Source organism: Dryas octopetala, chromosome 3 (genome assembly GCF_963921425.1).
Source record: "Dryas octopetala chromosome 3, drDryOcto1.1, whole genome shotgun sequence".
NCBI lineage: Eukaryota > Viridiplantae > Streptophyta > Magnoliopsida > Rosales > Rosaceae > Dryas > Dryas octopetala.
Genome location: NC_141368.1, coordinates 21,266,354 through 21,338,442, shown reverse-complemented (window position 1 = coordinate 21,338,442; position 72,089 = coordinate 21,266,354). Strand labels below are relative to the sequence as shown.

At 36.5% G+C, this 72,089-nt stretch overlaps 1 protein-coding gene, 1 long non-coding RNA gene and 2 pseudogenes across 3 annotated transcripts in view; 3 read left to right on the top strand and 1 right to left on the bottom strand.

Moving 5' to 3' along the window:
• LOC147291762 (plant/protein (DUF810)) overlaps nt 1–10,648 on the bottom strand; it is a 21,021-nt gene extending 10,373 nt beyond the window's left edge. Inside the window, exons 1-13 of the mRNA XM_086238085.1 lie at nt 10,441–10,648; nt 10,178–10,219; nt 9,909–10,084; nt 9,753–9,817; nt 9,009–9,354; nt 5,019–5,085; nt 4,702–4,855; nt 3,741–3,908; nt 3,509–3,619; nt 2,842–3,051; nt 1,611–1,712; nt 775–1,005; nt 329–403 (exon numbers count right to left, since the gene is read on the bottom strand). Coding sequence (XP_086094211.1) covers nt 329–403; nt 775–1,005; nt 1,611–1,712; nt 2,842–3,051; nt 3,509–3,619; nt 3,741–3,908; nt 4,702–4,855; nt 5,019–5,085; nt 9,009–9,354; nt 9,753–9,817; nt 9,909–10,084; nt 10,178–10,185 — 1,713 coding nt within the window. The 5' untranslated portion in view covers nt 10,186–10,219; nt 10,441–10,648. The remainder of the gene's footprint in view (nt 1–328; nt 404–774; nt 1,006–1,610; nt 1,713–2,841; nt 3,052–3,508; nt 3,620–3,740; nt 3,909–4,701; nt 4,856–5,018; nt 5,086–9,008; nt 9,355–9,752; nt 9,818–9,908; nt 10,085–10,177; nt 10,220–10,440) is intronic.
• A 9,094-nt stretch (nt 10,649–19,742) lies between these two features.
• Nucleotides 19,743–31,411, top strand: LOC147291761 (uncharacterized; annotated as a pseudogene).
• Nucleotides 31,412–50,022: 18,611 nt separating this feature from the next.
• LOC147291760 (uncharacterized) lies at nt 50,023–54,944 on the top strand. Of its 2 annotated transcripts, none has more exons than XR_015121366.1 (7): nt 50,023–50,566; nt 51,042–51,116; nt 51,993–52,131; nt 52,445–52,540; nt 52,623–52,752; nt 54,062–54,118; nt 54,884–54,944. It is a non-coding gene; the product is annotated as an uncharacterized LOC147291760 (long non-coding RNA). The 2 variants fall into 2 exon arrangements; XR_015121367.1 differs by having other exon boundaries at nt 51,039–51,116.
• A 5,560-nt stretch (nt 54,945–60,504) lies between these two features.
• LOC147291759 (low affinity inorganic phosphate transporter 1 pseudogene) lies at nt 60,505–62,085 on the top strand (annotated as a pseudogene).
• The last annotated feature ends 10,004 nt before the right edge of the window (nt 62,086–72,089 follow it).

The following is a 72,089-nucleotide window of genomic DNA, read 5'->3' as shown; positions in this document are numbered from 1 at the left end:
ATCATGTATGGAAATTTCTATTTAAAAAGAAAAAAGAAAAGAAATCTGAATGGTGGAATTAGGGAACTACAAGGTTTCACCACAAAAAATAACTGCAAGAAGTTGGAAAAAAATCTTTTCAACAGGAACAATGCTTGGCTCCTCACCACTAAGATGTCACCAATTCATTGGTATAAATTGGTAAAAGTGGTGGGTCCCACTACTTCAGCTGACAACTCAGCAGTGAGAACTGAGAACGAAATTTATCCACACCCGTGAGGAGACCAGCATTATTCTTTCAACAATACAAGTCAAGCATTAAATTTCTTTTTAGGAGTTCTATACATACTGCTTCAGGTTCCTCCAAAAGAAGCCTCCGAGCAATCATTGCAACTGCTACTATATTCTCCATCATACCTGACACCTAGAAGGTACATAAAAAGTTTAAGAAAACTGAGTTGTGAAACTAGGAAGGTTCCTCGGTTTGTGTGACTGAAAGAAGAATAATCATTTAATTAACCAAATCCACTGGAGCCATAGGACTGATGTCACAAAGATGCAACACTAACAAGTACTGCATAACATACATACGTGCACATATAAAATCACAGAAAGATCAAGCAAGCAGTGAATGGGCAGACCACATATGATAGCTATTTCCATGGTAGTTCCATGGTAGTATAAAAACAACCATATACAAGTGAATTTAAAAAAAAACTAACATCAGTCTGAAAATAGATCAAATTAACCACAAGGTCCACACCCAAGTATGGCACTCCTAGAACTTTAGCATACCTCAGCAAAGTGCATATGGTAGTCTCCTAGCTGCTTATCAGCCCATTTCTGAATGGGCAACAAGAAGGACTGTAAGAAAGACAAATCTTGGAAACCCTGTTCACCTTCAACTCTAGAATGCAAACTTTTCAAGTGTAACCTCTCTTGTGGTCCTCGTTGTTCCTTCAACGGTATTTTCTTTAACTGTTCAATGGCATGTTGTAAAATTCCTTGCTCACTTGTAATAACATGCTGTGAACATACAACCAATTACAAACTATAAATGATAACGATGATTATAGGTAGAAACAATTTACTAACGGAACTTTCCGGACCAAACGTTGATGACAACTAAACAAAAATAAAACAGAAGAAATAGAAAGAACTAATCTAGCTAAAAAGAAACTCAAAGCATCGAAATGAATACAGAAATTGTAGTAGAATGCAACAACTTATAGGCCCATAGGTACATAGGGGCTCTGAATTATAAAGAAAAAAAAAAAAAAAAAAAAAAGGAAAACTTATATGCCATGTGTATGTGTGTGTGTGTGTGTGTGTGTGTGTGTGAGAGAGAGAGAGAGAGAGAGAGAGAGAGAGAGAGAGAGTAAATATATGTAAAACACAAATATTTTCAGCATGTACATAACAACATGAGACACATGTCAACCAAATCTCCATCACCAAATTAAGACATAAAATATGACATTATAGCTTTTCCCATAAAAGAATAAAATCATTTTCTTTTAAAACATAATTTTTTATCAAAATATATAAGCAAGCCTAAGGCAACTATATGAACATCATTTTCATGGCTGCACAACAATGCAATATGTAAATTACTCTTATGGTTACTGTACCTGACGAAATAAGACCCATGCATAGCAGGTGTAATGAATGGTCTCCGTGATTCCTAAAACACGCCATGTCGACTTCATGAGCTCGAGTATTTCCTCCACTTCCTGAAAATAAAGATAAGCTAGAGACTTGTGAGCAAACAAAGACAAAAAATGCTTAGCTTCTATTTCCTATGTAAATTTTTTTTAAGAGAATTTTCTTTGTAAATTTCATATTTGACAGTTTTTGGATTTTTATATTTGGAGCCCACATGCAACAATGGACAACAATGGCTATTAAATGGTTTTGAAGTTTATCTCCTAAGGAGCCTAAGGTTAAATCAGTTTCTAGTTGAGCTTTAGTTTAAGAATTATAGAATTTTTCCTCACAGGGGCAGTTCTGCTACTTCATACAGGAATTTATATTTATTATTTATTAATTGTGTTGACTCCAGAAATTCTGAAGATTTTTAGGAATCTTGGGTATTAAAAAAATTTTTTATGTGTTTATTAAGTACAGTTATTTACACTTACACCCCCTGAGGTTTATCGTCTTTTCACATACGTCCCCTAGGGTTTTAAAAATTACACATACACACCCTAAGGTTTCAAACCTGTTGCATATAACCCCCTACAGTGAGATAAAAAATAATGAGAAAGTATGCAAAAAGTACGAAAAATAATGAGAAAGTATGCAAAATGGCATGCATATTAAGTACCTACCTTAATTGGATACTAATCTTGTTACTATTAGTTTGGTTTAAGATTATTAATATGGTCAACCATACTTAAAATTCAGTTATTGATAATGGAATCATGAATCAATGAATCATGATTCATCAATTATATAAGCTATTCACCTTATTATGCATTACTCTCTCTCTCTCTCTCTCTCTCTCTCTCTCTCTCTCTGTGTACTGTTCACGGATGCTGTTCACCTAGAACAACCCCGGATTTCTCTCTTCTCTTATCTCTGCAAGAGTCAAGACTTTAATTCTCTTCCCTTTTCACCCCCAATTAATACCCTCTTCTTTTTTTCAAAAAAAAAAAAAATACTTCTATTAACATAACTCAAAAAGTAGAAAAACAGTGGATTTCCATCTCTAAATTACATTACCGAACTCCAGAAAGCTTTAAACCCTAACCAATCAAGCAGGAATGACTTGGCAACAACATAAATGAGTGTAATTCTTTGAAGATTTTAAATCCTTCTTTGACAGAACCGTTATCATGGCCAAGAACCAAAAGTACTAACCTCAGTGAGCTTTCCCTCATCTAACATATCAAAGACACTGAGAAGCAGTTTCTCATACAGTCTAACATTCAAGTGATAACCATCTGCCCAGTGGCATACTTCACCAGTTAAGTCACCCCGAGCAGGCCTCTCAGCAAGTGGACTGGCAATCTCTCGAAGAGATCTCAAGCATTCTGTCCGTTGGAGTTCACCAGTGGACGGTGGAAGAGACTGCAATCAAAAGTCAAAAAAAAAAAAACCAATACAATAAGCACTGGCAGAAAGCAATCATACAAAAATTAAGATGACAAGAAGAAAATTTGCCCGAAATTACCAAGTTATAAAACGAATAATTATTATATAAAAAATTAAACAATTGAGAGAGTAACAAGAAAACTTCTAAAAAAACATTCAATAAAATGATAATAGCATCTGCAAAGCATATATTTGACACCCAACTACCCCTCTTTTCGGTGTTTCAGATGCATATAAAAAGTTTAACACCCAACTATTTGCATCACAATCTCAAAAATTATAATATTCCAATATCAAAATAAGAACACCACAGTGTTCAATTATAAGAAACGGTTTTCAAGTGTTAGTTAAGATATTTAATGCATAAGGAAAATTTGCTTCGGTCTATTCTGATGATAGAGAGCACTGCAACAATTTGAACGAAAGAACACACCTCGGATTCTTCAATCTTTGCTAAGAGAATCCTTAATTCAGTTGCCTTCCGCCCAGACTCCCCAAATCCAACAGCAGGGTGATTAAGAAGCCCCTCCTCCAACATATTTAGCTGTGACAACAAATCAAAATTGCTTAATTTGGATGTCATGTACATATATGGTCAACTCTCCAATTTCACCAAATAGGAACTTACATAGCCATAAAAACATATCAACAAAAATTGAACTTACCTGCCTTTTCTGCCACCGTATATACGCCTTCTTGTCAGAAAATTCTGTGCGTGAAATACAACATAAAAGTTCCAAAGGAACGAGTAGGGCATCCATTCTTTTCCCTACTTTTCCTGCAAGGGCATTAAGCAGCCCTTTTCTAGTTCTGATGTCCATTGCCTCAGATATCTGCATTGAGTATGAGAAACGAAATCATTAAATCCATAACAATGCAAGGAAATATAGTTTGGTGCGAGCCATGCAACAGCATAAAGAATCATACATGTGCTTGGAAAAATTATACTACAGCACATGTGCTTGGAACTAGCATGATAAGATGATTGTTTACAATTTGGTACATAGAACTAAATAAGCTTATACATGATGCTTAGCCTCCCAATTTTACTAATTAAACCTCTAGCTTCAAAGTACAAACATGCCGAGATGTCCTCCTCCGTGCTTACAAGAGTTTTAAATATAGGGCTCATTTAGTATGCCGGACTGAACTGTACTATTTCAATCGAATTATGATGTACTATTTTGTATTGTATTGTATTATCCATATTAATATCGTGTGTTTGGTACAATACCAGACTAGGAGGCTGGATAAGCTGTACTGTGTTTGGTATTCTACCATATAAGAAGACGAACTGGACTGTAAATTTCACAACAAAAATAAATAATGTTTATAAAAAATATTTTTTTTAAGAAAATTAAATACTCCCTTAAACATATTTGTAGCTAGCATTAATGAATTTCATTCATGTCCAATAATTATCGAGCACCACCTATGTGATAGCCCTGACAAAGTACTCAAAATCACTACGCCCATCGCCTATCGGATCGGAATGATGGAGGAGTTCTAACCCCTCAGTCTTCCCTTTATAATAATATAAACTAACTGAAGATTAAAAGGAGGGGAGAAGGAAAAAGAAATAGAATAATAGCGCCTCCATATGAAAAGTAAACGACTCCTAAATACCTCCATCTGGACACGCATGGTCTCCAACAAACCAACCAATCCAGGTGCTCGTTGAGACTGACGCACAACATTTTCATTTTTACTACGTCCAAGTTTCATCATCAGTTTGGATCTTTTGTCTTTCTTTTTCTCTTTTGATGGCACAATGAGACCCCTGTTCAGACAATCATTATAAACAGAGAGTGCAAACAGGGATGATGAAACAACAGAACAAATGAGAGTAAGTGCACAAATAGAACTGCAATTAAAACAGCATTTCCTTATTATTTAAGGCAATGAAAAATATTTGCAGACCAAATAAGAAAATGAAAGTATACCCTGAAGCCCCAGCACATGCCAAAAGGACTTCATATGCCGTTTCACGGAGATCATCTTCTGTGATACCTACAAAAGCAACAAAAAGCAACAAAAAACAATTATGACAACCATGACAGGTGTTTTAGTGACAGCATTTATCAATCACCCTTGGGCCTAAGAATGCAATCTTCACTGCTGATTTCCAAATAACTCAGCAGCTATCTAGAAAAGCAGACATATGTATCTGTATAGGATACCTGTAGGTTACTATACTCCTTTAGTACTTCCCGATGTGTATATAATACTTAACGAATGTATCCAAATTTAAACAACAGTTTAGAATAAAATTATGGACCGAAATAGGCGGTACTTGTAGAATGAAACATAGCAAGGATCATACCACATATTTTGTTTTACTCTTTGAGTAACATATAAATTAAGAATGCTTGTATGATTAATCTATTTACTATTACACCATATAAGTATAATAATTTAACAGAATTTTCACAAAATTTATAGATACTGGTATAAATGTATGTGCATTTAGTATTCCAGCCATATTGCAGTCTTCTTTTTTCAGAATATTTTCAACTCGATGTATCCCACATCCATGTCCAAGCTTCCTAGGTCAAGGGAACTACTGTTAATATAAAAATGCCACGTCATTGAAATCCTTCATTCCATCAAAATCTTATGACAGATGTGGTTGATAATATAATATTCAAAGGGTGTTAGATGGGTGGAGGAAAGGGTGTCTTTATAGAGGTGGGACAATTACCCTTATTCAGTCTGGTTTTGGAGTAGTATTCCTAATTCATGTCTACCTTTAGAATGTTGGATAGAGTATCTAAAATTTTAGAAAATTGATGAGGGATTTCCTTTGAAATAAGAGTGAGGAGGGAAGATCATTTAATTAGTTGGGAAATTGAAGAAGATATGGGGGTTAGCTGTTTGAAATTTACTGAAAAGAAATAAAATGTTGTTAGGCAATTTTTTGTGGAGCCCACTTTGGGCTATACACTTTGTGGTCCTTACTTTGGGTTGGAATCTTTACTTCTCTCATCTTTCGAAATTTGTTGCTGGAAGGGGAATAAAATTCAATCTTGGGAAGATGTTTGGTTTGGTTAATCATCTTTCCAATCTTCGTTTTGCCACTTCGATCAACTAACCCTAAATGGTAACAGAGACATTTCTTCCAAATATTTATTTCAGCTTCTTGAGTCACTGCTTGGTGTTGAGAGAAATCTCACATTGAACATGTGAGGGCCTTGCTAGTGGCTAATATGGGTTTGGGCTACTCCTCCCATGGCCAATTCTTCAATGTGGGATTTCTCTCAACACAGCCCCACACCAATTGGCCATGTAAATGTAATTCTTCAATGTGGCGTCATTTAAGCCTAACACGTGGACAATTTATATTGGGTGACGTGGGAGCACGTGTGGCCGTTAGGCACATCACGTGGATAACCTGCTCTGATACCATGAAGAAATCTAGGCATCCATCCCAAAAACAATTGGCCATGGAAGGAGTAGCCCAAACCCTTATTAGCCACTAACAAGGCCCTCACATCTTCAATGTGGGATTTCTCTCAACATGGTTTTGGGATGGATGCCTAGATTTCTTCACTTGGAATTTACATATTTTTAGGTATTTGAATGACAGAGAACTTGCATAATTTTCGGATTTGTTATCTCAAATCATTAATGTCTCCTTGAACCCAGGTCAGTTGGAAGAAAGACTATGATTTTTTTTTTTAAAGAGAAACAACCTTTTATTAATGAAAAGGTAGTACAACACAGGGGACAAGATGTCCACTGCTCAGAACAACAGAATACTTCAGGATACAGAATGTCAAGCTTCGACAACAGACAAGGACTACCAAGACTACAAAAGAGCTGCACTCCAATCATAAAATATAGCTTGAAAAGAGGTGTCTCTAAATTCAGAGGATATCGAAGCCCAAAGATAAGACCAAAACTGAACTCTATCCCACAACAGATCTACCTCCTCTCCCCTAGTATCCTCAAAAATCCTTCTATTTCTTTCTAAGCAAACCACCCAAAGAATTGCCATCACAGCACATCTCCCCAACACCAGACCCTTTTTCCTACCCCTGAAAAACTTATATCTCTCACAAAACAAAACATGATCCTGGGTTCTCCCCATCCACATTTGCCTCCCGAAACATCTTCTGCCATAATGACAATGCTACAGGGCAGTTAAGCAATAAATGATTCAAACTTTCAGCATCATTTTTGCACATCACACACCAATGGGGAGATAGGCACCAAGAAGGCCTCCTCTGAACCATGTCACAGGCATTCAGCCTCCCATGAGAGCAATAATCCAGGCTAAAACTCGTACCTTAGGAGGCACTTTAGCCTTCCAAATGGCATGAAAAAGTCTGAAAAAGAACGAGAAGAGTTGTCCATTAACTACTTTAAAAAAGATTTGCAAGAAAAAGCTCTAGAAGCTCCAATTTCCAAAATCTCCTATCTGAACTAGAAGGAACTGGCTCTTTATTATCTAAGCAAACCAGCAACTCAGATAGCTTCCCCTCGTCTTGATCATTTAGGTTTCTACGAAATCCGAAATCCCAAGACAAGGGATGAGAAGAAGGGGTTTACACACATGATGCAATGGAGACATTGTGGAAGCGTGACATTCTATACAGCTGAGGGAAAAGAGAACAGAAAGTTGTTTCTCCCACCCAACTCTCTTCTCAAACCTCACCCTCTCCCCATTTCCCACCCCAAATTGACAAAAGGAACCAAAAATGTCAAGGCCTTGAGAGATATCTTTCCAAGGGCTCCGACTTGAACCTCTCAACACAATATAGGAATCTCATCCATTCTCATTCAGCCCATATTTACTTCTAATGAAAGTGAACCAAAGAGCATCACTCTTTTGCTGGAAACGCCACAGCCACTTACCAAGTAACGCCTCATTTCTCCTAACCCAATTCCCAACTCTTAATCCCCTTTCCCCTTTGCTTGCAAGACTGCCTCTCATTTGACCAAATGATCCCTAGTTTTCCATCACAGCTTCCCACAAAAAAGATCTCATTAAACGTTCAATCCTTTTGGCCACAGAAGTAGAAACCCGAAAAAGTGAAAGAAAGTAGATTGGCAAACTTCAACCTTCCCCCTTTAGATAGAAAAGCTTTACACCATCAATCCAATCTCTTCTTTACCTTTTCCACAACCAGATCCCAAAATCTAATTGCCCTTGGATTGCCCCCAAGCGGCAACCCTAGATATTTTAAAGGCCTCCTACCCACCTCACACTCCATAATCCTTGCCAGCTCTTCCACCTTCCCTTCCAGGGTATTTATTCCTGCAATTAAGCACTGGGATCTATTAATCTTCAATCCCAACATCAAACTGCTAACCTCTAGAATCCTCAAATAATTTCCCAGATTTTTTTCCTCCCCTAAAAAAAAAGAAAACCGTATTTTTGGAAAACTGTAAATGTAATATCTCCACATCATCCCTCCCAACAACCAGCCCCCTCACCAAATTTGATTCATTTGCTCTTTCCACCAATCTGCTCAACCCATCCACCACTTTCAGTGAATAAACCATCTCCCAATTCCAACCTTTCTATTAGATTGCACTTCTTTCTCGCATTTACCACTCTATGAAACATCTTTGTGTTACCATTGCCAAAACCACTTTTGCCTTTTGTCTCCACATTAACTCCTCCCTAAACACAATTTCCTCAAACTTGAGCCTTTGCCTGTCCTTTTCTCTCCTTCCAGCAGTGACTGTAGGCCTAAATGAAATCAATTATGTGGAAAATGGAATGCATTTCAAAATGGACTATCCATGTGACCTAAAACTAAATAGATTATCCAGTGAATAACTGATTTTCAGATTAAATGATAATACTCCATGAAACATTTTCATTGTTAAATGACCAAAAGTGGGATACTGAAACAAAACGTAATACCATGGCCACATACAACACTAACAGCCACCATACCTACCTAGATTGTGAAAACTATTACCTGTCTTAAAAGAAGGCAATCCAAGTGCAAGATCAGCAGCATCATTTCGAATCCTCCGTGAAATTCTGAGACTGTCAGTCTCATCAATATCATCATCCTCAAAATCTTCAATATCATCTATAGTCAGTTCTTGAACTCGTGCAGAGCTAAATGATTCTGATTTTGATACACTTGACGCAACCGGAGATGAATCAAGGTCAGGAATAGACGGTGTGACAACAGATAGCCGAGTGAGAACAGGAGGTGGTGTGAAGTCAGGAACAGGTGGTGGTGCCCTTTTTGGAGGAGAACCAGAAGACTCGAAGTTTGTAACCAAAAAGAATTCACCAGCAGAACCTGTATTATTCTGGGAAAGTAGAAAGAATTAAAAACCAAAACCAACCAACAGAAACACAAGGAAATGAACATTGGTTTTAGGCAGACGATTACAAATAAGGAATTAATTTTTTGTGGTTATCCTAATTCCAAATTGCAATAGAAAAATAAACTAATAAATAAGCTAACTATTTAACCGAAACCCAGAAAGCATGAAAATAAATAATGAGCATAGCTGCAAAAGATTATTAATTGGTAATTATATTTCCATGATTGGTCCTAACTGGAATCCGCATTATTAAAAACAATAGTGGTAATAACTAATAACAACAACATAATTTCAACCAGATTCAAATTCTGAAGCTGACAAAAAACTTCTGCTGATCAGAAGGAGAATAATTCACTAATCATTCCATAAATTGCACATACCATTTGGGGTAACCCAGTATGGTCATGGTAGTCTCTAATAGCTTCCGAGAGTTCAAGCATTCCACCTACATTGACAAAAACAGTCTGTAGGTAAAGAAGGAAACACTAACAAAAACTACAACTCCAAGTCGGTAATAATCAAACACAATAAACCACCTTTCTTAGCACAATTGAGGACATAATCAACACTGACTTGGTCTAGATCCACGTCGTCTAGAGTAACGGCACCAGGAGGCATTATAACCTTCTTTATTAAACTACCGGCAAGTATAAAATCAAGAAGTATTCGCCTGTCCCGACGATACCGTTGTAAAAGCTCCAAAGCATTTTCCCTGCATTCATTCCAATATCATATACAAGCTTTTTTTAATTTTTCAACAAAAATATCGAAATTAATTAATTAATTAAAAAAAACACACACTTACTCATCCATCTCAAAATAATTGCAATTGTGCTACCTCCACTACCTGAGGAAAACCATAGAACAAGAAAACTCAGGCTTACACAGTATAGTTTGCTCTGTTTGATTGGCAAGAAACTGGAAGAAAAGAAAAGAGAAAAATGTTGACCGAACTGAGAAATGAAACTCCATTACTCAGTAGAACGACAAGAGATCAATTTGGAGGCCATGATTTCAGAAAAGAAACTGAAAAATCCAGCATCCGCATGTCGGGTGCGAATTACTTACCTTAATTTTTCTCGGGAACCAAACAGACCATTAAGTTTGAATGAGAGTCAATGCGAAGCTGAGCAAAGCAAATGTACAGTAAAGCAAGTGAAACGGCGAGTTTTGACGGCTGTTGAGTTGGGTTTTGTAGCTCCAAGTGGAAGTCCCGGGATGGGTTCTCACTTCGCAGATAGAGGAAATACCAGGTGATGAGATTTGGATCTAAACAGCTTTTTTTTTTATTATTGGAAAATATATTATGCGTCGTGGTTTCGGAATATGTGGCATTGTGGCAACTGCTTATAATTCAGGCAAAATTATATATTGTTTTTTTGGGTCTGTATATATGCTCTAACTTTTAAAACTCTTAATTATTTTTTGAGAAATTCTATTTATACCTGACAATTTTCTTTTCTTACTAAACATTCACTTAATTTTTTCTTCATTTTTTCATTATACCCAACTCATTTTTCTATTATACCCTTATGTTATGTTAGTAAATTCTACACTAACATTAGAATTTCTCTCCCTCAATACCCAACATCACTCTCACACCAATACTCACATCACCAAATACCCAACTTTTACAACCAAATCCTTCCCGCTGAAAAAACAAGCTACAAATGATCAAGCCCAGCCTTGAGGACCCGTCACCGTTTTTTCTGCCGCCTGGGCTAGCCCTCCCAGCCAGTGCAATATGCTTTAAACAAACAGTGGCATCCCCACATGTTCCCATTTTTCCATCAATTAGATAAATCGAATACATTTTCATAGTCTTTTGGATTAATATTCCATATTTCTTGATAAAAATGATGTTTTTGTATGATTTTAAAACATTAATTTGAGTTTTTTGCGGGTAAATAAGGCTTATGGGTATTCATGTCAGAGAGATTCGTTCAATACTGGTATGCCGAATACGGTGACAGTATTAGGTTGTCAGCCACTAAATTAGTTTAGAATTTTTGAAACACTCTCATCGAAGAATCCAAAAATATTTGCTTCATATATGTATTCGGTGGGAGAGTTCTGAATACTTGTGAGTTGTTCGGTGGATGCCAACCGAATGAGAGTATGTTGTTCGGTGATTGTTTGCTGAATCGCCTATTCGGCTGACACACACCAAAATTTGTTACCGTATTCGGTACTTGTCCACTAAATGGAACGCTAACCATGAATTTTCTAGAGCAATAAATAAAATATATGCACACATCCCTCATTTGTGTTGAAATATGCCCAAATGAAAATCGTTCTAATGAACATATTGTGTATATTTCTAACATCACGAGCAAATTTGTCTTTTATGTGTCATTCTTCATATATACATTATATATATATATATATATATATGTGTATGCATAAAAGAGGTCCATGGTTTTCAAGATGAGAGAATAATATCCTAAATAAGTTAAAATGGTGAGACTTATCTCCCTGAGTACTTATTAAAGTTTAAATTGTTCTTGGTCGTAGGATTGATATATGGACAATGTCAAATCCGGTAAGACCATCATGATCAATCTTTGCTTAACATTTTGGATAATCGGTCTCAGATTATCGGTGTAGAGACACTAGGAGAAGATCATGGGTGCCATTAAGCGATTCACTAAACATGACCGACATAACAAATGTTAGGCCCCAATCGAGGTTCTCACAAAGGCACCCGCCCTAAGAACCCCGGAAGAATGATACCATGCCTCAGCATCACTATTCCAAGTTCCTTAGCACAAGTTAAGCCTTTTTTTTTTTTTTATGGAATGTGGGTTGGATCAGAGAATAAAGTGTACAGTGGAAAACATACTTCAAAATATATTTAAAATAAGTCAGTCCAGTAGGGTATGAAGTTTTATAAAAATAACCCTAGCGCAACATAACAACCTGAACAATCATGTTTGAGAAGCAAATCCCAAAAAATGTACCAACTAACTACTAAAATGATGTTCTGAATATTTACAAACTGGAATAAAAAAGATAGATAAATAAGCAGGTAGAAAACCCAGCAAAACAACGAGCTAAACATAGTGAAGAAGATGATGTTCTAAATATTTGCAAACTGAAATGAAAAAGATAGATAAATAAGCAAGTAGAAGACCCAGCAAAACAACGACCTAAACATAATAAAGAAGACCTGAGGATGCCAAACAAGATATACAAGTGCCTGGTCCAACTGATTAGTCAAAATCGTCAACTGAAGGGTAATCTGCAAAAGCAGCATATGGGGTAAGTATCACTATCATCATAGTTTTCTCTCGGGGGACCCTAGTTGAGTTTGAAAACAGTAAGTAAATACTTAATAGATATAGCCAGTAATAAAATAGTTCGAAAAGTTTCATCAACAAACCAATATCAAAGTTTAATCGTTGAAATCCACGAAATTTTTGATAATGACCATGCAACTTCTTAAAACGTTTATGGGCACCCAAAATATCATTACCTTATGATCGATCATAAATAGCCAACTACATTTACCGCATCCACACTCGGTAATGTAGTGAGAGTATCCTTTACCATGGTACTACCCCTTAAGCTAGCCTCCTCAGAAAGGATAAATCGATTAGATCGTCCGTAGCTACCTATTCCTGAGGTTTAGGGGATCGAAACTCAATGTCATCGTTTTTTGTGACCCTTTACTCTCAGGTCATCATTAACAATAACAAAACCACGCAACATTGCATACAAAAACGATGCAGAGTTCTTAGGCAACAATATTTATTATCATACATACTTGCACAAAATAATCCCAACAGTCAGGGTGTGAGAATCTCCCTACCTGGTGTCCAAGCTTAACCTTTGTGCACTTCCACAGCACCACTGTTCTCAAATCCTTCTCTGAGAAACTGGAAATCCAAATCTGACATAATAGCGACTTTAGTCAAACAGTAATTTCGGCAGAGTTTCGGCATGACCTTTCCTTTTGGTCATGTCTTCTCAGAAACTTTCAGAAACTAATCTACTAAGACTAAATCTCTGTATTTTTGGGACTTAAGGTTTCTATTTAAAGTCTAATTTTATTTATAAGTCTGGAGGTTACCCAATTAAAATCCTACAATATGACCATGTCAAGGTATGAGAGACTGGGGGAGCTTTGGCCCAGTGTCCAGCACCTATATGCTCACGCACTAATCTCGACATCACGTCGTTCAGTTACTTTAATGGGTGACCTCAATCCATTATTAGATCGATTAATTAACGAGTAACTAAGTCCAACCTATCATGTAAGCAAAATAAATTAATTCAACTTAAACTTTATTTGCATGCTTCTTAATAAATCTATTTTCTTTTAGTTATAGCAATTCTATAATCCAATTTGATTTACATAATTAATTAATTTAATAAATTCAACTTAATTAACTAATTATGGAACTAAATCCAACTTTTAGACATGATTAATTAATTTAATAAATCTAACTTAACTAATTAATCATGCATAATAATCTTAAAGAGAAAGTAGAGATTAAATACCTGGTTGTAGACCTTCTTAGCTTAATCTCCATAAATATAATTACTAAAACACAAAATTAAAGCTAATAAGTAATTAACCTCAAATTAAAAAAACTTAACCAATCTCAAGAGTTTTACTCAAAGACATTACCTAGGCGAGCAAAAATTCGGTAGAGTTTCCCCACAAATTGTTGAAATTATTTGATTGTTTTGTTCCTGGGTGCAAAATTCTTATGGGCACCCAATAGAACAACTCAATCAAATATTTAAACTAAGAAACTCCCAACAAGTAGTTTATTTTAAGGCCAAAGCTTTGCTAAAGCTGAATTGTGAAGGGAAATGAGGGGCAAAGGGCTTTATTTATAGGCACAAGAGGTTAGGAAGTTGGACTAAGTTTCCAATGTGAGACAATTGCACAAAAATGTACTAACAAGAGGGAAAAACTGAACCGGGTCAAGTGAAACCGACGAGTCGAGGTGTGAGTGTAAACAGGTAGTCCGGCTTGGAAACGGGCGGCTTCAAATGGGTTGAGTTCCAGGCCTAAACGACATGTCGTTTGAAGCGTGCGGCTGAGATCATCGTTCGCGCACATGTGGTCTGAATCGTATCTACACGGTAACTTTGTATGCCGCGTCGTACTTGATCCACGTTTAGGCGTTGACGCATCTGGGCCGTTCAATCCGGCGTAATCAACATTCCAGATCGTGCCACGTCAGAGTTCAGATTTCTTTTTAATTTATTCTTTTTTCTGAAATTCTCCCAACTTAAATAAATCACCAAAAAGACATCTGAGCTCAAAAAAATCTCCCAAAAATTCCTACGAACACGTGAGAGTGAGTACTAATTATCTATGGCTTCAAAACTTTATTTTGATCTCTAGAATTTTTGTGAAAAATCCAACTTCTCAAAGTAAAATTTTAGAAAATCAAATAATAGCCTAAAATAATTATCCAACTTAAAAAATTCGTAACTTCTTCATCTGAATTCCAAATTCAACGAATCACAATTATTTATTCTTAGAAAAATGAGTTCTACGCTACCAAAGTCTAACCTTAGTCACTTGGTCACTTGGTACGTATCACACTCTAAAGTGGGGTCTATCACTTTAGGCATGTGGAAGCGCCACATTGGTCACTAACCTTGAGATTAAAACTATCCCAAAGTCAATGATCAATGTTAGACTACTTAACACCAGAGCTTACAGAAAATATTAGAGTAAATTTTTTTGCTTTTAAATAAACAAATACAACCAACAAAAGCTTGTTTTCATGGTGAGCTTGGGAGTTTGAAAATAAATTCATGAAATGGAAATATAGACCCTTACTTTAAAATTCAATGAGTGAAGCAACATAACAAAATGGAATTCATTAAACCTTTCTTAAAATGGAAAACTAGCTATAAATTCATCTAATGAAGTGAGTAATGAGCCATTCTAATCCTTGAAGCATCAAGACAACAGATTCCTCAATCAAAGTATAAAATAAAGGCAAAATTAGAAAAAGAGGTTGTTACACACTCATCCATGCTAGGGTCTTCCTCACTCGAGTAGTGAGATGTTGGTGGTGTTGGAACTTCCATACTTAGAGACCTATCTCTCCCGCTGCTTCTTCCTTCCTCAGAATCCGTGAGATCTATCATGCTAACCATTTTATGTCCTAAGTTGTTCTTGCACTATTTAAACTATGTAGGGGTGAACATCACCGATATCACTGATCACACACTTAACTAGTCCAAATCATTTCCAAACATTTCAAAGTAGTTTAGATACAAAAGTAAGGCTTTAACAAACAATTTTTGCTAAACTGGCCAAAATCACAAGCATCTTAATTATAAGGCATTCAAGCAATTCTAACAAGTTTAATCTAATAGGAAACATGCAGTACCACAACAAGAGTACACTTAAACTAAGTCTGGGGTTCATTGAGCATGTTACATATATAAACTAAACAAAGAGAATTTCTAGGTCTCGAGTTATAATAATAGCAGTTTGCATATTTTAACAAATATTTCAAATAACCATAAATCATTTCATGGAATGCAAATGCATGTTTAAAAGTAAAGTACAATGCAATGCGTACCTTTTCTCTATTTTAAGCTCACTTGTCAAAGCTTTAAGATAAAACAATGGACTTATTCTCTAATTTATAATTTGCATTACCTCTATCCCCATATCATAGTCTTCAATACGTATAGATAGTGAGATGTCTTTTAGTGGATGCAGATAAGTCTATTTCTTCCCCTTTAACATATTCTTAAACCACATAACCTTCTAAAGACACTTGTATGCATACTTTAGGGGATTGAAACCAAGGATAAATTTTTTGTTTTACTCTTTCATCTCTACTTAAGAAGTCCAAACACTCAAAACATTTAGAGTATACATTCTTGATTCAATATACATGAATGCTAATGTAATGCAATGACAGTTTCCATAAATGTAATTTTGCCCTTACTGAACCATATATCAATTATGCATATAAAATCAAGTGATGACAGTTTCATAAATGAAGGATTAGTTTATTAAATAAATCATGCAAACATGCTTTATAATTTGGGAATTGAAACCAGTAAATCAAATCAGTAATGCAAAAATGGCAAACTTGAAATATTTTCATTCCATGACAAAGTAGGATGATTATCTACTGCCCTTTTCAGTTTCAGTTTCTTAGCTTTTGGCCTAACTAATTTTCAATCCTATGGTCATGCAACACTAAAGCCAAATGCAGTAAAGACTAGGTTCCAACTTAATTTGTTTCTAATACTAACTTCAATTATGCAAGATACCAATTATTCATCTAGAGGCATGTAACTTTATTAGTTGCTAGTCTCAGGTTCATGCATATAGAGGGCTGCAAGTTACACTTAATTCAACCTAATTGTATTCTAATTGTGAGCAACACTAGTTCATATTTTGCTTCCTTTCTAGAGCAAGTTGAAGTCATCAACATATCTATACATGTTGGATTTCTTTTTCACAAAACTGATTTTTGCTAAACCAATTACCACCCTAACAACAATCCAATGAACTCGGCAGTGTTAAGTTTCCTGTTTTAGTAACTTGGTTATCTTAGTGTAAAACAATCAATAATGTGAACAAATCATCACATTACATTTTTTGTCATTAGAACACATGGCATGCACCAGAAAATAAACAAGGACAAGCACATATACATATACTTATAAGTATAAGGAAAGCATAAAGTTTAAGTGGACTAGCTCTCCCTACCTGGAATGAGGTTCTTGACTTTGTTGTACTTCCAAGCAGGTTGCAAATCCTAGTTTGAAACATAATCAAAATTAGAAATTGACTTCACAACATCAAACTTAGGGTTCCCTAGGGTTTTGATGGTGTAGACACATATATTTTGGTGATATAAAAAAGAATTAATTATCCTAGGCTACCTTTTACTTATTGTTTTTACTCTCCAGTACACTAATTAATTTTATTTAACAACAAGGTAAGTTGCAGTTACCTGGCTTATCTTGAAATCTGATCAATTGCCATTTTATTTCTTTTTTGTCTTTATCTTTCTTCTCTCTGTCACCCCGCTATATCTCTCTTCTCTTTCCTCTTTATCATCTTCTTGTTCTTCTTATTCTTCTTCTTAGCAGAGCAAGCACCTCTGGGACGAACACCACCACCACGAGCAGCGCTGCTGTCAACGGCCTTGAAAATCTCAACATCGACCAAGAAGCAATGGATCTGCTCCGAGCTCGATCGAAGCCTTTTGGATCTCCTCTGACCACTCTGGCTTCTCCTCAAATGGGCATGATCACAGCTCGTGGTAGACTCCTACTTTGATTTCTTAAGTAGAAGGTTCTTGATTTTTTTTTTTTAAGCTCAGTTTCTGAAACTGCAATTTCTGGAACGTTGTAAGTGAACTGAAATTACAGTTTATTGGAGTTGCAAGCTTGCAGTTGCAGTTACTAATTGCAAGTAAAACTGCAGTTTATTGCAGACTTGCAGTTGCAGTTACTAACTACAGTTTCTGAAACTATAGTTTATTGAAATTGCAAGCTTGCAGTTGCAGTTACTAATTGCAACTGTAGGTTTTTTTTTAAGCTCAGTTTCTGAAACTGCAATTTCTGGAACGTTGTAAGTGAACTGAAATTGCAGTTTATTGGAGTTGCAAGCATGCAGTTGCAGTTACTAATTGCAAGTGAAACTGCAGTTTATTGCAAACTTGCAGTTGCAGTTACTAACTGCAGTTTCTGAAACTGTAGTTTATTGGAATTGCAAGTTTGCAGTTGCAGTTACTAATTGCAAGTGAAACTGTGAAACTGCAGTTTATTGGAGTTGCAGACTTGCAGTTTCAGAAACTACAGTTTATTGAAGTTGCAGACTTGCAGTTGCAGTTACTATAGATGGAACTGTAGAGTTTGAACATCTTTTTTTCGTTATTGCTGTAGCAGTTGCAGAAGGATGCTTAAGAGTGAAGATGAACAATTGTCGATTTGGTAAAGTTGAAGAAAGAAATTGATTTGGCCAAGAAAAGAAGGTGTCCGCATGTTATGTTTTGGGGCTGGTGGAAAGTGTCAGCATGTTAATAGAAATGGATTGGGTATTTTTGGTTAATGTTTTGCTTTGTTAGTACCTTATAATTAATGGACCCTATAAAAAATCACTAAACAACTGTTTCGTGGTCAATAAGTCAAAGTTTGACCGGTCAAAGCCAAAATGACATGTGTTATGTGACTTATAAAATTGTGACATGTGGCACATGACTCATTCAAATCAGACGGTTCCAAAGGAGGAACGTGGCAACATTAGAAGGGGACTTCCAATTAAATCAAGTTAATGACAAAAAAATGACAAATTGCCCGTTAATTGGCTCCAATTTAAATCAAGCATTAAATTAGATCAATTAATTTAAATTATTTGACTCTAATTTAAATTAAGCTAATCAAATTAAGCTGATTGGTGAGTGATTAAAATCGGACATTCAATTAGAACAATCAAATCAAACTGATTGGTAAATTCCCAAATGATGGGAATTAAATACCCAATCAAGCCAATTAATTTCAAATTGGCATCAATTCAGTTAAAATTCTCTCTAATCAAGACCCTAATTTCGGGAATTAGGGATTTGAAATCAGGAGCCTAGAAGTGCTTATAAATACTTGGCTCCAATTGAGAAGGGGGATCTCTTGGCCAAAGCAAGCTCTCAAAAGACAAAGAAATTCTCTACACACTTCACCAAATTCGTGAGAAAGTCAAAAAGCTCCACTCAAGTGCCGACCTTCTCGCCATTCCATTCTTGTTCAAGATCAAGTAATCATCACCCTTGAATCAAGACCTAACTTCGGAGATTGAATCAGAGGAATCTCTTCTTATAGAGAACAAAAAACAGAGATTGTAACCCTAAATAATTAATACAATACATTTATTTTGTACACGTGTTATTGTTTATTTACTTTTGCAGGAATCGTGATTACAAATTTGGCACGCCCAGTGGGACCTCTATGCCTCTCATCTCTTTCTCCTACATCCAAGCTCTTCAAACCGATCCAAGAAATGGCATCCAAGAAGACCCAGGTTGCACTGGTGAGTAAGAACAAGAAAGTTGCTACCGTTTCCTCGGCCAGTAGCGACTCTACTGGCTGCGTCACTCGGAACAGGTTGAGGGCCCAGATGTCAACCCAAACACCAACCCATCATCACCTTGGCCTCGCTGGGTGCAAAAGGCCATGTTTCTAGAAGCAAGAAGAGGTACTTTTCAGGTTCAAAAGAGTCAAGGGGCCCATCGCCATCACTTGTCTCGGACGCTGATTCAAGCACTGGGTCCTATCCGGGATCCCCGATAGAAGGCCAAAAGAAAGAAATCCCAAAAATGCACTCTGAAGAACTTTCATATTCCTCTTATACTATGGCTATGCAGGTACTAACGATGAAAACTATGACGCTGGAAAAATAATTGGGTCAGATGACCCAAGCCATAGCCAAGTTAACAAAGACCGTCGAGGACAAGGACATACAGATTGCCTCGCTCATGAGCAAGCTAGAATTCAAAAATGAGGAGGAGTTGAGTCGACAAAGGAAACAAAAAGAGTCAATCGAGGAGTTTAGATTTGAGCAGCATCCAGAGTCCCCTTCTAGGTCGAAGCGAAAGTTCGAAGGTGAATTAGACTCAGTCGGTTCGTTATCTGTCCAACAACTTCAGGATATGATTGCAAACACTATCAGAGCCCAATATGGCGGCCCTTCTCGGGATACACTTATGTATTCCAAACCCTATTCCAAGAGGATAGACAGTTTAAGGATGCCGACAGGGTATCAACCACCCAAGTTTTAACAATTTGACGGAAAGGGCAACCCTAAGCAACATGTTGCTCAATTTGTCGAAACTTGCAATAATGCTGGGATCGAGGGTGACCACCTGGTGAAGCAGTTTGTCCGTTCCCTCAAAGGGAATGCATTTGACTGATACATTGACTTGGAGTCTGAATCCATCGAGAGTTGGGAGCAAATAGAGCGTGAGTTCTTGAATTGCTTTTACAGGACGCGGCGTACAGTAAGCATGATGAAGCTTACTAACACGAAGCAATGGAAGGATGAGTCGGCTATTGACTACATCAATCGTTGGCGTTCATTGAGCCTTGACTGCAAGGATAGAATTTCTAAAGTATCGGCAGTGGAAATGTGCATACAAGGTATGCATTGGAATTTGTTATACATTTTGCAGGGTATCAAGCCTAGGACGTTTGAGGAGCTGGCAACTCGAGCTCATGATATAGAGCTAAGCATAGCCAGTCATGGTGGCAAGAAAGATCTTGTGAGAGACTACCGGAAAGAGAAAATGTTTAATCATAAAGCAGATAAAGATAAACCCGTGAAAAAGCCCACCAAGGAGGCGATGACAATCAACACAACTCCTATCAAAATCTCAACAAATGTTAAAAGGAAGAAGGTGAAGAGAGTAGGGCCAACTCAAGACCAGGAGAGGCACAAATGCACTCTAAAAGAATTGGAGGATAAAAAGTATCCATTTCCAAATTCAGATGTTACTGGCATGTTGGAGGATTTACTTGAAAAAAAAGTAATTGAATTACCTGAATGCAAGCGGCCTGAAGAAATGAATCGGGTTAATGACCCCAAGTACTGTAAGTATCATCGCATAGTTAGTCATCCAGTGGAGAAGTGCTTCGTGCTAAAAGAGTTAATTTTGAATCTTGCGAAGCAAGGACGAATTCAGTTAGACATAGATGATGTGGTTGAATCTAATAATACAACAGTAGTGTTTGGAACATTCGATCCTATACCATTACCTACTTCATCATCAAAGTCATCGATGCGATCATTAAGGGTAAGTCCCAAGAATACACAAGTTGGGATTGAAAAGACATCCAGTAAGACAAGTTCCCAGTGTAATGTTAACACTCAGGGTGATATGCCTGCTAAAGAAGATGAGGGGTGGATTTTAGTCACACGAAGGAGGCCAAGTAAGAAGCATGTGCTAGATCCACAAGTTGCACAACCAAGCAGTGAGCAACGGAAAATAGGCACTTATCGACGCTCAAGAAGCACTGGTGGGAGAAAGTCGATAAAGAAAACAAACACTGGACAAATTTATAGGCCTTTGAAGCAGAAACCACTCGCCCCTATCATGCTTCAAGAATATTTCCCTAAAGGTTTCTTGGGAAGATACATCAATAGAGTCAGTTTACATGACAACTTGTTATGAGATTGGTGAGGGGAAGTCCTTACATGAGGAAAGGGATATTAATGATGTCAACCAAACTACAGAAGAGCAAGAAATGTTAGCACAGATGGATGGCCTGCCACAAGGCCTCGATGTTCAAGAAATACTACGACTTTCAGAGGAGGTAAGAGGCGCATTGATTCAAGTGTTGACCAACCTGAGCCATTATTTCTCTGAACTCAAAGGCGTAGGAAAACTTGAGCTTGGGTCATCTGAATGCGCCACGTGTTGTGCAGCTATCACCTTTACAGATGAAGACCTTTAGTTGGGGTCCAAACCGCATAATCGTCCCCTCTTGGTGTCTGGATATATACGAGAATAGAAAGTTAGGCAAATGCTTATCGATGGAGGTTCTGTTGTGAATATTGTGCCCAAGTCAACAATGAAACAGCTGAGAATCTCAACCGAGGAACTGTTTCAAAGTCGCCTCATGATTCAAGGCTTTAATCAAGGAGGACAAAAAGCCATCGGCATGGTGAGGTTAGAACTTGTAATTGGAGAGCTAAAGTCAAGTGCTCTCTTCCATGTGATTGATGCAAGGACTTCATATAACCTACTTTTGGGGCGACCTTGGGTCCATGAAAACGGGATTGTACCTTCGACTCTCCATCAATGTTTCAAGTTCTACAGGGACACGGTAAAAAAAGTGGTAGGCGATACAAAGTCTTTCACTGAAACTAAGTCACATTTTGCCGATGCAAAATTTTATATGGATAGCAATGTGATGGATGAGGTCATCCCAATAGAAATCTCTTCCACTGGAAAGGAAAAGCCACAGAAAGATAAGAAATCGATGGCCAGATTGACAAAGGAAGAAAACAAAGGTGTCCCATCCAAGGGAGGTGAATCATCTTCACAAGGATCTAGTATTTCTTCAAACCCAATTCTCCGATACATTCCAAAGTCTCGACGAAAGGAGGGACAATCTCCATTCATAGAGGAGTGTAAGAAGGAACAACTACTAAAGCTAGATGAGATAAACCTCAAGATCTTAAAGGAAACATCAACAGTGCTTCTTCCTATGTTGGGTGGCCCAATCGCTCCAAAGATGCCACTAAAAGGATTCATCAAACCATTTACACACTTGACGGAGCATAGAACCCTTCCAAGTAAAAGAACTGAAGGCTTCGATCCTAATGCCTATAAGTTATTGTCTAAGGCTGGATATGACTTTACATCACCATTTACACTAGGGGAGCTTAGTCCAGATGTTACAGGTGAAGAAATGCATGGACTTAATGAAACCCAAAAGAAGCTAAGGAAGCAAGGATACGCAGTTGACCCTTTTACAGCAAAAAGACCAATCAAAATTTCTGCCAGAGAAAAAGAAAAAAAAGCAAATGTACAGCATATTAGCGTTGAGGTTATGGAAGAGGAAGAAAAACCACAACCTACTCCTCGTGTTCCAGCACTTGATCGGGTTAATAGAACCCCTCGAGTCTCGGTGTTTGACCACATTGATGGTGGAAAGTCAAAGGCCTCGGCGTTTGATCGTATTGACATGTCAACCTCACAAACTCGGGAATCAAATTATAGTGATACAGCAATTCCTTTTGCATTTGTGTTTCATAGGCTAGCCTGGGCTAATCAACCAAAAGAGACCCCAACCTTAGCTATGCGAAATTGGGTTCTCAAGAGAGTCAAAGTTTCGAATAACTTGTTAAGAAGGAAAAATCATCAGGGAACGAAAAGAAAAATGCAAGATGAACCAAATGAAGACGGAAAGCTTCGAAGCCTTATTCCTTCGCGCATGCGACAACACTTAACACTCGATGTAACTTCAAATGGTCATCTTAAAGTAAGACAACGCACATTCATATTTACGGGGCAGTCTAAAGGGCGATGTGATTCGGACAATGAAGAGGAAGATGTAGTTGAAGCTGCTTTCCATATCACAATTGAAGAGATAGATGAAAAAGAATCCTTTGAAAATGAGATTGATGAAGCTCCACCAGAACTTGAAGACGGGGGCAAGCCACTGTAGATGAGTTGAAAGAACTTAATTTGGGTACTAGTGAAGAGCCAAAACCAATATTTGTTAGCACCCTTTTGAGTAGTACTGTGTTGGTAATTTTTAACAACAATATTAAAACCTTGCAAGTGCACAAATCAAATGATAGTATAGTAAGCAAGCAAGGGTCATTCCCACAGAGATTGTAATCTAAAGAAATGTTTATCAATGTCACACAAAGAAAACTAGAACACAATTAAACACGAAAACAAAATAAAGATTGAAATCACATGGACTTCCACACACACGCCAACACCAAAGAGGTTTTGATTTGATTTTGTAAATAAAACAAAACAAAACAAAACAGAATTTAAATTAGAGTTTAAGAGAAATTGGTTTAAAATCAATCAAGAACAATAGCTAGGACTCACTATCCACCTCCAAACAATCAATCAATCCATAAACAACAATAGATAATCAATTTCTAGCAAGCATATGATGACAACACTCACAACAAGATCATGGCATTTGACTCAAGTTGTATGATTCTCTCTAAGTGTATGTAAGGTGTATGGCATTTACATCAATACGTGTATTCTTAATTGAAATCCAGTATGGCATTTACTCAAATTAACAATCAAGAATCCATTAAGATCAAAGAGAATATGAGTGTCACAAAAAACCCTAAAACATGGCATTTGTTATTAGGAATTCAAGAATCGATTTCTCATAACTAGTTCTTAATCCAATTATTCGTTGCAAACAAGAACACATTCAATATGGCAATTGACCTATGTTCTACAACAATTTAATTCCGATACATGCTTCAAAGTTAGCTACTCAAAGAAACAAAATATCAGAATTCACATAATATAGAGAAACCAAAATCATCACGCTTGTAGAAACTGAAAAATCCATTCAAACTTGTTTATAGAATTGGAATCATGTTTAGGGCTTCAAGATTAAGCCCTAACTAACAAGAAATTAGTTACTCATGTTCTTGGATGAACTCGAAAATAAATACATAAGAACTGACAATTAAAAGAAGAAGAAAGGAAAAGAAAGAACTCGCTGGCAGCTTTCTCCTCTTGCGCGGTTGATCTCCTTAGGACTTGAATCCTTTGTATGGAGCCTTGACTGGCCTTTTATATGACTTACATCAAAGTCCTAAACCCTAAAATTGACTGAAAAGTCGTCCAAGAAGTTAGGGGTCGGCAATGGGCCGGGCCGGGCTGGCCCAGCCCTAATCTTTCGGGCTCGGGCCTGGCTCGGGCTTGAATTACAAGAGCCCAACAGGACTTTCGGGCCGGGCCGGGCTGGGCTTGGGCCTGAATACACAAATCCGAAGCCCACCCATCGGGCTTGAGACTTACGGGCTTTAGAGCCGGGCCGGACTAGGCCCGAACGGGCAGCCCAAATTAGGCTTTTTTGGCTTCTCAAATTGCTTAATTTATTGCCTAATTTATGTCAATTATAACTATAAAACTTAGCAGATGACTAATTCATTGGTTTTAACTTGCCAAAATTTTGAAATGTCAGCTCCCAAAGTCACAATTTAACAAGTTAACAACATATAATTTAATTATAAATAGAGGGGGAAATGCATCACTATAGAAGGTGTACATCCCAACTAGGTTGGCACCTACACAACCTATCATTTGCATTTCACATGTACATCCCAACTAGGTTGGCACATACACAACCCTCAAAACTGAAATTGTATTGATTTAATTATACTAAAAGTAACAATATGCAGTTATGAGTTATGGTGCTTAACTCCTTATGGAGTTTACAAATTACAAACCAATGTTTTGTTACCAAAACTGAAAAAATAAAATCAGGTGGCTGATTCAGCAGGGGAAAGGGTCTCTTCTTCAACAAATTCAGGTCTTGATAGCTTGATATTCATTAGATCCTCTGCCCAATCCTCCTCTTGAGCAGCCTCTTGCATTCTTGCCTCAGCTAAGCGCCAATCTTTGACGCAGATTAGAGCTTCTATAGTGTTCGGACTCAAGCTAGCCCTCTTCTCCGATACCACTCTACCACCTGCACTAAAAGCAGCTTCGGATGCAACAGTTGAAGCTGGAACAGTTAGCAAATCACGAGCCATGATGGAAAGCACAGGATATTGTGTATCATGTGATTTCCACCATCCCAAAACAGAAAATGCAGTTTCATCAACATCATCTAAAACTGGTGCATCAAGATAGTATTACAAATCAGAAGTAGAACAAATAGAGGATTGCACCTTTGCCATTTTCAAGGCTCTCATAGCACTGTTTTGAAAGTTAGGAATAGAAATTGGGGAAGCACTAGTACTACCAGAAACAATACTTTGAGGATTAGTTGTGGTTTCAGTAGAGTTTCGTGATGATGCAGCAGGCACATTAGACTTGTAATGGTCATACAATTTAAACAAAGAAGACTTAATTTCATCTACCTTTACCTTTATGTCATCTTCCTCACAACCAATAACATTTAACCACTCACTAATTGCCCAAATTTTGAACCTAGGATCCATAACAGTAGCAAAACAAAACAATTTAGGAAAAGTTGCCCAATATTTATCAAATTTACTTTTCATGGCAACCATAGCAGTTTCAAATGCATCAATATGAGAATATGATTGAAATGCACAATGAATATCAATCAAACAAGTCAGCACACGACTAGAAGTAGGATAATACACACCACATAATATTTTTGTTGAAGAATCAAAAGTCTTTAAAAAACCACAAACAAACTGAGCAACAAGCCAATCATGTTCAAATGGAATCGGTAAAGTAGAACTTCTAGTTGATTGATTTATTGTCTGAACATATCTATGCAAGGCAGCTTTATATTGAATGGCTACTTCTAACAATGCATATGTGGAATTCCACCTATGAGGAACATCATTGTCTATGTTTCTCTTATCCAAACGAACATCAACACAACATTTTTTCCAAATTTCATGTCTCTTATTTGAAGAATTCAAACTACGCACAATTGCAACAATTTTATCAATAGAAGGACCTAAAATAGCCAAACCATCTTGCACAATCAGGTTCATAACATGAGCACAACAACGCACATGAAACATTTGTCTAGGCACATCATCAATCATAAGATATAAAGGCAGCAAATCAGCAACAACATAATTATTTGAAGCATTATCTAGTGTAATTGAAAAAATTTTATTGTGGATACGCCAAGAGTTGAGTTCCTCATGTATATGAGTTGCAAGTGACTGTCCACTGTGTGGATACTCAATCATTTTAAAACAAATAATCCTTTTATTTAAATTCCAGTCAGCATCAATGAAGTGAGCAGTTAATGACATAAAACCAATTTTTTGTCTAGAAGACCAAACATCAGAAGTCAAACAAATTCTGCCTTCATATTTTTCAAAATAAGACAGCAATTGAGATTTTCCTTCAACAAACAGTTTCATAACATCCCTTTTACAAGTTGTGGCAGAAATTCCTTTATATTGTGGAGTAAAGCCTCTTTGAATCATTCCTTTAAAATCATGTTTTTCCACGAAAGTAAAAGGTAATTCTGCCCTAACTATAAAATCAACAACTTCTTTTCGAGCATTTTCCTCTTTATAAACAAAATTTGACAAATTACCAGCAGCATTTGATTGTAAAAGCATTTGATTACCAATATTAACATTTTGGCTTTCAAGATGTTTCTTATAATGACGAGCTAAATGAGTAGTACCATTTGAAGAACTGCCATCTAATTTTTTTCCACATATTGCACATTTTGCTTTTGTAACAGATTTACCATTTTCAATTTCAACAACTTTTTCAAACCAGTTCCACACTTCACTTCTACTGGATTTAGGAATAGAATTAGATTGGGGTGTGGATGGGGGGGAACCAATGGATTCATGGATTCCAATTACACTAGACTCTGGGTGAGTAGACATCCTAAAAAAACTACCAACAAATAACCAGCAAATAACACTACCAGCAAAAAAATACCAGCAAATAACACTACCAGAAATTCAGCAAACAACACTACCAGAAATTCAGCAAATAACACGACCAGAAATTCAGCAAATTACACTACCAGCATTTGCCATTTGCCACTCACACAGCAATAGCACCAGCACCAACACAAGAGGCCAACTCCTACACAGGACAGCTTCACCACAAGCTATTAATCTTCACCACAGCTACACACACAACAGAAAAAAACACAATTAGTGAAACATAACAGTGATGAATTTTTTGCATATGGTTTGGCGATTTTAAAAGGAAAAAACAGAACTGGTTTTTTTTTTTTTTTTTTATTAACTGAAATCACAAACGGAAAATGACTTACACAGTTACACGCAAAGGGAGGCAAACTGGCAGGGAGCTTGCGGCGGAGTCGCTGGTGCGAAGGTGGCGTTGCGGTGGTGCTCGGACTGTCTGAGCGATAGTGCTATCAACTATCCGATCGCAGTTCAGATCTCGATCTGATCATTAATTGATCGGATCGAAGTTTGGTGGGTTGGGCTTGCTTTCTGGAGAGAGGCTGGGTTGCTGGGTAGCCTGGGTTCGATCGGAGTTGGGGGTGGCGAGATGGTGAATCGGTGATGATGGTGATGATGGAGAGAGGCTGAGACTGAGTCACTGAGAGTCTGAGAGAGTGAGAGGGATTGAGATTTGAGAGGGATGGAGGCGGCGAATGCGATGGGGTTACTGGGTTAGGGTTAGAGATGGTGAATCGGGGATGATGGTGATGATGAAGGGGGTCTGAGAGTCAGTCACTGAGAGTTTGAGAGAGTGAGCCCTAGGAGAGGCCGAGAGGGTCTGAGAGTCACTGAGAGTCTGATGTTGAAGGAGGCAGCGAATGCGATGGGGTTAGGGTTAGAGATGGTGAATCGGTGATGATGGTGATGATGGAGAGGGTCTGAGAGTCACTGAGAGTCTGAGAGAGTAAGCCCTAGGAGAGGCCGAGAGGGTCTGAGAGTCACGAGGCGGCGAATGCGATGGGGTTAGGGTTAGAGATGGTGAATCGGTGATGATGGTGATGATGGAGAGGGTCTGAGAGTCTGAGAGAGTGAGCCCTAGGAGAGGCCGAGAGGGTTTGAGAGTCACTGAGAAGTCTGAGAGTCTGATGTTGACGGAGGCGGCGAATGCGATGGGTTAGAGACTTAGGGTTACAGTGAAAGTGTGAGACAGTGAGTAAGCTAAGTTTATATACTTATCTTTAGGGTTTAATATTTTATTAGTTTAGGGTATTTTGGGGTTTGGGCTTAGGGGTTTGGATGGGGTTTGGTCCGTTTGGATGGGGTTTGGATGGGGTTTGGATTTTTTAATTTTATTACATGTGTAATATATGCTTTATTATATATTTTATTACATATGTTTTATAAACAAATGATGCAATTGTGTTTTTAACGATCTGAACCGTTCAAATTTTAATTTCTCACTCAATAATTCATGCAAAAAATTAGCTCGATCGGAGATGTAGAAATGACGTAACGGTGGTCGAATTAATGAATGATCGTTGTTTTTCTAATGATAATCGAATGGGTAGATGAATTCCGATTTTGCTAATTTTTTTGTAAGGATGATCTTTGACTATGAATATAGAAAATAAACGGTTCAGATTGTTAAAATCACGTTGTGGTCTTCACAATTATGAAAACAATAAGGTTTCAACGAGAAAGTTATTAGAATTATGATCTTCAACTCTTCAAGTGTATTTATATGTAGAAGCTCATATATCGATCGTGTTTTCAACGATCCGAACCGTTCAAGTTTTAGTTCCCCACTCAAAGAGAATCCTTGCAAAAAATTAGCTCAATCAGAGATGTAAAAATGACGTAATGATGGTCGAATTAATTAATGATCATGGTTTTTTTAATGATAATCGAACGAGTAAATGAATTCTGATTTGACCGATTTTTTGTAAGGATGATATTTGACTATCAACATATAAAATGAACGGTTCAAATTGTTAAATTAATGAACAATCATGGTTTAATAACTTCAATTATAGTTGTATTATAAAAATTGTATATGCACATATACATTTATGTTTTATTATAGTTGTAAATTTGTAATGTTGTATATAATTTTAAAAGTTTATTATTTATGGTATTACATAGTATAGTTTACACTATTACTATTTACTAACATTATAGAATTATATAATAACTTAATAAACATATTAATAATTTATTAGAATAAACAAACGAAAAACCTATTAAATATGTTATGATTCACCAATTAGACAAATAAACTAGTTAGCTCAGTTGGTTGAGAGTTGAAATTTGTTCTATGAGGTCTTAAGTTCGATTCAGAACATAGCCAAAATCCTATATTTTTTTTTTATTGAAGATATTAAACGGGCTTTGGGCTTCGGGCCGGGCTTTGGGCGGGCTTTGGGCTTCGGGGCGGGCTTTGAGTGGGCCGGGCTTTGGGCGGGCCGTGGGCTTCAAGGGGATAGCCCAAGCCCAACCCCAACCCAAAAAATTTTCGGGCCGGGCAAATGTCGGGCCAAATCGGGCTTCGGGCCCAATGGGCTGGGCGGGCTTCGGCTGGGCTTCGGGCCTTGGGCTATTTGGTGAGCCCTACAAGAAGTCTTGGTAAACAAGGAATCCAAATAGGAAAGTAAAGATCACAATTCCTAACTCCATAGGGAAATACAGCTCAGCCCAATTGTCACACGATTTGGGGATCTTCGGCCTTCTAGAAAAATCAGTAAAAATATATTTTAGAAAGATAAATGTCTTATCTTTCCAACCATATATAGCACATAACTTGAAAAATTCAGGAAGGCTTCTGTTTCTTCATATTCACGTAACATGTACGAAACTGTCATGTCTGCACGTGGGCTAACTTTACTTGTAATACTGTACCAATTGGCTCGGTAAAAAATTCTAGAAAAATCACAGATTGAACTTCAAGGTGTTAGCTTTCATCTCCAATTGGTCTTGCGCTAAAATTACTCTGAAAAGTTGATTTTCCCTTAAATACCTTCTAAGAGCGCAGAAAAGCTGAAAATCAGAAAAGTGAAGTAATAAGCCCTTTTTAAATCTAATTCTTCTACAAAACTTAAGTAAAAAGAGTACATAAATGAGTATATTTATGGACTCATCATACTGAAGAGAAAAAATATCATGAATTGCTCCTTGAATACAAAGATGTTTTTGCTTGGAATTACAAAGAAATGCCAGGCCTTGACCCAAAAGTGGCGGTTCACCGTCTTGCAGTTCGGCCCAGAACGCATCCAATCAAACAGACTCAACGTCGTTTTCACATGGAACTTCTCACTCAAATTGAGGCGAAAATCGATAAATTGAAAGCAGCTGACTTCATAAGGGAGGTCCAATATCCAAAGTGGATTGCAAATATCGTCCCGGTTAAGAAAAAGAATGGACAAATTCGTGTTTGTGTGGACTTCCGGGATTTAAATGATGCTTGTTCGAAAGATGATTTTCCTTTGCCAATAATTGAGCTTATGATGGATACAACTATGGGACATGAAGCTTTGTTCTTCATGGATGGGTTCGTTGGGGTACAATCAGATAAGAATGGCCCTAGAACATGAAGAACTCACAGCATTCCATACTCCGAAAGGTATTTATTGCTACAAGGTGATGCCATTTGGACTCAAGAATGTCGGTGCCACCTATTAGCAGGCCATGCAGAAGATCTTTGACGACATGCTTCATAAAAATGTTGAATGTTATATGGATGACTTTGTGGTCAAAACCAAAAGAAAGGAAGATCACTTGCAGGACCTGCGCATGGTGTTTAACAGGTTGCAAAAATATCAGCCCAAGATGAATTCTTTAAAATGTGCATTCGGTGTTACATCCGGAAAATTCCTTAGGTTCATTGTTAAACATCGTGGTATTGAGGTGGACCAGTCAAAAATCAGCCATCCAGGATATGCCTATACCAAAAAACTTGCATGAACTGAAAAGTTTGCAGGGCCGACTTGCTTTCATTAGGCGGTTTATCTCAAATTTGGCAGGACGTTGCCAGCCATTCAATCGACTCATGAAGAAGGACGTCTCGTTCGTGTGGGACGAAGCTTGTCAAAATGCCTTTGAGAGTATAAAGAGGTACTTATCAAGCCCACCTGTTTTGGGTGTACCTGTGCCAAGAAAGCCGCTCATATTGTATATTGCCACACAAGAAAGGTCGATAGGAGCACTTCTGGCTCAGGAAAATGAGTTGGGTAAAGAGGGAGCACTTTACTATTTAAGCCAAACGCTCACTGGCCCCGAGTTAAACTACACTCCGATAGAGAAGACGTGTCTCACACTCGTGTTTGCAATTCAAAAGCTCAAACACTACATACAGGCATATATTGTGCACTTAGTTGCACGAGCTGATCCAGTTAGATACGTTATATCAAAACCAGTTTTAAAGGGACGCTTGGCGAAATGGGCCTTACTCCTTAACCAATATGAGATCATCTACATTCTAGCGAAAGCTATTAAGGATCAGGTCTTAGCAGATTTCTTAGCAAATCATCCAATTCCAGCGGATTGGGAGATCTCCGACGATCTACCCGATGAAAAAGTTTTCTATGTAGACATCCCACAAGCTTGTATGATGTTCTTCGATGGATTCGCTCAGGCAGATGGGGTTGGGGCATGAGTCATCTTTGTGTCGCCACAGAGACAGATATTGCCATATTCATTTTGCCTCAATGAGCGCTACTCCAACAATGTTGCTGAATACCAGGCTTTGGTGATTGGCCTACAAATGACAGTCGAGATGAAAATCCCAAGTCTGGAAGTATATGGGGATTCCATGTTAGTGATCAATCAGCTTTTAACTCACTATGAGGTTAATAAAAATCACCTGATTCCATACTTCCAATTAGCTACAAGATTGCTTCAAGAATTCGATGAAGTTGCTTTGGTACATGTGCCGAGAAAATAAAATCAAATGGTGGATGCCTTGACTAATCTAGCTGCAACCTTAGCATTATCTAAAGATGAAATTATAAATCTTCTCCTCTGCCAACGATGGGTCATGCCATCAGAGCTGAGAACGCAGCCAGAGGAAATTAATGTTGTCTCAGTTTTCCCAATTGACACAGAGGATTGGCGGCAATCTTTGATTGACTACTCAGAGCATGAGAGGCTCCCTGAAGATCAAAAACATAGATCGGAGATAAGGCGTCGGGCACCACGCTTCATATATTACAAGGAAACCCTATATTGACGTTCTTTTGAGGGAGTTTTCCTTAGGTGCTTAGGAGAAGAAGAGGCAATTCAAGCAATAGAAGAAGCTCATTCGGGAGTTTGTAGCACTCATCAGTCAGGTCCCAAACTTCATTTTCAGATAAAAAGGATGGGATACTACTGGCCAACTATGGTTAAGGATTGTATCGATTACGTCAAGAGATGTCAGGCTTATCAATTCCACACCAACTTCATACATCAACCTCTTCAGCCATTACACCCTACAGTTGCTTCCTGACCTTTCGATGCATGGGGACTGGACGTAGTGGGCTCAATAAACCTTAAGTCTTCAAGCGGCCATTCATACATTTTGGCGGCGACAGACTATTTCTCAAAATGGGCAGAAGTTATACTGTGCAAAGAGGTGAAAGGAGAGACCATGGTAAGCTTCATTAAGGAGAACATTATATACCGATATGGTGTACCCCGTTACATCATCACAGACAATGAGAAGTCTTTTTCCAATCGTTTGATGAACAAGTTTTGTGAGAAATTCGGTTTCAAGTAATACAATTCTTCCATGTATAATCCCTCGGCCAATGGATTGGCAGAAGCATTTAACAAGACCCTTTGCAACCTGTTGAAAAAAGTCATTGGCAGGTCAAAAAGGGATTGGCATGAGAAAATAAGCGAGGCACTCTGGGCATATCGAACAACATACCGAACACCTACTCAAACAACGCCTTACTCCCTTGTGTATAGTGTGGAGGTCGTTCTACCTTTAGACCGTCAGATTCCTTCTTGGAGAATCGGTATACAGGAAGGACTAATAAGTGAGGAGAATGTCAAGTTACGTCTCCAAGAGTTGGAGGCTTTAGATGAAAAGCAACCTGATGCCCAACAACGCCTAGAATGTTATCAAGCTCGACTTTCAAAGGCCTTTAACAAAAAAGTTCGACCCCGATCCTTCCAAGTGGGTGACTTAGTGCTTGCTGTACGTACGTAGACCCATTGTCATGACACATAAAACAGGGAGTAAATTCATGGCAAAATGGGATGGACCGTATGTAGTGCGTGAAGTATACACAAACGGAGCCTACAAGATCGTGGCCAATGATGGATTAAGAGTGGGTCCTATCAACGGTAAATTCTTAAAGCGCTACTACGCCTAAAGTATCAGCCTTGCTCTTGGCTCGCATAAGCTTAAACTGTGTACGGCTATTAAAAAAAAAAAAAAACTTTTGAACTACGTTATGATTTGATCCCTTTTCGTTAAAGGGTACGTAGGCAACTTGGAACACTAATCCCAAGTTCAGTCACAACAAAAAAAAAAAAAACCAATTTTCTTGTCAATAAAAATTCCAAGTACTTTAAAAAAAAAAATGCTTTATTTTATTGATAAAGTTCAGCTGATAAGTGCCGATTTTATTACAAGGCATGAAAAAAAGAAAAGCTAATACATCAGTATAAGTTAAACTTTGTAAAGTTTTTGCGTTGGTACTCGAGAAGATTTTTCAACGTGACATCTTGAGTAAGGCAATTAGGCCTGATGATTGTCCTTATATTCTATTGTTCTACTGTATTTTGGCAAAAAAGGAATGAAGTAATATTTTCTTTCTAATTTAGTTAGCACGTATTTGCCCTAGAGTCTATCATTTAGTATCAGAGCCCCAAGACGGGACCTCGCAAAGCAGGCCACCATCTCAGAAGCTTACTCCCTTGGAGTTCGATCTCCAGTTTTTCCGTGACTAAACAAAGTCGGAGTTGCAGGAGCTCCGTGAGCTTATTTCGTCGACCACCTGTGAATTTCACTGTGATTTTCTGGAAGAGATCTGGCAGCTTGTGTGGGCTCCAAAACGGTCGTGCCGCCGCCCGATGATCTTCCTCTCACTGGCCCAGTCTTTGGAGCCCTCTCCCTCTCTGCCGCATTGCCTCCTGTCGCACACTCTACCACTACCGCCCCTTCTTCTTCTCATCCCTCAACCCATCACTCTCCACCTCCCACCCTCACACCATGACCCATACTCTGCCCCTTGCTTCCACTGCTCACTACCTCCCACCCCATCATGTCCCATACCCTCCTCCACCTCTTCCCACTTATGTTGTTCATGACCCATACCACCCACCCCCTCCACCACCTCATTATTACCCCTGCAATCACTACCAGCCTACCATATATGCGCCACCTTCGCATCGACAATGAGAAATTTTGCGGATTTCACAAAAGAATTCACTGTTGAGTGTGACGCGTCGGGTATAGGTATTGGGGGTGGTCTTATCACAAGGAGGCCATTGTCACCAAATCGCTTACCTAAGTAAGCCATTGTCTAATCGTCATCAGGCCCTTTTTCGGTTTATGATCGCAAGATGCTCGCTGTTGTGTTTGCTGTCCAAAATTGGTGGCCCTATTTTCTTGGACATCACTTTACAATTTCTGACTAAACACCGCACAATTCAACACTTTTTGGAAAAAAAACTTACCACTCTTGATCAACAGAATTGGCTGCTCAAGCTCTTAGGCGCGCTACAACTACACAGTTCGATATCGCCCCAACCTTCTTAATCGCGCACCTGATGCTCTCTCTCGCCGACTGGAGTTATTGGCTCTTATGGGTCTTTCTCAACCCATTTTTTATTGTATTCCTCAAATTCATGAAGATTGTCTTACAAACCCTGAAGTTTCTGCTTGGTTCCATGGCTTAGAATCTTAAATGCTTACTAAACCTGGGTTCTCTATCCAAAATAGTCTGTTGCGTTATAAAGGTCGTATCTTTGTTCCTCTCAATTCTAATTGGCACACCACCTTGCTTCATGAATTTCACTCGGCTCCTGAAGGTGGTCACTCAAGTTTTCTAAGGACATACAAACGGCTCTCTCGCTCGTAGTTTTTTATGGCTTGGTATGAAAAAAGATGTCAAACAGTATGTCATAGAGGGTGATATATGTCAACGACAAAAATATACATATGAAGCTATCCAACCTCCTGGCCTTCTCCAGCCGCTTGCTATTTCCACTGATGCTTGGCTTGATATCTCCCTTGACTTCATTGATGGTCTTCCAAAGTCAGCTGGCAAAACCACCATCTTGGTATTCGTCGACCGCTTGATAAAATAATGTCACTTTATTCCGGTAGCTCATCGTTATACAGCCAAATCTATTGCTGAAATTTTCATTTAAAAGTCTTTTCTCAGCAGTTTTTTGACTCATTTCTTTCGTTTGCAAGGGACGGGCAAACTGAGGTCTTAAACAGAACACTTGAGCAGGTTTTTACGTTGCTTTGTTGGGGATCAGCCCTCTTCTTGGACTACTTGGTTGCCATGTGCAGAATGGTGGGCGAACACATCCTTCCATTTTGCCATTCAAATGTCTCTCTTCCAAGCACTTTATGGCTTTCCACCACCATCCATTCAAGCTTACCTCCATGGGTCTTTTAATGCTCATGAGGTCGACACTATGCTATGCGACCGGGACAAATTATTGGCCTTACTAAAGTCTAACTTATAGGAGGCAGAACACCGAATGTGCCATGATGCCAATAAGCATAGGTTAAAATGTTCCTTTGAGGTGGGTGTCTGGCATTTCCTCAAACTTCAACTGTATCGCCAACTTTCTGTTCAACACCGTCATAGTCACATACTGGCGCCCAGATTCTATGGCCTTTTCCAAATTTTGGACAAAATTGGTCATGTGGCTTATAAGCTGCAACTTCCTCCTGGTTCTACGATCCACTCGGTCTTCCACGTTTCTCTTCTCAAAGCCAAAGTTGGTTTGCACATTACCCCTTCTCCCACGCTGCCACGTCCCATCTCTGATACTTGAGTCTTTCGCTGGTTGCCTGCTAAAATACTCGATCACGCCCTTGTCAAACGCAACAACTTGCCCATTACTCACCTTCTAATCCAATGGGAAGGCCTACCTCTTGAAGATGCTTCCTGGGAAAACGCGGATGACATTCGTAATCGTTTTCCTTCTTTTCTGGCATAAGGACATTCCTTTTTGGGACGGGCGGGAGTTGTTGAGACTGATTGTGTTAGGTTGCATAGTTGTTAGGAGGAGGGAGGGAGTGTAACACCCCAGATTTTTGCAATCCTATCGTGTTTTGATACGTGTTTTCAAATTCCTTTTGTACTTAGAAACTTAAGATTTCTTAAAGGGAATGAGGATTCCTTTGTCTTGTGAGTAACTAACTTGTGCCAATAGAGGTTTAGAGTTGAGCTCTAGTACCCTTGAGTGTGATTTTGGTGATTATCAAGTTGTAATTAATTTTTGAGATGTAAATTCAATGGTGTTGGATTTTGCGTAATTTTTCTGGAGATCAATTTATTGTTTTGAGGTTACAGGAAATTAGGATTAATCACTACGAGTCCGTAGGATTTTTCGGGGAATTATTTGTAGTCTCGAGTTATTTTTGGTGATTTAACGAAGTTTGAAAAATAGGAAAACAAAAAAATGGAATTAATTGCTGACTGGGCAGACAACGTGACATGTGGCGTAACGCCATTGGTCCAGCGCGTCTGACGAGACGCTAATGCGACGTCAACTGGCAGCAGGGGGCGAGTTCACGAGGAGCTTGGTGCACGCATCTCATCGGATCTTTCTCTCTGATCTAATCTGAGCCGTCCGAGCTCATTAAAGGGGAAGAGATCTGGGTCATTGATTGGGCTTAAAGAGCTAGTCACTGTAGCACCGGGTTAACTGACCCGCGTGTTTGCTTCCTGGTCGACTCGCGGGCAGGCTGAGTGTAAACGGGTTTTTGTTGGGTTTTTTCCAACCCAGTTCAGATTTTAGCCATCTTTTGAGCATTTCTAGTACAATTTGTCTCACATTATAGATTTACAACTTCTTCCAACCCTCTAGTGCCTATAAATAGAGACTCTTGTCCCTCATTTTCATTTGCACCACCAAGTGAAGTTAGAGTTACTCACTCCTAGATTATTTGGGAGTCTGTCTAAGAAGAGACATACAAATAGGGAATAAATTTCCCATATTTTAAAGTTTTTGGAGTGCAATGAGGAGTCCCTAAGAGTGGAGTCTAGATTTGGATGTCTACAACCGGGTAAGTATTTTATTATTTATGCTTTATTTATTTATTTTTAGGCTTTAATTTTAGGATGCATGCTTAGATTAATTAAGTATGATTTATTTATTAATTAAGCATGTCTAGCCTTATTTTTTTAGACTTATTTGTTTATTTAAAAGTAATTAGTATGCTAGGACTAGCAAGTTTCAATTGTAAAAATTAAATTAGATTAATCTAATTTAATTTGAGGATTTGCTTTGAGCTAAAGCAACTAGTCAATTGGTTTGACTTCAAGATAAAATTTGAAACTTGTGAATCCTTAAGTAAACTCTAAAGAGAAGAGTTTAGTCCACTTAGGACTAGAAACGAGCGACGTATGACTAAAGGAAAGGTCATATCGTCTTCCCTTATTGTTAATCGTCCCTAACTTAGAATTTGTTTTCTTTTGTCGATTTTTTTTCTATCGGATTACCCAGTTATCCAGTTGCCGAGTTGTTAGGAGGTTAAAGATGTCGTATTTGTCTAGCTACATGGATTTGCCAAGATAGAACCGTACGCGGACGTGGAAGGCTTGTTGTGAGGCCCCGAAAGTTTTTGGTGTTTGATTTTCAAAGGTTTGGAAATCAAAGGTTGGTTGTGAACCAATAGGAAGTTTGTATTCATTTTTACGAGTACGTAGTTATTTTTTGGGTATTTTTCTGAGTCTTGGAGTATTTTTGGTTAATTTTTGAAGTTAAATGAATTTCAACCGTTGATCTATTTTGATCAAATGGTCAGGATGGTGACATGTGGCAGCAGCTGGTGTCAAGGGAGGAAGCCACGCGAAGGCAGGAGAACTCGGTGGAACTTTGTGGAAAGCACCACCGAGGGCTCGATGAAGCCACCGAGCGATCGGCAGTCCGGCGAGGGCTCGGCATGGTTGCTATATATAGCTGCCCAGTTTTCTCTCTTCTGTTTCATTTTTCTCTTCCGCAGCTCTCTCTTTCTCTCAGTTTTCTCTGTTCTCTCTCTTAAATAGAGTTTTTCTTTGGTTTCCTTTCGCTCGCGGAGGTGGTGAGGTGGTGAAGTACACGTGGTGTTTTAGAATGCACATAATCTAGGTGGGTGAACAAAGTATTTATTTTGTGGGTGGACTTTGTGTATTTATTTTGTGGGTGAACTTTATATTTGTTTTGTGGGTAAACAGTGTATTTATTTTGTGGGTGGACTTTGTGTATTTATTTTGTGGGTGGACTTATTTATTATTTGTTATTTTGGAGTTTAACTGTGTTTTTCCAGTTATCTGCTTGTGTGTTAGAATTTGGTTTAATTCTAGGATTGAAATCTTATTGGTGATTTGATGATGATTTTAAGCTTGTTGGCTTAATAGGATGCTTTTGAGCATGAGAACCTAACAGGATTGTGCTAGCTAGATTATTTTTAGTATATGTTTTGAGATACGAAGTATTGATCGAGGTTAATAGTTGTGGATTAGGCTATTGATTAGCCAGATGTGATCTATTGGGCTGAGTTGCCTAGCTTTGATTTGAAGATATCTTGGGATGACCATGTTAACCGGATTTGAGAAAATGTACCGGTTGGTCAAAATATTGTGGTTTGACACGACCTGAGAGTAACAAGCTAGTGAATTGGGTAGGTTGAGATACCAGTTTGATTGTACGATGTGGCAGGTAGCTCAGACATTACTGTGGGCCATTGTACGTGGTTGTTGCCAGATAGTACAAATGTGCATGAGTATGTATAGCAAATAGCCAGGTTTACAATCAAAGATGGTCACTCTCTTTACCAGTTCATTTTTACGTTGGATTGGTCGTGAGATTGTTGATGTTGGTTATTAGCCAAAGTGGATCGGCTATTGTGTTGATTTGGTGATTAGTGCTTTGTTAAGCACATGAACGCTTTAGTAAGCGTGATTGTTGGAGATGTTTGTTTTCAGCTTAGTTTTTACCTAGATGAGTTGGTGGTAAGTTTTGGTACCACGTTTGGTACAGATACACTTGGAGATGTGTGTTTGTGAGTGACTTGTAGTCACTATCTGTTTGTGGTTAGGTGTGAGTTGCTTCACCCATACGAGCTTGCCAAAGCTTACCGGGTTTGTTCTTTAACCCGGTGCGCCATTCAACGGTGCAGCGGTTGGTTTTGTAGGTTAAGTAAGACTGAGGAAGCAGCGTGGAGGAGATGTAGCAATTAGTAATTCAGAAGTGGTTTGTATTTACTTCAGCTCATTAATATTCGAAATAGTTGTACAAGATTACTATTTATTTATGTAATCTTGGGGGTTGGTTTTTAATCAAAGTATTTGATTTATTTATTCCGCTGTGTAATTTGCATTCTGATCCAACCCTGTAATTTGTTTTTAAACTCAGCCTTACATTGATTGTTCGGTTCTAGATGCGAGTTGCCGAGCTTGGTAATTCCATCTAGAGCTGAATGGTCAGTGCGGCGCTATAACGCACCTGAATCTTCCAGCCTAGGGGTTCGAGGTGTCACACTTGTGGAAAAGAATACTTGAAAAGCGGATTCCAAGTAGGGGGATTTATCCTACATTCCTAACTATGAACTTTGTGTGTGTATGTGTAGTTTTTAAACTGTTATAACATGCTATTATGATTATTGCATGTGATTGGTTTGAGAGTTTGGGTAGCATAGTATGTGACCTTGGGTTCAAATCCTTAAACCTTCTAGAAGAATTGATCTTTATATTATAGCGAGTTTAGCCAGGCTAACACGTGGCTACGTGTGTTTGTGCGAAACGGGGACCCATGATTGATCAGGTGGCAGTGATACGGTTTCTTAATTGCAAGTTCCTATTTCTGTTTACCAGAGCGTTCTCGCTATGGATGCTATTTTCTTTGATTATAGCTGGTTATAGTCGTACCTTATGTGTACTGACCATTTGAGTTATTGTTATTGATTGGTTTTTATGCATGTTTACCATATACTGCTGTAGCTGAGGTGTTAAATCGATTTTGTGGAAATGTTTTGGGATTTTGGAAATCAATCTTTCACAGGAAAATGTTTTTAAAGGTTTTCAAACCTAGCAGGGTCCCCTGAGGGAAGCTATGATCGTATGAGATGCTTACCCCATACTTTCTTTGTTTTGTTTGTTCCTTCTCTATTGCTTATGCAAATTTGCCTTTTGGAGGAAATCTTGACTGAAGGGGTGCGCAGTTTGAATTCTCTTGTCAGGTGTCTCAAGGTGTCTGTTATCATGTTTTTTGTTATTGTAGCGGTTCTTGTTTTCCCATAGGTGTTTTGCATTGGGAATCCTTTTGGAACAATGATATTTGATTTACTCATTTTGTAACTTTTGTGGGTTTTACTTATACTTTGGTGATTCCCTTTATGGGGTGTTGATTTATCTATTCTACCCTAACGGGTTGGTTAATCTTTATTTTGATCTTATTTCCTTAAAGATCATGTTGTGTAATGAGTATTCTGATCCAACCCTATCCATTTAAATACAAAAGGCTCAACCTTCCCTGAGCGTCTTGGGGGATTAACGCTGGTGGTTTGACATTGATCTCTCGAGGTACTCAGGGAAGGTGCCTCTGTTGCATACTCGAGATTCGGGGTGTGACAGAGAGGGTATGCTCCTCCCTTTTTTTTTCTATTTTAAAATTTCTCTTTCTTCTTTTAGTTTTATTTTTTTTTATTTTTATAACTAATTTAATAATGAGAAATGTCAATTTTGTCCTTAAAAATTGATCACGTGTCATACATGTAATCAATTTTTGACAGAAAATGTAACGGATTTGACAGAATAGCCTCATTTGACGCTTAAGTGAAGTAGTAGTCCTAACGGATACATTTTTTAAGTCGGAGTCCTGATTTGGTTTCGACACTTAAGTTGAAGTCTTTTTGCTCAAATTTTTCTCAATAGTAAGTTAGTAACAAGGACATATATAGAAAGCAAGGGGAAAACAAAAATTTTAAGAAATTATATATAAGAGGATGCATATTTATATTTCCATTTTAATTAACAAATATATCTTTGTCTACTGGCATAACTAGATGGCACATGAAATATGAAGAGCAAACCTTCCTAAGAAGCATATCATGGGGCCACCTTGTAAAATCTTGGTTGTCCACATTCCTTAACAGTGTGTTTGGATAGAGAAATTTAACTCGATATTTCATTAAAAGTCAGAATTTGAGAAATGAAAATCTCCAATTCCCTTGTTTGGTCTCATTAACACGGAAATCTTAGAATTTTACGCTCGAAAAATTATGGAATTTGAGAGTCATAAATTCTGACTTTAAATTCCATATAAATAGGTGTTATTTTCAAATTCCATGACATTTGAGTTAAGAAAAAAGACCCACATGGCGACCACAACCACCATCCAGACTTGAATCCTTTGCCAGTTTTCTTCCTACTAGACTATACCTGACTTTTGATCTCAGCCCTCTAATAATCATTTGTGACTTAGATCTTGCCACATCTACAAACTTTTTTTCCCACAAATAATATTAAGAGATTAAAAGGTTAGAAAAACAAAAAATCATAAAGCCCACTGCCCACCCATCTCCACCCACGCCACCTCCTCCCCTTTCTTTTTCTCTCTTATTTCTCTCTCTAAACTCTCTCTCACTCCCTCCAGCGGCAGCCGTTGCAGCTTGCCATTTTTTTTTCTTTTTTTTTGTAACAGTTACGATTGTGATTGGAATATGTTGGGCTAATCTTTGTTTGGTCTGCCATTTGGGATCCCCATCAATTTGATCCTAACCTGATTTCCAAGTTTATTCTAAGAAGATGCAATTAATGGAGATGCTTTTTTTGTCTTTGGTTGCTGGGCTCTTGGAATTGGAGAAAAAAAATCAATCTTGTGAAGAAATTTTAATATGTAGAGAAGAGATGAGGAGTATATAGAGAGAAGAGAAAAGAGAATGGAAGAGAGAGACGAGTGTGGTTGGAGACTCAGAGAGAGGGGAAGGTGGTGGCGTGGGTGGGTAGTCGGTGGGGCTAGATTAATTAAAATTTGTAATTCATGTCATTTACAAAATTATATATATATATATATATCCAAACAATAGAAAATGTAATTTATATAAATTTAAATAACGGAGTTTAAAATTCCATCATTTATGAATTTCTGTGAAAATTAAAATTACTTTATCCAAATAAACTGTAAATTCAAGAATTAATCCTTCTCTCTCTGGTTACCTGGCATACAAAAACCAAAACTGAACGAGATATTGCCTTCATGAATTTTAAGTTTAGCTTTTGCTACAATGCCTTTGTCTCACACAGAGAATCTCAAACACATGCATACGACTTGTTGGGTGTTCATGAATCAGATTGTTGAATTGGGAGGAATCATTAGAACAAAGCAAATTACATCAAAGACATTATTGCACATATGCACTATTCAAATATTTAGGATCTTAAATCTAATCAATTAATTACTTCAACCACATAAAATCTTACACACATTGATCAAAGTGAAATACAAAATTGGTGAAAATTACATAGTTCAACAAAGTGTAACTCTATAAAATAAAATGTTACTCAATGAGAGTTACAGTTTTAGTTAAATTAATTTTTGAATTCTTTTCAGAGCTGGATCGGGTTTATAGTGTAGTCTTTAAGATTTAGAGCTAAAACCCTAAAACCTTAAAAATGAAGTCCTAAAATCTTTGGCATGAAAAATCATATCATTGAGGCACAATTGAGTCACCCTAGCACTCCCCATAATTAATATCTAATGCTCTAAATCTTAAACAATACTCTTTCTTAAAAAAAATAAGGGAGACTTAGACTCCAGTCCATTTTTCTTTTTTGACGGCTTTATGTTAGGTTTTAATTCCAAGATTTTGGGCTCCGCCCAAAATCTCGGAGTTAAAACCTAACATGCAGCTTTTACAAAGTCCACTCTATACCGTAGAAGGGGAAATACCCTTCAAATCGGGGAAGGACTTTATTATGAATTAAAACACCTCCGGTCTCCATCTAAAAACTATTTTGCTAAATGACCTAAGCCTAATTATCTCAAAAAATAATAATAATAATCATCCTAAACTATACCCTTAATAATTGTACACGTATTATAATTAATTTGAGTAAAAAACTTTTGGTAACCGAGAGTATCTTGGGCCAGCTTTCGCCCACCAGACTAATCCCTTGGGCTAGTCAAAGGCAGACAATTCACGCCGAGCCTAAAGGATTCACAAGAGATTTTACCTCCTTTGCTGCTTGGCTCCAAGGATAATTTGAGTAAATAAATAACACTATATTAATATACCATATGGTGTTACTATCACACACAATAATTTTTCTAATATGTCTCTATTGATGACCCACTGCATTCGGATAGGAGAATTCCTATAAAGAAACATACTTAACTTTTTTTTTCAAAAAGGACAAATTAATTGTTTGTTGTGTTTGCTGACTTTTTCACCACAGTACAGCAGCTGCCGAAATATTAATTAATTACTAAAATTAGTTATTTCTGCTAATAGTAACCTCTGGTCCTAAAAAACAAAAACACTGCGTGCAATACTAATAATTAATCATTTAAACAAATACTAATTATTAATTAACTATTAGTTGATATATAACACTGGTGAAAAGCATCAATGATCCCCATTCTTGCATGATGGCAGACGGCATTCTTGTGGAGGAGGTGAAGCAGTTGCTGGCCTCTTTCGTGGAAGGATGCTGTATCCCATGTTGGAGTTTCCTTTTGGACTGATGTTGACTGAATAGCTGAATGAAGCTGTGTACTTTGATCTCAGTTGAATAAAATCACAGTTTCTTTCAAAAAATATATAATTATCAAATTGCTCAACCAAAGGCATGCATTATGGATAAATTCAACACTTGATCCTAGCCAAAACAAATTCAAGTGTAGACTTTTGTATATAATAATATATAGCATGCACGTCATTACATGAAGGCTGGATCAGCACCTTTTTTTCTTTTTGGCCATTAGATGAGAGCTTACCTTTAAATTGGTAAATTGAAGGCATTTTACATGCAGTATAATCAAATAAATTATATTAAAAAGGTGTGCATAGCAAGCAAGTGAAGAGTAATATTTCCAAGTGATACCCACCCTGGTTAACATATATACATTCTTTACTTGTTTTGTTTAGTGTAATTGTTAGACTTTTAATCTAAAACGTATGTTATCAATCTAAACAAATGAGCACTTTAAAGCTAATTACTAATAAGTTAATACAAAACTAACTACTTTATTGGGTCTATCGCATATCTAACCTTATAATTTGAACCGTTTATTTTTAGGTAACTCTAAATATAATCATTGTAAAAAATCAACAAAATTATAAATCATTTAATTATCTAACTATGATCAAATATATAAAAGACACTGTTTTCGATAAAACCATATAAATAGTTTTTATTATAATCAAATGACTAAATGACTTCCGATTTTGGAGTTTTTTTTTTTTTTTTTTAACAAAAATGATCTTTGAAGTGGAGCCTAAAAATGAATAGTTTGGATTATGATATTACATCATGTGGTGGGCCAAAAGGATGGTTAACTTTGTATTAACTTACTAATTATACCTTTAGAGCATTTTTTCAAATATAAAAATATGACTTTATGGTTCAAGGTTTAATAATATATGAAATTTAAAGATGTAAATTAAGTGTAAAAATATTCTAAAGCTAACTAGTTAGTTAAATAATACAATACTAACCACCCTTTTGGACCTACTACACAACGTGATCTCATAATCCGAATTGTTAATTTTTTAGTTCCTTATTCATAGATCAACCTTGTGAAAAATCAACCAAATCGAAAATTATTTAGTCAGTTGATTATCATTACAATTATTTCAATTTTTTATCAAAAAATTATGTTCGTCCATTTATTTGAGCAAAATGAGCTTATTAATAGTTGATTAAACGGTTTTTGATTTAATTGATTTTTTTGCATAGATGATCTTTGAATAAGAACCTAAAAATAAATGGTTCGATCGGATTATTATATCAATTTGTGTAGTGGATCCAAAAGGTTAGTTAGCGCCGTATAATTACTAAGCATTTAACTCTAGAGTGCTATTGTATAAAGTGATGAGTTAATAAGTATTATAAGTATGATCAAAGTGTTCTAGAGCTAATAGTTAATTAGTAAGATAATATAACACTAACCACTTTTTTGGGCCTACTACGTACACAGCATGATTTTATAATCCGAACTGTTCATTTCTAAGGTATTTACTCAAGGCTTATTACTACTTTTGCCCCCTGACATTGCAACGAAATCTCGATTAACCCTCTATCATTTTAATTGTCTCAATTGACCACCTAATATTACAATCCGTGTTTCAATTGACCCCTTAGGCTCATTTCCGTTATGACTGCTGTTAGGAATGCTTACGTGGCGCCTATGTGACAGGGCACTTTGGTTATTTCGACCAACCAGGACCACTCAACACCTCACTTTTGCCACATAGATGCAAAAGTGGGACCCACCCTTGCCACGTAGACATAAAAATAATAAAAAAGAATAAAATATTTAAAAATTGTATAAAATATAAAAAGAATAATTGAATTAAAAAAAAAAACATAAAATAAAAAAAAGCCAGCTGCCTTCCTTCCCCCTTCTCCCCTGCCCCCAAACCCTCCTCCTTCCCCCTCCCCTGCATCCACCACCCACCCACTCACCTCCCTCGTAATCTCTGGCCATCGGGTACCTCATCCTCCGGGTTAGCAACCCCCTAACCAGCCTCTCAGCTGCATCTCTCTCTCTCTCTCTCTCTCTCTCTCTCTCTCTCTCTCTCTCTCTCTCTCTCTACTGGGAGTGATACCGGCATCGAGCTCGTCCTCGAGGTGGGGGGGAGGGGGTTGGTCGAGGGGGAGGGAGGTGGGTTGGGGTTGGGGCTGAGGGGAGGGGTGGTTGCGGGAAAGAGGGGCTGGGTGGGGGGAGGGAGATGGTTGGTCGGGGGTAAGGTTGAGGGAGGGGTGGCTATGGGAGGGAAGAGCTAGGTGGGGATGGGTGGTTGTGGCTAGATCTGGGTGGGGAGGGAGGGAGGGTTTTTTTTTTTTTAATTTTATTTTATTTTGGTTTTTTAAAATATTAGATTTTTTTTATTAATTTTTTTTTGTACACGTGACAACTCATATATAGTTTAAGTGGCGAAATGACCAATATGCCTTGCCAAGTCATCAAAATTGATGGAGTTATGACGGAATTGAGCCGAAGGGGCACAATATTGGAATACAATGTATATTATTAGGTGACAAATTGATACAATTGAAACGAGAGGAGGATTGAGATTTCGTTACAATGTTAGAGGACAAAAGTGGTATATAGCCTTTATTCAAAGATCACACAAGTTCAAACTACGATTATCTTAATTTTTAATTAAATCAATTATTTGAATTGTTTAACGTCTTAACAATAATATGCATATATGAGTTCAAACCAAGGTATTAAATTTCGTTTTTTTAGGGTTCCGAAATCGAAACACATATTTAATAATTTTTTGTGAAGATTTCGCCGAAATTTTTGAAATTTCGAAAAAATTTACAGAAATTTACCGAAATTTATTGAAATTATCGAAATTTTTCTATTTTCTCCAATTTCATAAATTCACCAAAAATAGCTCGAGACTCCAAATAATTCACCGAAAAATTCTACAGACTCGTATTGATGAGTACTAATTTCTTACGACCTCAAAATAGTCAAATTACTTTAAAAAAAATTATGAAAAATTCTACTCTCTTAATTTAATTCTGAAAAACAAAATAATCGCCAAATTCTTGAATTTTCATTTTCTAAAATTCATTTCTACACAACTAAGCTTTAGAACCAAAACCAAAGGTCTAAGTTAGTTAAAATAAACTTAAAGAAATTTCTAATTCCTTTAAACAAACCTAGCTTAAAACAAGTTTGAAAAATTTAAATAACAAAATTACCACAAGCCAAAATTTGGGTTATTACGCTCAGTGAAGACAAAGCTTGGCTAGGTGAGAGGCACGGGAAAAAAGGAAGGAAAGATAAAAAAAAAAAAAAAAAAAAAAAAAAAAAAGAGAAAAAAGGAGGGGGGTTTGGAGCCTTTGGCCAATTGGAAAGAAAAAAAAAAGGTTTGGGATTTCGTTTAGTTATTTTAAACCTTAAACTCTAATAGATTTCTATATAAAAAAAATAATTAAAAATATTCTAAAGGGCCTAAAACCTAATATCCTAAAGAATATAGAATATATAGGGTTTAATGTATAGATTATAGAGTATAAAGAGTATTAGGGTATATAGAGTATATAGAGTATTAGGATTTAGATTTTAGTGTATAATTAAATTATACATAAAGAATATACTAATTTTATTTAACAGTATTTGCTTCAGCGCGTATTATATTCACCTTATATCACATGAAACCTACTATATAATTTGGTTTATTTAATGTTTGTTATCAATTTAGTAGATAATATATTAAATAAACAATGGTAAAGTTTCATTAAAAATTTTCGTATTTTGATAGCAATTTCTGTCGTTTCCATCTAATTTTTGTCGAAATTTAAAAATCTTCAAAATTTCCTCGAAATCCGAAATTTAATTCTTTGGTTCAAACTATTGGTCGGATCACAAGTTTGAATTGCATCGAATAAAAAAAAAATAGCATAAATGAGAATGGTTGATATATACCTGACAAAATAGTATTTGACCTATATTAACACTACACGAACACCCATTAAAAAACTCAATGTTAAAGTGAAACTTTATAGGGTCGTGTTGATGACGGGTGGATATATAAAAGGCTTATTCGCGCCAATGCCCCCTGAAAGTAACTTCGATTTTCAATTTGTCCTCTAAAACTTCATTCCTCCCACTTGCCCCCCGAACTTTACAATTTCAATATTCCGTCAACTTCGTCTATGGATCCGTCAAAAAAGCCTACATGACGCTTACGAGGAAGGGGAAATTAGGTCTTTTACATTAAAAAGAAAAAATAAATACTTTCTAAAAAAAAGGAAAATAAAAAAATAGAAAAACCCCACCCCACCCATTCAGCCGCCGGTGGTGGGCCAGCGGCTCCTCTTTCCGGCGCAGCACCCTACCCCACCTCACTCAGCCACCGACCAGCTTCCCCTCCCTCTCTCTGTCTCTGTATTTCTCTCTCCTTCTCCTTTCCCTTTCCTTCCCTCTCTCTCTCTCTCTATCTCTCGCTCTTTTCTCATCTCTCCTTCTCTTTCTCTCTTTTCCCCTCTCTTTCTCTGTCGTCTTTGCCCAGATCCAGACCAAGTCGAAACCCAAAGTCGCTGACCTTCGGGTAAGTCGCTGATTATGGAAGTCGTTGGTAGGGTCTGGCGGCTCGGTTTGCCTCAAAACCCAGATCTGAGAGAAAAAGGGAAGGGGGAGAGAGAGAGAGAGAGAGAGAGAGAGAGAGAGAGAGAGAGAGAGAGAGAATGAGAGGAAGATAGAGATAAGGAGAGGGGAAAATAGATAAGTCATTGGTTGCCGGTGGAAGGGGCTGCCGGCGGTGAGGAAAGGTGGGGAGGGTGGTAGGGTAGGTTGGGTAGGGGTTCAGGTAGGGGAGGGAATGGTGGGGTGGGGTGGGTTGGGTCGGGGTTCAGGTGGGGGAGGGAATGGTGGGGTTAATTTTTTTTTTTCTTGTTTTCTTTTCTTAATTCAAATATGAATTTATTTAATTTTTTTGATATATTATAGTTTTATAATAATTTTTTTGTCCACATGGCGGGTTGTCAGTCCCAGATATTAGACACGCAGGTGTTATATCAGCATTTCTAACGGTTGGACTAACGAAGTTGACGAAATATGATATTTTGTAAAGTTCGGAGGGCAAAGTGGGAGGAATGAAGTTTCAGGGGGCAAATTAAAAATCAAAGTTACTTTCAGGGGGCATTGGCGCGAATAAGCTTATATAAAATTGGAAGGCAGAGGTGATCATTCATGCGTTTAGCACAATCCCAATGCAGAAGCAAGATGTTGTGATGGTGAAGGCAATAATGAAATTTTTGACTTAGATACAGGAGGGAGTATGTACCACTGCCACCTGCAGGTACTTGGAAAGTTGGAACACTACAAGAAAAACCTTAATAGACATCACTACATAGATATCAGTTTTAACGTAATCGATATTGTAAAAATTTTTAATATCAGTTAGATTTTTAGTTTTTTAAAATTGATATTTAAACACATTTATATATCGTCATATTCCAAATCTGATATCTAAAATTTTGGGTATAAGTTACTATTACGTAAAAAACTGATATCTAATTGTCATATCTGATATCTAAACCCTAAACTAATATAAAGAAAAAAGCGCTCGTTACTGTTCACTCACTTAAGTTTATTTTTTTCCCACGTACCTTCTAACTTCATACCCCATTTATCCCTTAACACTCTCACTCAACCACAAACCCTCGCTGAATCCCCAGACCAGAATCCATGAGGTCTCTACCTCATCGATCCTGCTTCTCAAAAATTCCCAAAGGCTTGACAACTCTTCACTCGCAGGCACATTCTCTCAGACTCCATCAGACCAAACTCAGCTCCTTCCCTCTCACCCTCGCTCATTGAGACCAAACTCAGATCGACCAAACTCTCCTTCGATCTCTCTATCTCTCTTTTCTCTTCCTCCTAAACACGATTCACTCATCCAAAATTGCAAAACCCCCAAATTCTAGGGTTTCACTTTCTCTCACTGATGGAAGGCAACGACGAGACCTCAGGACCAATGATACGAGATCTATCACCCATCATTGAGACCAAACTCAGATCAACCAAACTCTCCTTCGATCTCTCTGTCTCTCTTTTCTCTTCCTCCTAAACACGATTCACTCATCCAAAATTGCAAAACCCCCAAATTCACTCATCCACTCGCTCAGCTCCCTCTCTATCGTCCCTACCTCTCGATTTCCTCTCCCAAAGAATCGAAGATGCCCTGGAAGCCTTAATGCCCAAACGCAGGAAAAGGTAACTTTTGTTCTTTGCAGTTTTTTTTTTTCGCTTAATGCCTGGATGTTAGATTTATGATGGGATGTTTTGTTTTCTGAAAAAGGGTATATGTTCATGTTACAAGTTAATTTCTTCTTTGCAAATCTCTAATCTTTTTTATTATTATTTTTGTATCAGTATTTGATTTACAAGTGATGTGTAGTGACACCTGTTGTAGATTCTGATGGTGCTATGTTAGCTGCTAATTTTCCCACTCTTCCCCAGATTGGCCCATGTTTTATGGGTGGATACATTCTTGATTGAGAGACATTATCTTAGTTTTTTCCTTTTCCTTTCTAACCCATAACCACTTCAGAATCTTATAGTTTTTATACTGACTTAAATGTTTGATGAAAGTTTTAAGATATGGGGTAGCTCGCTAAGAAATCTGTGGTACATTTTCTATAATACCTTTATCACTGACATTTTTTTTTCCTGAAATCAATGTTAGCAGGACATTGTTAACTATATCTGTGATGATGATGATGATGATGATAAAAAAGCTGTATAGCTTGTTGGCTCAAATACAGTAAGTTAATTTTCAGTTCAATGCTTCATGATTCTTGATATATCTATGCAATGCCTGAAGATATGATTTTAAGTTCAGATGCACTCAACACTTTATTATACTCGCATATAACCTTTTTGGGCTTTGCTACATCTTCACATGGTGAAGGACTCATAGTCATTATACAATTAAATGTGTTTATGTGATTTTCCTTGTGAGGTGAATACTTTCATTAGTCTGCCCACTGATTTTATTCCTTGCGCAATCTTAGTATCTCTGATTAGTTTTCTACGTTGAAATCTTACATGTTCCTGCAATTCAGACATTTAGTAGGTCCGCTTGATTTCAGTTTTTCCACTCATAGGTTTTCATGTGTTTAGCTTTGAACCTTCAATATTATGATAAAGTACGCCATTGGTCTGCACTAATGTGATTAATTTCCTTTTTCTAACTACTCTTTCTTGTTCACATAGGCTGGAATGCACATGTATGCAAGGGCAGTTGCTAGGGGAAATCATAACAAGAGTTGTGTGATATGCATATATACCATCATTATTTATGATCTGTATGTATACTGTTAGGAAAAAACCATTATATTCTGCGTGCAAATTAGAAGAATAATAAAATTATTTTACCCAACAACATGTTAATAAGGATAAATGTTGGGACTTTATCTTGTGGGGTATGCTTTTTCAAGTTTTCAACTGTATTTCTCACTTGTTCTGGTTGACTTTTGTAGGTATTCTGTCAGGCTGATGCTTCTTGTTCTTTGATTATAAATTGATTATTTGGTTATTTCTGTTTTTGATCTGGAGGTGCTGCTTTGCCCAATTTATTTAACGATTCAGTACTTGGTTTGAGATTCTAATCGATCAAACTAATAAAAATTCAATGCAGGAGAATCTTCCTCCAGAATTCAAATTTCATCCTACATATGAAGAAAGTGTTATCTATGTTGAAGGGTTTCTGGTTAGTTTCATGTCAAAAGTTGTAGCAGTTGTTTATCTCAGAAAGTGTGAGGCTTGGGACCTCCCAGGTAGTTTAATTTTCTGTTTACATGCTTCATGCTTTTGCATTTTGTATGTTTGTCTTCTTCCTCTATTATCTTATCAATTTTCATCTAATGTGTCCAATTAGTTGGAATGTTGACGTAGTTAACTAGTCCTTTATAATTAATTCTAGGTGTCCAATGATTTTCTTTATTATTGTGTAAGTAATTTGAGAATTTAGGTGTTATAATTGATTCTATATATGTTTTAATGTACTTACAAGGTCTACTTTGCATGTTAACCCTGTTATGCTTTATTACTTTTCTGTTTTTAGATTGAATGTTTTCCTTATTCATATAGATTGAATCAAAACTATGAAATAAGGTTGAAGATCTAGGACTAGCATGAGAGGCTGTTGATGATTTTCCATCCATTTTTTATGGTAATGATCAAAAGGTATGTTTTCACTTCTATTAATTCTAACTTTAATAATGGCATGTTTCTAACTCTGAAATATGATTTTTTGGTTCTCTTGCAGATTTCTGTATTTGTTATATGCTAATTATCACAGCAGCTTGTATACAGTTAATTTACATTTGAAATGAGGACCACTTCTGACAATGGAGAAGAGATGTCAGCTAATCCATGAGCAGGGTGATATGATCATAGTAAGAAAGCTATTTCTAGTATTTTGATTGGTATTTTAGTTCAGTGAACATAGTCCCCTTGAGGTGAAATTGAGTGAACTTGCTGCTTTATACTTAGGTGAAGGTGATGGTCTTGGTATATATATAACAGCAAGTTTGGTTAAAGATGATGTGTTCAATGTTTTGATCTGTCTACTTGGTTCCGTTTGGACCTTTTGTTTAGGGGAATGATTTTTAATATGTGATGTAATGGAGATGGCAGGCTGATAGGTCTAGTATGTTTTGGTCAACAAGTTTGGAACACTTAAAGTATTTTATGGTATGTGATGGTTGACTTACAATATATAAATATGCAGTTGGCTTCAATTTGGTTATCTGGTACAATTGGTTCCATTTTAATTTCCAATTTTGTTTGTAAACTTGCTTGTGTGTCAAGTGTTCTTAGTATATATGCATCCAATCCTTTGGAAATGCACATGATACAGGTTGAAAATCATGCAGTAAATACTGTATTTTCCAAGAATAGCATAAAAGAAATGCTCTACATCATGTACTGCAGAACGTGCTTAATTTACAAATTCATAAATTTCAAATTAATTTCTATTCCAATATATGTTTTCATGCAACTATAAAATGAAAGTAAGGCTCTTATATATTAGTGGTTGAATCCATTGCAAAAGGCAGCTTTTATGCAACTATAAAATGAGGGTGAGGCTTGCAAATATTAGTAGCTAGATCCATTGCAAAATGCAGTTCCTAAGCCACATTAGTAATGAATTGTGCAACTACTTCAGAAACCATTCTCTAAGGTGACTCGATTCAGCCACTAACGCTTCCACAAAACAGTAATGGTTTGATTCACTTAGCATTGGACTGCCACATTAGTTGGCTTGCTAGCTGTCTACATCAATGTCAGGTTTGATGAAGTTAGCCAACCATACTATTTTTTGGGGTGCTGAAGACCAATAGCCACCCCATTCTGTACAACCATCAACATTTTAGTGACTGTATAGTGGCAATTGGTCTAGCCAACTCTATTTAGTTGCTAATGGAGCAATAGATGTAGGAAAAAAATGGTGAGTGTTGCCCAGATTTGTTGTAGTGATTATTTGTCTGCAAACTTAAATTTTTCAAATTTTGTGTCTGATAGGTATGAGTTTTCTTGCACTATATCAGAATGCTTTTGGAATTTCATATTTTGTCTCTATAAGGTGATTTATTTCATCCTATGAGCTACTTTTGATGCATTAGGATTTGTAAGATTGATTACAACAAAGTTCTAGGTAGCTTTTAATCTTGTTCTCTTATTTGTTGATGTATTTTGGAGCAGGAAGAGGCGAAGTTGAAACAAAAACGTGTGAAGAAAGTTAGGGAGCTGCTTCAGCTGGTATACCATTAACTCCTAACATCATTGCTTGCATAATTCACTTTCTTTTGAACTATATGTGATGGATTGCTATTACATTCAATATTCTGCAGTTTGAGTTAAGAGTGATGGGTGTACTGTTTAAACTTTTATCTATTTCTTAATCTCTTGCACCTCTCTCTCTCCCCTCTTTCTTTTAAGTGGCAATCTGGTAAAACTACAGAGGCCAAAAATGTAGTGTAACTGAAACAAGAAAATAAAAGATACATTTCTGGGCCACTTAATCATTGACATCTTCTTGGAGGCACTTCTGTAATTCCATGCACAGGTCTTTCTGGGATTGATTCTTCAGTTTGCCTTCAAATTTGTGTGTCTGTCTGTGGGATGGAGAGATGAATTTGGGTAAGAAGTAAGTGGTTATCTTGTAGTCTGAAACCAAGTATCCATCATAGGTGAGGAGGGGATAAGCAACCAGAAATGAAGAATATATAGGTGGTTGTACGTAAGGGTTAGGAGGGTAGTGAGGCTCTATGTTTTTTGAATCATATATATGTGCAGCCATTTGAAAGCCCTTGCTGAATGCACGAAATGTAGGCCATCTGAAAGCCATCTGAATCATATATATATGTGCAGCCATCTAAATTCAATACTTGATGCAATCTTATTAATGCTTTTGGCCTATATTTTCTTAATGCCCTTTGGGATCCTTGCTGAATACACTTTTTAATACTTTGGGATCCTTGCTGCAATCTTATTAATTAATGCACTTTTCTTTTTTGTTTTCAGTGGAGTCACCTGAAGAACAAGAGAAGCAGTTACACACAGGAACAAATAGATGAAGTCCGGGTTGAATGAGGAGATTATGTTTCCATGAATTTTATTTAGACTAACATGCATGTTTTTGGTACCTTTTTGAGCATTTTGTTTTAGATATGAAGATATATACTAGTTAGTTCACATTTAAATCTTTTGTATAGGCAGAATTTAGGCCTAGCTGAATTGCACTGTCATGCCTTCATTATTTTTGTACATGTTGGCATGTGTTTAATTAGGATTTAGCCAGATAGAGATGGATTTTGTGAAGGTTATGGAGATAGGATAGTGATTTTGGGGTATACATGATGAGGGCTATCTATATTTTTATATGGATTTGTAATCTTATTTTGTTAACTTCATTACTGAGTTTGGATGTTTGATTCATTTATATGAATGGAAGAATTTAAGTTGGATTACTTTAGAAGCTTAGTAATTGTTGTGTGGATACATATTTACCAATTAATTTTTATCAATATAAGAAGCTATTGCATATCAGATTATGTAAAAATGCAACGATAATGAATGAAGTTTCAACATCATTTAAAAAACAAAAAACCGATATCTAAAGCATACTTTTATATCAGATTTTAAGTACCAAACCGATATGTTATACACCTTTTATATCCAATTTTAAGTACAGATCGATATGTTATACACTTTTTATATCAGATTTAAAGTATCAAACTGATATGTGATACACCATTTATATCCAATGTTAATTACAAAACCGATATGTTATACTCATTTTATATCTGATTTTAAGTACCAAGACGATATTAAATACATTTTTTATATCGGTTTCAAAATTATTAATGATATCATAAGTATCTTACATATCGGAATGCAGTTTTTAAGATATCAGAAATGATTAATATCTGATAACGATAGTGGTATATCATTTCAGATTATCAAACAAATACGATATCTAATATAGTATAGACATCAGTGCATAACCGATATGTAATATGAGAGAATAGATATCAGCACTCAATATATCGGTTGGAAACCTAAATAGATATCGGTTAATCACTGATATATATTAAGGTTTTTCTTGTAGTGGAAGTTTAATGTTAATTTTTAAGGATTAAGATTCATTTGCCTGGCCATAAAAAAAAAAGAGTACTACTATTCCCACCCCTCATCTCTATTTTCTCACCCACCTTATTTTTTCACCCTCACTAAATCTTAAAGAAATATGAGTATATGACTTCTACTCTTCCCACTCATCTCATAAACTCAATATGCCTAAAATACCCTTAATCCCTAAAGTCCGTGATATTTTTGTTTGAACTACAATCACCATTTTGAAAGTTGCATATCTCTACAACTCCTAGGTTCTATTTGTATCCTAAACATTCAATGAACCATCACCATCTTCATATCTCTTCAACAACAAAACATTTTGTCCGATCAAAGAATGTACCACACTCCACAACCTTCATATCTCACAGATTAATTATACCATCAAATTATGTTGATTACATTTGGGTATTGTGTCTTTCTTTCTTTTCATTTTTTATTTTTTTTATCAAAGGCAAATACCATGGCAGTTGCCATGGAAAATGATCCACCATGCTTGAAGATTGCCATGGCGCGCAGCCACCATGGTTGGAACCGCATCAAGGCAAAAATTATACCATCAAATTATGTAATCACCATCTTCATATCTCACAGATTAATTATACCATCAAATTATGTTCATTACATATGGGTCTTGTGTCTTTCTTTCTTTTATTTTTTATTTTTTTATCAAAGGCAAACACTATGGCAGTTGCCATGCATGGACAATGATAATCACCATGCTTGAAGATTGCCATGGCAGCCACCATGGTTGGAACCACATCAAGGCAACATTTTTTTTTACCTGCAAATCATTGTCCTTTTAGGTAATTTTACAAACAATAAATTTATTATTTAAAATTTTATTAATTGGTGGTTGGGGAAATAGGAAAGGGAGGTGGGATTAACACTACTCATAAAATATTCATTATTCAGCAGTGACTTAGTATGAGTACTATGCCCACTCTCTTCTCTGCAATCATATATCTTATCTCCCTCCCTCACCTCTATATAATCATCCTAGCTCCATTCTCCACTGCAAATCCCAAAAGGTCAGTTCTCTCTCTCTCTCTCTCTCTAAGGATAGTTAATTTTGTATTAACTTACTAACTATACCTTTAGAGCATTTTGCAAATCTAGCTAAAAATACGATTTTATGGTTCAAGGTTTAATAATGAAATTTAAAGATGTAAATTAAGTGTAAAAATGTGATAAAGCTAACTAGTTAGTAAAATAATACAATACTAACCACCCTTTTAGGCCTACGACACAACGTGATCTTATAATTCGAACCGTTTAGTTTTTAGTTCCTTATTCAAAGATTAAAAAAATCAACCAAATCGAAAATCATTTAGTCATTTGATTATGATCACAATTATTTCAATTGTTTATCAAAAAATTGTGTTCGTCTATCTATTTGAGCAAAATGAGCTTATTAATAGTTGATTAAACGATTTTTATTTAATTTATTTTTTGCAAAGATGATCTTTGAATAAAAACCTAAAAATGAATGGTTCGGATTATTAAATCACTTTGTGTAGTAAACCCAAAAGATTAGTTAGTGTCGCATAATTACTAACTACTTAACTCTAGAGCGCTATTGTATAAAGTAAGTAAGTATAAATTAAGTGATGAGGTAATAAGTATTATAATTAGGGAAAAATTTACAAAGATGACACAAACTTTGATGGTTGTTTCATTTCAGGCAATTAATTTTGCTTTGTGCTAATAAAGGACACATACTTTCATTTTGTGTCAATTAAGGACTATGTTTTTTTTTTTTTTTTTTTTTTTCAGTTTTTATCTCAACTTTGACCCGATGTTAGACCTATCAAAACTCCACCAAATTCAGAAAAATTATACTGGGTTTAAAGATATGCATCTCCTCTTTACAACCATATAAAGATCACTCAAATTGGACATCTACAACTCCAGATAATTGGCCCAAAAGTAGGGCACCCGAAACTGTCCAATCGGATCTCTAGAAAAAAATTTGGAAAATCAGGCAGTTTCGGGTACCCTACTTTGAGGCTGATTATTTGGAGTTGTACATGTCTGATTTGAGTGATCTTTATATGGTTGTAAAGAGGAGATGCATATCTTTAAACCCAGTATAATTTTTTTGAATTTGGTAGAGTTTTGATAGGTCTAACGTCAGGCCAAAGTTGAGATAAAAACTAAAAAAAACATGGTTCTTAATTGATACAAAATGAAAGTATGTATCCTTCAATAACACAAAGCAAAATTAATGTCCTGAAATGAAACAACCATCAAAGTATGTGTCTTATTTATAAATTTTTCTCTTATAATTATGATCAAAAGTGATCTAGAGCTAATCAATTCATTAGTAAGATAATATGACACTAACTACTCTTTTGGGCCTACTACACAACATGATTTTATAATTCGAACTGTTCATTTCTAAGGTATTTATTCAAAGATCACACAAGTTCAAACTACGATTATCTTGATTTTTAATTAAATCAATTATTTGAATTGTTTAGAGATAGTAGAATATTAGCCCTTTAAACTAATTTTGTATAGAGTCTAACACTATTAGTTTTTTTTTTTTTTAATAGCTAAAGCCCATATTCAAAAGTCTACGCCACATAAGATAACAGTAATCCATGAGTTTCTTATTATTAATTTACAAGTTTTGTCATTATGTAATTAATGTTGATTTCAGATTTCTCTCTCCCATAAATCACTAAACTATAGAGAATCATTAAATTACTAGAATTATGATTATTCATATTTAAATATAGAAAGTAATAGATATGTGAGTTTTTTTTTACTTTTTATTAGAGATATATGCGTTTTTTTATTGGAGATATTTGAGTTTTTATGTTATAGGTGTTTTTTTTTTTGTCTGTTGGAGGTGTATTAGCTAATGTACGTAGGTTCCTTATTGAATATGATAACGTAAGTTCTTATTAAATAATTCATGCAGGTTCCTTAGTTTTTTTCTTTTTTTATACAAATGTTTGTTCCTTTGTTGTTGTAGGTTATTTACTTGTTTCTAGTGTAGGTTCATTATATATATTCCTTGAAATTTTATGGTGTAAGTGTGTTGAAGTATATTCCGTAGATTTCTATTTATTGCATAATATATTCTAATTTTATTAGTGTAGGTTATTTAATTAGAAGTTTATGAAAATTCATATTTGAAATTAAAAAAAAAAGTCCAAACAATGAATTATGAGCATTAAAAACACCAAAGATTTAGAAAGTAATAACAATAATTACCAAAATAAAGAGTGAATAATAATCTGACATAAGGTTGATGGCATAAAAGAGATTTGCAATATTTGAATTTTAAAAAACCTTGCATTAGGAAATATATATATATATATATGGAAAATAGGTGAGTTGACAACTAGTCAAGGGGTTAAAATATGGAAAAAAAAAAAAAATGTAAGTTTTAATGGAAGAAATATAAATTTGTAGGGAATGACTTAGATACAGGAGGGAGCTAGTATGTACTACTGCCACCTGCAGGTACTTGGAAGTTTAATATTAATTTCTAAGGATTAAGATCGATTCATTAGCCTGGCCGGCCATAAAAAAAAATATTAATTATTCAGCACTGACTTATTATATATGAGTACCACTCTCTTCTCTGCAATCATATATCTTATCTCCCTCCCTCACCTCTATATAATCATCCTAGCTCCATCCTCCAAGTCCACTGCAAATCCAAAAAGGTCAGCTAGCTCTCTCTCTCTCTCTCTCTCTCTCTCTCTCTCTCTGTGTGCAAATTTAGCTTTGATATATAATATTATTCAAAATTTTATGCATGCATGAAAAATCAATGATCACATGCATGCAGTGATTTTTATTAGGTCTGATCATATAGAAGTTTTTTTTTTTTTCTCTTAAAAACAAGGTGATCCCTTGCTAATCACCATGCATGTAATCAAGTCGCCCTTTCTCCACAGAAGTGATGAAGAAGCATCAACAAGAAAACTGACCATATATGTACTTGCATGCTTGTGAAATACATGCAGGCAGTACATGTGTGATTAATTAATACACATGTATTTAAATTTAAATCTATCTATTATAGTGACTGTTATTAGATCGATGTACAAACACTATCATTAATTCCAAACTTTTTAAATAATTTCGTTAGGTTATATTGTATTTGCTTACATATATCTAAACTCATTAATTATGAAGCTCATTTATTCATAATAAGTAGCTACAAAACTTTCATATCATTTATTACATATATAAGTTCATAACAAAAAACTTCTACAAACCAATAGTACGTACGTAACAAGGCTATTGAGGTATTTTTGTTCACAATATTGAAAATATCCCAAATTCGAATCCATTTCCCCACATCAGAAATAAAATACCAATCAATCAATCATTCATCATATCAGTAATATCATCTTATCATCAATATATAATATATATTATGACTGTGATTGCCTATATATTATTTCTTTTTTAATTTTGAATTGCTAACAAACATACAAATGTTTTGCAGTTAATTAGCAATATTAATAAGATTGAACGTACGTACCATGCCTAGAGATCAAGAAGGAGTGGCAGTGCTGAATGCACTTGATGTTGCCAAGACCCAGTGGTACCACTTCACAGCGATCGTGATCGCTGGAATGGGATTTTTCACAGACGCCTATGATCTCTTCTCCATCTCCTTCGTCACCAAACTCCTGGGCCGCATATACTACACAGATATTGGCAAACCAAAGCCCGGAGAACTACCTCCCAATGTGTCCTCAGCCGTTACCAGCGTTGCCTTGTGCGGAACTTTATTGGGCCAGCTCTGCTTCGGCTGGCTCGGCGACAAGTTGGGCCGGAAGAAAGTTTACGGAATTACCCTCATGCTGATGGTCTTCAGCTCTATTGCCTCGGGCCTCTCTTTTGGGTCCTCCTCAAAAGGAGTGATGGCCACGCTTTGTTTTTTTCGGTTCTGGCTTGGTTTCGGCGTTGGTGGTGACTATCCCCTTTCAGCTACCATCATGTCCGAATACGCCAACAAAAAGACACGTGGCGCTTTCGTAGCCGCTGTGTTTGCCATGCAAGGGTTTGGAATTCTGATGGCTGGGATTGTTTCTTTAATTGTTTCGAGTGCGTTTGACCATGCGTTTAAGGCTCCTAGTTACTCAGATAACCCCAAAGCCTCTCTTGTTCCGGAAGCTGATTATGTTTGGCGCATCATTTTGATGTTCGGAGCCGTCCCTGCTGCTCTTACTTACTACTGGCGTATGAAAATGCCCGAGACAGCTCGATACACTGCACTCGTTGCCAAGAATTCGAAACAGGCAGCAAGAGACATGTCTAAGGTGTTGCAAGTAAATCTTGAATATGAAAATGATGATCGTAAGACCGAAAAGGGGGCAACGCAGTACTCTGCAGACAATGCGTCGTTTGGCTTGTTCACCAAGAAATTTGCTCGTCGCCATGGGCTTCATTTGCTTGGTACCACCACTACTTGGTTCTTATTTGATATTGCCTTCTACAGCCAAAATCTCTTCCAAAAGGATATATTCAGCGCAATTGGGTGGATTCCACCACCAGAAACCATGAACGCCATTAGAGAGCTTTACATTATTGCAAGGGCGCAAACGCTTATCGCGTTGTGTAGTCTTGTTCCCGGGTACTGGTTCACGGTGGCATTCATTGATCGAATTGGAAGGTTTCCGATCCAAATAATGGGTTTCTTTTTCATGACAACGTTCATGTTTGCACTTGCAATTCCTTACCAGTATTGGAATTTGAGACCTAATAGAATTGGGTTTGTAATATTGTACTCGCTTACGTTTTTCTTTTCCAATTTTGGACCCAATGCCACTACCTTTGTTGTGCCGGCGGAAATCTTCCCAGCAAGGTTAAGGTCTACGTGTCATGGGATATCAGCTGCAGCAGGAAAGGCCGGAGCTATAGTAGGCGGTTTTGGGTTCTTGTATGCTTCAAAAAGTCAGCATCCAAAAAAGGGAGACCTGTACCCGCCTGGTATTGGTATGAGGAACACTCTCTTTGTGCTTGGTGCCATCAACTTCTTTGGCATGATGTTTACTCTCTTAGTGCCTGAAACGAAGGGAAAATCATTGGAGGAGTTGAGTGGTGAAAATGAGGAGTAAGATGGTGATATATATGCTAGTGCAGCAAACCAATTCGATGTGGAGTACTGCAACACCCCCTAAAGAGCAACTTTGCGATAATAATGTCATGTCTCACATGTTTAATTAAGCTGTGTTTATTCTGTCATGTTGGTTGTACAACATTGATTTATGAAGTAATATTATTTGTGTTAGTGCACAAAATGATCATTTTGAAAGATAAAGGACTCATACTATAATGTGTGTCAAGTTGAGTCATCCATGAATGAAGTGGTTGAAGATTGTTGTTGAGTTTAATTTTAGCATTTATTATCTCTAAAATCTCACATTTTAGTTCTTGCCTTTTAGCACTTTTAGTAACTTATTACATATTTTAAATGGGCAATGCTAGAGTGCCTTAATGACATCGAATTTTCATGTCAACTAAATTATTTAATACATTTAATAATATATGCCAAATAAACTTTTAAAAATACGAATATAACCTTGTCTAAAATTCTATAAAAAATTAATTAAATTACAAAAGGAAAAAGGATTTAAAAAAGGTTTCATAATAAAATTAAAAAACCTCTAAATATACGTTCATCTCTTTAAGAAAATTTTCCCAAATTTTAGAACCTTAAAAAGCTCCCCTCACTATTTTGATCTTGTCATATGTGGATGGTATTTTTTTTTCTCTCAGATAATTAGTCATGCATAGAGGTTTGAAAACAAAGCAATTCTTTTTTTTTTTTTTTTGGTAGGATAACGTCAATTCCTCTTGGATCACATGGTCAAAGGGTTTCACCATCACACCAGCCCAACGTCATTTCCATTACCATCTACCCCAACTTCAGACTACTATTGTTTCAGTAGCTTTTGCCAAATTTGATTTGGCCCATTAAAGCCAAATCAATGCCAAATGCAGATACCACCCCCTAGACCCATGACTGTTTTATATATAGTTGTAATTTTGTCTTACAGTGCTGCTTCACAGCCAGCATATACCACCCCCAGACCCTCTTAACCCAACAGAGATCAACAAAGTAAGGCTCACAATTCTTAAGACCTTGCAACTCTTAATAACCTGATCACCTTTCACTTTGTTGACACTGAAGAGCCAGAGAAAGAAGATGTCCTCAAGTGGCAATCTTCGAGTAATCGATACCCACCTTTCTTTCCTCTCTTCCTATTCCCTCACCCCACCAATTCTTCCTTCCCGTCCCAGCCCTTCTTTCCCCTCTTCTCCCCCAATTATGGTTGGACTTGTTTTTTTTTGGCCAGGCAATTGTGGTTGGACTTAGATTAAAAAAATTACTAGATTTGTGTGAAAGATAAAATAAACAATATATAAAGCTAAAGAAATTGAAAGATGAATCATGAAATTGAGATTGGAAAGGTTGGGGAGAAGAAATTGAAAGAGAAATTAATGGAAAAAATGAATCAAGATTGGATTATTGGAAGGATTGGGGAGGAGAAATTATAAGAGAAATTAATAGGAAAAATGAATCAAGGTCATTGGATTTCGGAGGGGTGATATTGTATTTTACCAAAAATGATGTGGCAACTAAATAAGTTGATGTTGCAAATAATTAATGAGGTGTATAAAATAAATTTGCCACATCATATTAGGGCACATAGATCTTATGCCCTATTAGGGCACGTAATCTTTTCCCATTTTAAATAGGGAAGCGATATTGGCATTCCACTTTTCTACATTTGCACTCCTCTTATTTACTTTAATATTTTTATTTCTTTTTATTAATTGAAATTCCAAAACTACCCTTAATATTGATTCTTTAATTAGCTTCATCTTCTATGTTTTTTTATGTTCGCAATCTCCATAGTCCTCATTTGTCTGCACCTCATGGATTAATTAATAGTTCTCTTTATTAGTGATTAACCATGAATGATGATGGAAAAGATGAAACAAATCTCAAGGTTAGGGAGAGCTTCATTCTCACATAGAACCCATATTTTTAAGGCCCACAATATCATTTAAAATCCAGCAAAAAAAAATCTTTTATTTGAAGTTTTAAACGAATTGATGAAATGGATCTAGTAGTTTTGAGAGACCCTTTGTTTTTGCACCAAAAGAATTAAGAACAAAGAGTCCTTCATGTTCTTATTAGAAATACAACATCGATCTTTGGCACATGGTTTTATGATCATGGGACCGGAAGAGAAAGGTTTCTTCTAAAATTCGTTATTATTGCAATTTTAATCTCAATAGATGAGCACAAAGATGAAAGGGTTGTAAGTTACTTCATACATTATTTAACATACACATCTCATATGTACCAATCAAAACATATATATATATATTGTATCCAGTAAATATTCATACATATTGGTAGCAGTATACTTACCTGATGAACTCATGACAATTGCAGGGGATTGACTGTGAATCGAGATGCGCGCACACCAGCTGCTTGATATAAGGTCTCAACGCACCAGCCTTCTGGTCTGCACACTATGCTTAAGAACTTCACTCAAGATGGGGAAGTGGATGAAAAGCTCGGGGGTACGTTATGGTGCAGCCAGGGACCAATGCTATATATAGGGTGATGAGATTATGAGTGTCCTCCCACTAAGGTACCTCATACTCAATCCTAATTTGACTCCTATACAAAGACTTGCTGCAGTCATGCTTGGTTTACTGCATATAGCAGCTGTATCTAAGTTATCCTAGTTCATATAGGATTAGGATTCCATCTTTATATGAACTAATCATGTAGTAGCATTTAGTGAGTACTCCTATTACTTGCTCCTTAAGAATAATCAGTTAGTTGAATCCGAATAGAACAAGGCTTGCAGTCCATTAGAATCTTACATTCTCCCACTTGGACTAGCATTGTTCTTTAATCAATGACTTCACTGATAATTCATCAAGTAATCTGTAATTGCGCTAGAGATATCAGCTAAAACTTAACTTAGATCAACTTAGTCAAGACACAGTTGTAGACATTAGACTATGAGACGTTTTTAGACTATCATTTGTCCAAACAACTCATAATCATTAATGTTCAAACTGCATCTTACCTTAGTCATTTTCCAAGCATGAAATACTAAAAAAAAATATGGGCTTACAAATATCTGTTGCATATTCTCAGTACTTAACCATTTGTAAACTTGGTCCTACTGTATGAATTGCTAATCTTTAAGCAATTCCTCTTATCTTATTAGTAAGATTACTGTATGTATATATATAAAATTACGGTATGCATGCATATACCAGAAAATATATATATATATCTACATATGTACATTAGTCTTAATGAACTGAATAAGTGAATAAACTTTAAATGTTTAAGTTGAACTATTAAGCTGTAATCATGATAAGTATAGTTCAATCTTCAACATAACTGAAACTAAGGAATAATTTATAAAATTTAACTGTATGGCACTGATCTACTTAAACTTCAACTAAAAAAAAAAAAACAGAAATTGCAATAACAAAAAACCAAAAATACTAGCAGAAAAGATAGACAGTTCCCTCTATGCTTAAACCTCCCACTCAATTGCAGCATCCATACTTTCAACAACTCCCATGTTCTTCACATGTTGTTTGAAGATTCTAACTGGTAAAGCTTTTGTAAAGGGGTCTGCCAATTGGTCTTGAGTGCTAACATACTCGATTTGCAATTCACCTTCTTTGACACTTTCTCTAACCATCAAATATTTGGTTCCAATATGTTTAGATTTAGAAGTTCTCTTGCTGTTCTTAGAGAAACTCACAGCCCCACTATTGTCACAATAGATCTTTATAGGACTGAATACAGACTTTATCATCTTTGTTTCTTGCATAAAATTCTTCAACCAAATGGCATGTACAGAAGCTTCATACACTGCCACATATTCAGCCTGCATTGTAGAGGTTGTTGTTAATGTTTGCTTAACACTTTTCCACGAAACAGCAGCCCCTCCAAACATAAAAATATAACCACTTGTAGACTTTAAACTATCCATACAACCAGCAAAGTCAAAATCAGAATATCCAATTAATTCCAGGTCTTTTACTCTTCTAAAAACTAGCAAATAATCCTTTGTCTTTTGCAAATATCTGAGCACTTTCTTACCTGCAATCCAGTGAGCTTGCCCTGGATTTATTTGATATCTACCTAACATCCCCACATCAAAAGCAAGGTCAGGTCTAGTACACATTTGAGCATACATCACAGACCCTACTAAAGATGCATAAGGCTTGTCTTTCATGAATGCCTCTTCTTGTTTAGTTGTGGGACATTGTTCTTTACTGAACTTGTCACCTTTTGACATAGGTGATTCTCCAGCCTTGCAATTAAGCATGTCAAATCGTTTTAGAATCCTTAGGATGTAAGCTTGCTGTGACAATCCTAATAGGAAGTTCTTTCTATCTCTCTTTATTTCAATTCCTAGCACATAGGATGCCTCTCCAAGGTCTTTCATTGCAAACTTGTCTGAAAGAAAGTCTTTAATCTCAATGAGTTACTCCTTGTTGCTGCTAGCCAAAAGAATATCATCCACATAAAGAACTAGAAAGATAAAATTACTCCCACTGGTTTTTAGATAAATGCACTCATCTGATGGATTCTCCAAAAAACCATTTGAGGTGATCACTGAATCAAACTTGACATGCCACTGTCTTGATGCCTGTTTCAGTCCATAGATGGACTTTCTTAATTTGCAAGCTAGATGTTCATCTCCCTTCTTTACGAAACCTTCAGGTTGAGTCATGTAGATTTCCTCTTCCAATTCCCCATTTAGGAAAGCAGTCTTGACATCCATTTGATGTAGTTCCATGTCGAAATGCGCAACAAGAGCCATAATTGTCCTAAAAGCATCTTTACTTGAGACTGGTGAGAACGTTTCATTGTAATCAATTCCTTCCTTTTGAGTAAAACCCTTTGCAACTAATCTGGCCTTATATCTTTCTATGCTTCCATCTGGGTTTTTCTTGGTCTTATAGATCCATTTACAACCTATCATTTTGAAACCTTTAGGCACTTCAGTTAATTCCCACACTCCATTATCATACATAGACTCTATCTCTGCATTCATTGCTATCTGCCATTTTTCAGAATTTTTATTGTTCATGGCTTGTGAAAAGTTTCTTGGATCGGTGTCTGCTCCTATGTCAAACTCAACCTCCTGCAAATAGAGCACATAATCATCACTTGATATTGCTGGTCTTCTTTGTCTTGTGGATTGTCTTCTAGGCACTTCCTCATTTTGTGTCTCAGCTTGATTGTCATTTTGTTGTATGTCAATATGGTTATGAACTTCATTGTGAATTTCCTCAACTATAGGTTCTGCTGGCAAGTTGTCATTTATTTGATTTTCTGGTGCTGTAAGCACTTGATCCGAAAATGAATAAATCAAGTCTGCATGATTTTTCTCTAAGTTGCTGTCACCAGAAAATTCATCCATATCAAACTCTTCTATTGCAGCAACATTAGATGGGGCATTTTCATCTATGAATTTGGCAATGCTAGTTTCAACAATTCTGGTACTTTTGGATGGGCAGTAAAATCTATACCCCTTTGACTTCTCTAGATAACCTATAAAGTAGCAACTTGTAGTTTTAGGGTCTAGTTTGTTTTCATTTGGATTATACAACTTTGCCTCTGCCTTGCTGCCCCAAACTCGAAAGTGTAGGATCCCTGGTTTTCTCCCTGTCCATAACTCAAAGGAAGTCTTGTCCAAAGCTTTGCTCGGTGTCCTATTAGTTATGTAATTAGCAGTTTTCAGAGCTTCTCCCCGTAAGAATTTCGGCAGTCCAGTATTACACATTATTGATCTAACCATCTCCAAAAGTGTCCTATTTCTCCTTTCAGCAACCCCATTTTCCTGTGGAGTCCTAGGAGTTGTGTATTGAGCCTTTATGCCATTTTGCTGCAGGTACAAAGCAAATGGCCCCATATGTTGTCCAGTCTCAGTGTATTTCCCATAAAATTCTCCTCCTCTGTCAGATCTTACAACCTTTATCTGCTTTCCAAGTTGTTTCTCAACCTCAGTTCTAAAAATTTTGAAAGTGTCAAGTGATTGAGATTTTTCAGAGATGAGATACACAGTACAGAACCTGGAAAAATCATCTATAAAGAGAATAAAATAAGAGTTCTTGCAGATAGTTTTAACTGAAAAGGGTCCACATATATCAGTGTGGATAATTTCTAACAATTCACTGCTTCTATTTGCTCCTTTCTTTCTGGAACTTGTGGTTTTCCCTTTGATACATTCTATACACTCTCCAAAATCCGAAAAATCAAGGTTAGGAATAAAGTGATCTTTGATCATTATTTGCATTCTCTCTTTTGCAATATGCCCAAGTCTCTTATGCCATAATACTGACGAATTCTCATTTACCCTTGGCCTTTTGTTTGCTGATAGCATGTTAACTTCAGTCACTGTATTAGATTCAGAACATATCAATTTCCAATGGTCATTTATGAGGGCAGCATATCCAATCAAAGAAGAATTAAGAAGCAAATTCAAACCACTTTTATTGATATTAAAATCAAAATTTTTTCTAACAAGTTGAACAACTGAAACCAAATTCCTACTTAATGATGGGATTACAAAAACTTCATCTAACTCTAAAACAAAGCCTGTTCCTAATCTGATGCTGATAGCTCCTATGGCCTTGACTGCAACTTGCATCCCATTTCCTACTCGAATGTTAACTTCATCCCTCCTTGGTGTCCTCCTTCTTGTGATACCCTGCAAAGAATTTGCAATATGAATGGGTGAGCCTGTATCAATCCACCAAGAATTAAGGGAAGAATCAACTAAGTTAACTTCGAGATAAAAGCAATGGAAATTACCTTTCTTTATCATCCATGCTTTCCACTTCATGCAATCTTTCTTAAAATGGCCAGGTTTGTGGCAATGAAAACACTTGAACTTAGTGGTTTTCACTGTCTTTAGGTTATCTGAAATTGGTTTGGAGCTGCCAGCACCTTCAGTTGTTCCTCTTGGTTTCGAAAATTGTTTCTTGTTCTTAAAACCCTTCTTCCCATTATTTCCCTTATGCACAAAGTTCACTTCAGCTACTGCCTTACCCTTCTTGTATTTTTCCTCAGCCTTGACACACATACCAATAAGCTCATTGAGTGTCCATTTTTCCTGTAGAGCACTGTAGATGTCACTGAGGTATTCATACTGCTGTGGCAGTGACATCAAAACCTGATGGACCAGAAACTCATCAGCTATTGGTATCTTTAATGCCTTCAGTTTGGCTGCAATGTCAATTAAGGACATGATGTACTCTCTTACACTGCTTCTACCATCATAAGTCGTATTTGTCAATGCAGCCATTAGGTTGCTAGTTTCAGCCTTCTCTGATTCTTTGTATTTTTCACTGATGGACTCGAGATAAACCTTAGCATTCTCATTGTCTTCAATACCACCCTTGACTATGTCTGCCATGTTCCTTTTCATGATTAGAAGTGTCATCCTGTTAGCTTTTTCCCATTTTTCAAACTTAGCCTTTTCTTCCCTAGTACTTGAAGCTGTCAGTGCACTTGGCTTTTCTTCTCTTAATGCCAAATCCAAGTCATTCAAGCCTAACACAATTTCAATGTCTTGCTTCCATTTCTTGAAATTGTGTCCATTCAGAGGCTCAATGCTTGCGAAACTCATGGATGCTAATGAATAAAAATCTAAAATTAAACAAGAATAATATTGAAACTTAATAGATATATTAGTAATATACCCAAAACCTCCAGATATTTTTCACTGCATAAAAACAAATTTGTGTTGTTTTACGCAATGAAAAATAATATGATGTTGCATTCCCTCATAATGTTTTCTTGTTTCAAAACTCTTTCTGCAGTTTGTTTAGCAGAATTGGCAATTACAAGAATGACTGATTTTATAAGTGGACTTGCAACCTGTAGATAAATTCTATATCTTAAGTATTCAGAGGGCTTGATCTCTGTAAAGAGAGCCAACAAACACCTAAAATATTAGACTTCATTCTTTATGATATCAAAATCTGTCTATTTTGGTTTCAGTGATTATTATGCAGAAGGATTTGTTATTTCTGCATAATAAAAACTGAGCTTAATACCAAACATATTAATGAAGTTTCAACTTCAATCATGCAGCGGATTAAAAACATATTGAATACCTTACCCTAGTCATATACTGGATTACAAGTTGATGCATAAACTGATTTTAGTAAACATGCAAGTTACCAACAAGTAATAAAAGAAACAATGATAGAATAGGGTAAAGAACTCGAATTGTAAATCAGGTGTAGAATTCATATGCTTTCCCAGGATCAAAACAATAGACAAATATTCTCTATGAATTAGGTAGTAGGCAGATGAAAATTAGAAAATAACTTCAGATAAAATTACAACTTGATTTTCTTAAACTGGAACAATAATTAAAGTGATTTGTATCTGTGTACAATAAGCTCTGATACCACATGTAAGTTACTTCATACATTATTTAACATACACATCTCATATGTACCAATCAAAACATATATATATATTGTATCCAGTAAATATTCATACATATTGGCAGCAGTATACTTACCTGATGAACTCATGACAATTGCAGGGGATTGACTGTGAATCGAGATGCACACCAGCTGCTTGATATAAGGTCTCAACGCACCAGCCTTCTGGTCTGCACACTATGCTTAAGAACTTCACTCAAGATGGGGAAGTGGATGAAAAGCTCGGGGGTTATGGTGCAGCCAGGGACCAATGCTATATATAGGGTCATGAGATTATGAGTGTCCTCCCACTAAGGTACCTCATACTCAATCCTAATTTGACTCCTATACAAAGACTTGCTGCAGTCATGCTTGGTTTACTGCATATAGCAGCTGTATCTAAGTTATCCTAGTTCATATAGGATTAGGATTCCATCTTTATATGAACTAATCATGCAGTAGCATTTAGTGAGTACTCCTATTACTTGCTCCTTAAGAATAATCAGTTAGTTGAATCCGAATAGAACAAGGCTTGCAGTCCATTAGAATCTTACAAGGGTTTCTTCTTCGTCTTCTTCATCATCAATAAAGGGTTTTGCTTTAATTGATTCAAAGGCCAAACAACAAAGCAAGAAAAATATTCTTCCGAACTAAAAGGGAGGGAGGGAGGGAGGGAGGGAGGGAGAGAGAGAGAGAGAGAGAGAGAGAGAGAGAGGAGGTCGCCGTCGGAAAGGGGGTCGCTACCGGTGCCGGCAGTGAGGTAGGGTGGGGGGTGGAGGGTCTGCTCCTCCCCCTTTCTTTTTTTTCTTCTTTTAGTTTTTAAATTTTTTTTCCTTTTAGTTCGTTTTTAATTTTTTTTCTTCTATTAATTTGTTGTTTTTCTTCTTTTTTTTTTCTTTTTTTTTTTCTTTTTCTTCTTTTAGTTTTATTTTTTTATTTTTTATAACTAATTTAATAATGAGAAATGTCAATTTCGTCCTTAAAAATTGATCACGTGTCATGCACGTAATCACTTTTTAACGAAAAATGTAACGAATTTGACGGAATAGCCTCATTTGATGTTTAAGTGAAGTAGTAGTCATAACAGATACACTTTTGAAGTCGGAGTCCTGATTTAGTTCCGACACTTAAGTTGGAGTCTTTTTGCTCAAATTTTCCCTAATAATAACAAAGGAAACCAAAGTGAAAAAAAAAAATTTAAGAAATTATATATAAGAGGATGCATATTAATTTATATTTCCATTTTAATTAACAGATCTTTGTCTACTAGCATAACTAGATGGCACATGAAATATGAAGAGCAAACCTTCCTAAGAAGCATATCTAATGGGGCCACCTTGTAAAATCTTGGTTGTCCACGTTCCTTAAATTCAAGAATGAATCCTTCTCTTTGTGGCTGCCTGGCATACAAAAACCAAAACTGAACAAGATATTGCCTTCATGAATTTTAAGTCTAGCTTTTGCTGCAATGCCTCAGTCTCACACAGAGAATCTCAAACACATGAATATATATGACTTGTTGGTATTCATGAATTAGATTCTTGAATTGGGAGGGATCGATCATTAGAACAAAGCAAATTACATCAAAGACATTATTGCACATCTACACTATTCAAAT